Below are 72,089 nucleotides of genomic sequence, written 5' to 3'. Positions count from 1 at the left end.
TTGTGTTGTCTTGTGTGATTTCAATAAATAATTTAGAAAAAAGCAACACTGGTCCGTCGTTATTTTATCAAAGGGAAACTTGATTTTAAGCCAGGCCATTTTCTGGCTCGACGGACCAGAAAATGGTAGAACAAAAATTCAGAAAATTAAACAGAAAATAGTTCAAAAACATATCCAATTTGATCAGTATTCCTTGTAATAAAAAAATGTTTTCTTTAAAGAATTAATAACATATACTAATGCATCTGAGAGAGGCATCATTTTATATATTATAGAGGAATAATAACGACTCTTAAAATTCAATTTAATTTCTCCTTTATGTTATGTTATGTGATAAGATATGTGGGATATTTGAACTGTATGGAAATGCAATTTGTTTTATTTCTACCCTTACATTTTTATAAACAATTTATGCCAACCAGTTTACTCGCCAAAACTAAAGAATTACAAATAATATTGTCGCATAGATGAGTAGTGTGTTAACTAAAGTTAAAAGTAACACTCGCTAATCTCAACTCGAGACTTTATTCAAGGAACTAAAACTTGCATCTATTTTTATCCACAAGACAAATTGACTCGAATCTTCCAGATTTAGAAAGATGCAGAAATTATATTCTAGAACAAACGAGCAATAATAGAAAATAAATCATTAACAAAACAATTCAACAAACTTGCCTGAAGTCAGATACGAATTTGCGAACAATCGGTTTCAGTTCATAGCATCCTACCAGTGAGTCATTCAGCCCGCCTAAGTTAGAATAAGTTTCGTTACAAAATTTAACGGTAGAAATGGCAATATTGCTCAGTCGCCATTTACAAAGCAAAGAACATAAAGAAATGAGATTAGCCAATAAGCATTAACTTCTTTCATTGGCTTAACCTAACTATTCCACATTAACCAGAAATCAATTATAATTCATTTAGTTTAGAAATCAATTTAAATCATTCGTTTTATGAACTTTATCACTAACTTAAAGGTTTGGTTATTGGTGTGTGTTTAATAGCTCAAGAGCCAAATTTGGCCATATTGCGCCAAGCAAACTCTAACTTGAAGAGTTGTTATTTCTTTTTGAAATGAATATTACCTAAATAACTTATGCCAATAAGTTAGCCAGTTTTCAAATCTGCTAGGTTTTAACTAAATATAAGTGGAATATTTTGGCCACTTAGAGTATGTTTCAGTCAAATGAAACGTATTGTTTCATCAATACGTTATATTTACATTCTTATTGGAATGTACAAGGAAAGGTATTTCTTTTTTTTATTTTTTTTTTTTTTTCATTTGTAATTATTTATTTTTCCCCTCTATTTTTTTACTCCATTTCTATACATAATTTTCGATATTACTTAGTATTATTATAATTAGTATTAATATAATTTTACTTAGTATTATTATTTATTCACAAAATACAGAATCAACTTATTTCCTTTCTGCGTAAGAATCCCATTGAAATGCCATACAAGTGCGTTCCGAATAGATTATGTCTCATTTTTCATTCCTTTTCTTTTTTTCGGAATAGATTTAGAGATTTTAAAGCGTTTCTTTCATAAACAAATAAAAAGTAAAGTAATTATTTATTTTGAAAAAAAATAGTTAATTTTTATTTTTTAAAAGTCAATACACATCACTTTTGAAATTTAAATATCGATTAATGTGGTTAATGGATTATTATTAATAATAACCTGCAATTATAAGTTACAACACATTTTTAAATCGATTATGAACAAATACAGCGACTGATATAACTAATTAAAGATAACTATTATACTAATTCCTTTAATTTCAACATATTTATCAAATTTTTATTCTTTTAAAACTCCAGGTGATAAATGTTAATTAATCACAGACAAATTGAATTTTAGAAAATTGTCGATCCTTAAAGCTACTTTCACGGAAGAAGTATCAAGAGCTTAAACTTCTAAATTACGAATTTCAGAAACAGATTTAAATAGTAAGCCATTTAAAAGAATAGTGCTCGAAAAGTATTAATTCCTTTGATTAAATTTATAAATGATTGGTCTAAGGAAAGGAAAAATCTTCTGAATACTACAGAAATTCGTTATAGTTAATTGCAAGCAGCAACGCAGATTATAAGATTTCGGATGAAATTAAAACTTTTATGAAACTCAATAAAGACATTCAAAGAACAAAATGGATGCTTTAATTTGTTTGCTTTATAATTTTTAAGCCATTCCTGTCAATTTATAAGAATACATATAAAATTCCTGTATACATTTTTCACAATTTGTAGCAAATTTCAGAGTGCTTTCTTTTTTAAATATTTTATGGTAGTGTCTTTATTATATTTCTTTCCTTTGGTAATATATATGGTAATATTATAATGGTAACGCATTTTCTGAAGAAAGTCTTCGAAAGCATGCGAGTTATTTATAAATATAATAAATTACGACAGTAGAAGACTAAGTTTCTTCAAGATACTTTCAACAGCAAAAAAAATTGGATTAAACAAATGATATAAGAATATGTTGCTTATTCTTTAGTTGTTACTGAAAAGCTTTAGAATGAATGTGATTTTTTAAAAATTTTCCTTGCTTTTGTTTTTTATTTCATATTATTTAAATTTAAGTGAAATTTTATAGAAATGTCTAAATTTCTTTCGGATGAAAAACAAATTTTTGAAATACACACAGAAACATCATCATACCTTTTAGTCTTTCAGCTATCATATTGATTTCACATTTATTCTAGTATAGAATCTACGTCTGAAAGAAAGAGGAAGAATTTTTCCGAAATCTATGAGTCAAATTATTATGAGTCTATAAAAGATCTCACTTGTACCAGTTGATTGACTCATTAAAAAGTATTTAAATTATATAAATTTTATTTCTACAAAGTCTTTTGCGTTTTAATGATATAATTTAAATGAATTTAATTTCTATGTTCATTAAATAAGTCAACACTTTTGAAATGGACTACAGTCAAAGTGATGGGAACATTTATTCATTTGACACCTAACTGACTAGACACTTGCATTATAGAATTAATTCTTTAATTTTATTTATATTAATTTAGAACTGAATGTTCTTTTAAGTTTTAAGAAGAAGATTGGTAGTTTAAATGTATTTAATCTTTTTATAAATTAACTTCCATACTTTAGGCTTTGTCAAGATAACGATCTATTCTCAGCTCGTAACCTTATCTGTTAAATGGAACATACTCTCATTGCAAATAAAAGATAAAAATTAGCAATCTCTAACATCGCTTTTGCTACTTGTTGTAAAATATAACAGAAATTCTTTTCCTTTAAATGCTAATATTTTTCTTCAAAATGAAAAAAAAAAATATTTATTCTAAACATATTTACCAATATTTATACTTTTTTCTCTTCACAAATAGAAACTTGCAATATTATAAAAGATATTTTAACTAATTCATGGTATTGTTGTTTCTTATGGCACTTGTCAAAGACAAGCACACTGACGAAATCAGCGATTTAAAGCTGAGATTTTTAGTATCTCTTGTTTCAGTAGCGCCATTTACGGCCAATAGTACAACTTTAGCTACTCAAGCGTCACAACCATTTTTACGGGGCAGACTTCATTCATACATATCATTAACTCATCCGCAGATTGCAACTTTGACCTGAATCAGAAACGATCACCTTTGAACCAGTACGCCCAATGGTAGTGACTCATCTTGGAGAGCTTTGTGGTCACGATAGATTTATTCGTGCACCAGGCCCCTTATACACGGAAAGTCTTCGGCTGGCGGGGTTCCAACTCGCATCCCAAGGGATGCGGATACAATGCCCTACCAACAAGGCTATCCCGTATTACTAAACTTGAAAACACTAAACTTGAAACACTTGAATACACTAGCATGATACACTAGCTTTATTTATGATTCCATTAATCCTATAAATTATTCAATAATATACATGTAGGTACAAAATCCCAAGTAAACCGTTTTTGTAAAAGAAAAAAAATCAGAAAAAAATTCTGAATTCAGAAATTTAGAGCTATACAAACTTTATAAACATTTATCCATTTTTTTTTCCTTGCGTTTGTACAAAAACAAGAATATTTCTGCAATTACTAGGTGTCTTTTTTAACTTCCATTGCCATTTTCTCATTCTATTAAATTATTTTAGACAGGGGAACATGTTTCATTATTATAAAATACATAAAAAAGGTTACTTAGTGCATTTAAATTAAGCCTTTGACTTGTAATAATGCATTAATTTCTCAAGTAAACAAACATTGCAAAATAATTAATCATAGTGAAATAAAAATTCTTTTTCTTCTTGATCATCAAACACAGAATAATTTTTCAAAGTGTTAAAAAAAATTATATGTTAAAAAAATTTTTAATTGCAATTTTTTGTTAAATAATATGGCACTTTATTATTTATTAATCGGATGTACTTTTATTAAAGTTCGTTATTATTAGCTATTCAACTCCAAATACTTAATAACATTTGCTATACGCAATGGAATAATACGTTACAAATAGGTAAGCTGTTAAGTTAATTGCCCTTTCACATTATATATTTTTTCGAAACTGAAATTATTAATGTTTCATTTATGTAAAAATAATTCAGATTATATATAAGAATGGAAGTTTTATGTGTCTATAAATTTACAAAGTTATATTTCACCTTACAAATTGATATTAGAAGAATTTAAATTTCTAAAGTGTTTAATAAACGCAATTTTACTTTGAAAAAGAAATGAAATTAGTCTCCGGCGTATTCAGTGACAAATTCCTAGCAAATCCAAGAAAGTGTGCATATAATACCAATGAAGTACATCATCAAAATAAACTGAAATAATTTTTCATTTGAGAGTCTGCCGTAACAAGCCCGATAAAAATTATTACACCTTTCCATGGATTGAAAAAAGAGCAGAAGAAGTAAGAAAATTCAACAATAGCTGCTATACGAGGAATTTATTTTGTGATGCAGAAAATACAATTACAGAACTGTCAGGGCAATTGAATTTAGAGGCTGTTGGGAAACAAACGATAATTTACTTTTGGGGTGACGACATTTGAGAAAGAGGAAAACGCTGCAATGTTCGAATGAAGAATTTCTTAGCTAACTTTTGCTTCAATTATTAACACTTTCATACATTTCAAACGAATTGGACTGTGAATTTTTGCCACGAAGTCACAGATAAAAAATAATTAGTCAAAATAGAATATTTTCCAATTGTCCGAAACACGTGATGTTGAAAAGATTTTTGGGCTCATCGCATTTAGTGTAGAGGAGGTTAAAATATTGTGTTTTCTCTTTTTTTCCCTCCATTCATGCTAATATGATAGTATTTAAAATTCTTTGAGTTTAATGCATCTCCTCTGACGTCAATTAATTCTCTTTCCTTCAAATACACTTCATTTGGAAGTGTATTTAAATTCCTGTTATTGACTTCTTAATATTCCTGTTTTTTTTCGATATAATGCAAAATTAGCAAGTATAATTGGGCGTTATTATACATTTTAGAATTTAAAAACACATTCTCAACATATTATGCAAAAATATTCTTTATGCAGTCATTTCACTTTTGTTTTGAAATGAAAATTTTAAGGATTTTTTTTTATTATGTCAAACTCTAAAAGTGTACAAAGTTTTTAGCATTCTGGAAAATGAATGAGCTGCATTGAAGGTACAATATATTATAAAAATAAGGCAAAGAAATTATATCATGCTATGAAAAAATAACTCTACATTTCTTGTCCATAAAAAAATTGCAATTATTTTTCTGATTAAAAAATAAATTGATTATTTTCCGATTTTGAGAAAAAAAAAATGATAATGTATTTTATGTGTAAACAAGTATTTTTATAACATTAACATTTTTCAATGTAAACAATTTTTTCATAATGATTTTTTTTTTAATTATTAGAAGAAACATTTTCCACTTTTCATGATTTTTTAGGAATGGGACAACAAATTTTATTTTCAAAATGAGAGTAAAATTCGCTTTATATATTACTAATTAATCAGATATGTTATAGCTACAGATATTAAATATCATTCCACTTTCCCTTTATATACTTTCCCAATGAAATCAGTTACAAATCTCCAGACAAATTACTTAAACACAAGCCACTACTTTAGAGTCAATTACTTACATAATTATCTGAATCATAATCAGCTTTCATAATCATCTTTCGACAGACTTTTCAAAATTAGAATTTCACTGCTCCTATCGCGGTTCTTCTGAAAACTATGTATTTCTATGAAAATCAATTTAAAATCTGGAAATAATAAAAAAATTAAATCCATTTTTTAATGGAAAAATACAGATGGGAGCTGATCATAATTTTTTAGAATATGGCAAATAAGTGTAAAGAAATTTTACCTTTTAAATATGTATACCTCTAATGTATTTCTCATTGACTTAATGGATAAACTTTTCAAGCATTGCATTATTGGAATATTTTTAGAGCATTTGGTGTGAAACTTTTCTCGTTAAATAAATGATATTTATAATTCTTCAGTCTATATAAAATAGATTTATAATAATATATAAATCTATTTTATAAATATATTAAATAATATATAATTCTATTTTATAAATATATTAAATAATATATAATTCTATTTTATAAAATAGATAAAATATTATATAAAAATTTCAAATTTATAAGCATCGTAAGAATAAAATTAACTATGTTTTTGTTTTTTTTCATTAAAGATGCTTATGTAGAGCTTTCAAGTAAACTTTATCTAAACTTTAAGATATTCAACACACGTGAATAAATAAAGAACCATTCGTTTTACTCTTTGAAAATCATCTTATGCTTTGTAAGAGAAATTATGTACCAGATGTAGTAAAATAAACTCTTTCCTTCTCTTCTTTAAGAACATTTCGACAATATGATTATAAGAATTTCATTATCACAAATGTTTTTTTTTAAATCAGAAATTATTCTGAAATATTATATAGCTGAAATTTACAATTTTAATTAAGTATTTTAATAGAATTAAAACAATTTATTAAAAATTATTAATGTATAATTTATAAAGACAGCCATATCTATATATAGCCATGCCGCATCAATGTCATCAAGTGTAAAAATGATTATTATATATTCTATATATACAATATATAATAAATATATATTTTTGTATATTATGGACCATATATGCATTTTGTATATATTGTGGACATACTGGCAAAACTTATAGTAGTATTTTAAAAAAAAGAAAAAGAAAAAGATGTTTAATAGGTTTGTAATACTTTTTTTTATAATTAATGTCTGGCTTCTTTGTGTATGTGTGTAAGTGTATTTTACTTTCAATTTTATTCATTTTATTTTCTATCAATTTAAATGGAAGTGATTTTACAGGCCATGTGGGTGAAGAAAGCTAGCATCACATGCTTTTTTAATGTCTTTTTTTCTCGCAAGATGCATTTTAGTGTATTTTGAATTTTTGCCTACAATGAGAAATGCTTTCATGAGCTGTCAATTTTTGAGTGATTTTTTTATGATATATTGTAAAAGAAAATTATTTCTGCCATTAATAAATTTAGTATTTTAATCCGTAGATATCACTATCACTGTAAATCGAATATTTCAAATTATGTAAAGTAAATATTTTTTTACAAATTATGTAAAGTAAATATTTTTTATATATTATATTACCGAGACCGGTCTTTTGGAAAAAAAAGAAACTTTTAAAAACCTAGAGTTTGAGAGATTTATTAAACTTAATTCTTTTTTTTCTTATTTACTATTTTCCGGTACACTATTAATAAATCGTTCTACATCGAAATCGAAATGTTTGTCTGCAAAGGTTGCTCTTGTTCTTAAGACAATTTGGACATGAACAGTTCTCACAGAATCGTTTTCATTAAGCATTAACTAATTCATTAGCATTTTGTTTCAAGCATTAACTAATTATTAGGGGAAGTGCACCTATTATGGCAGAATTTTCCATCTGGTGTTAGGGTAGGAGATACCTTTTCTTTAATTTTAATTGTTATCATTTTTTTTCTAGTATCCAAGCTTACATGAACTAGGAAAGGAAGTTTTGTTCCCACCACAGTTAGTGCCCTACACTGTTGAGTGTTATGACTTTTCTCAGCACAGCTGGTTCAAATTAACGTCTCTCGTCAATTAGCTTTTGAGTGCCAAAACCAGAAATGAGAAATTTTGGGAAATTTAGGATAATAGAATAAGTATCAGGTATTCGTATGAAAGAATTGTCTATTCCATCAAATGGCAATGCAGCGCACTTGTGTCTTTCTTTGAGCCTGTAAATCATTTGATACCTCTTCAAGAGGTACTTTTAACAATTCCACACATGTAATTCAGAGAGGAATGAAGACTTACAAATACAGGGATTATTGCTAATGTATTTATTATTTATTGGATTTGCTTCTTTGAAGTATTTTGTACAGCAAGTCTACTTATATAAGTAACATCACTGATGACTGTAATTGTAGTTTTCTAAAATATAAAAGATGAAAAGGAATGAAATGTTTCTTTTTGTTCTGAAATTCATACGTGTCGAATTGTTGTTTATTCACAAGTTTAAATCACTTATGTTGCTAACTGATGGGGGATATTTTTGAAACCCATATGATACAGGATCAGATTCAAGCCCGACGGCACCACCTTCCATGCAGCTCAACCAAGCAAGGTTGCCACAATGCCATTCCCAGCCTGAGTACTTACCTTAGTTATATCTGGAACATATACACTAAGAGTCATTCCCAGGAACAATGACCCCCTCTAAAGCCAAGTCAAAGAGAGTATCCCTTTGCTTAATCCCTAGCAGGCTAAGCGCCCAGGCGGCTATTACCGGCCAATTGATTCACAGGGGGAACACAGTATACAACCAGTTATCTCCGTGCGCGGCCAACACATGGGGTTTTGGCTGTCCATGAGAAATAAAAGGCAAACAGAGAGGTGGCAGCTTCTCGTGGAGAGCAGCTCCCTCGCTTAGCCATCAAAGGAAGGAAAAAAAGAAGTTAAAAGTAGCTGCTTGAGATGGGGAGAATCTGGACAGCTTGCCAAGTCACAATGTTACCTCGGAGTCGTGAAGCCTGAAATAGATGTGCCCCTGATAAGGACATTAACAGTCAAAGTTTTAAAACATGTTTTTATTACATGTTCTTCAAAACATAAAAAAAAACTTTACATTAAAAAAAATCTTTACTGTTTTAATATTTGTTAAGAATTTATCTATTATTCAATTTAAAATATTTGTTTCAGGAAGCTTTGTTTGCTCTCTTTTGTACAAAGTTTTGTGAATTATTATTTCATTTATGCCCTGAAATATTATTTGAGGATGGTGATAAATAGAATATCACTTGATCAATTACAAGAATTTTTTTTTTTTTTGATTTTCCAATAAGAATGACTGATGACACTTTAAAAAAAAATCAATTCTATAGTAAGTTTGTTTTATATACACCGATATGCGGTAATATCCTAGGAAATCTTGCACTCTCCGATTCTACCCTCCGGGCATTCCTTTGTTTGGAAGAGACTGGCATTACGATTAAAATACTTAAAAAAAGTTTCCACATGCTTTAAAATGTCGTTAAAGATTTAAAAAAATGAATGTATGAAAGACAAACACATTAATCACAATGTATAAAATATGTATGTAGAATTTGAGTGCTTAATAAATTAAATCTGTTATTTCATTTTCACAGAATCATGTTGGTGGAGTGTGGCGTCAATTCAGCGGTGGGAAGTCCCAACACTATCTTTTTGGTCATTTTTAGGAGTATTTTGCTTCAGTTTTTTAAACGGCAGAGTTAACGCTTTAAACTGCTTTTACAGACTTTTAAAAGGAGTGAATAGAAATCGCTTATATAGGGCTATTTAATTTGAAGTAAAATAGTTGTATTTTTAAAATTTTACTATTGAAATTACAATCAGTAGTAGGGGAAAAAATGTCAAATGGTATTATTTCTTATTGAAAGTTTACTATATGTTTTAAATATTTGATATTTACAAAAACTGATTTAATTTCACCAAGATCATTTGATTTTATCACATTTTATTCTGCTTATGACTTCTTCCTTATTAACAATTGTCGCGTTTTGTTCATTTTTACATATTACTTGATTGACTTCGGTAATGCTCGGGCTGAAGGGAGTATCCGGGATTTTTTTTTCTTGAATAATGTACCAAACGTTTAATATGCCTGTTTCATATAATTTTTATAGTGGGGAATTTCTTGTATCTTTCATCTTCCTGTGCTGGAGTATCACAGATTTCTCCTTTTTCGCATCAGTTTCTTTTTCCTAGCTTTCATTTTTAAAGGCATTGTTGTCAACTGTATTGATGACAAATCTTGGTTCGAATCCATATGATTTGACACAATGATGCCATAATGTACAGTGATGGCAGTAATTGAAGATTTGATATACTTTTTAAAGCATGCAATCATGCAGAAAGGGATATCTTAGTCAATATCTCTGATATTGAAAAATAATACTAATGGGGGAATGAGTGAAGAGGTTGAAAGATGAACAAAGGAGCTTTGCTTCTGGACTGTTAGTTTACTCTGTTGACTCGTTATTCATTTTCTACTGTTTTGTTTTTATTTCTTTAGTTAAAATATCCAAAAGATCATGGTTACTTTAACTGGTTTGATAACCATGTCAGTTGTAACCCAAAATTCACATTTGTTTTTAATAAGATATTTGATTGTTTTTCGATGGCGTCTGAGATTTCATTAAAATTCTGGTGAATTCGCCAAACTATCTGAGCATCCATTTCATATTATGTGTGGTGTTAAAATGTTTTAACATTTCTTTGTACTCAGCAACCAGCACTGCATAAACGTTTTTCTTTTTCTTCTGTTATAGTATTTGGTAGAGATTTCAGATTCTTTATCGTAGATTCGAATAGTCTTTTTGAGTGCAGAATTAGCACTATGATAGTCTATAAACCGCTTTTCTTGATTTTGAAAGAGTGTTTCTATTCTGGAGAGGCCTTCTCTACAAAAATAAATACAACAGCATCTATTCTGGAGAGGCCAGCTTCAACTAACTTGGATGTTTTTGGATGCTCAGTGGGAGAATTTCATCGCTCCATAAAATGCTTAAATATCCTAGAAAGAATATTATTTCATAGTGTTCATAGCATTTTTCTTTGCTAAGTCATTAGTAGGTTCAATATATTTTTTCCCATGAGTATACATATTGTTTACATACTGTATATTGTATTGTATACATATTGTCATCATATAAATTAAAATTTCATATATTAACGATACATTTGATGCTTCCCTTAATATTACAATAATTAGAATTAATAATATTGGAAGTCTCATTAGTATTAAATAATAATCAGGCATCACTCCATTTTTTGCTCAACCATAATTATTTAGGTAGCATTGAATGTCTAATTACTTACCTTAAGGGTTCTTAGCGCTCTCATTCTTAAGATTCTTTAGATCATTCAAATTCAAGTACCTCATAATACTGAAAAGCCCCAGTTTGTTTCTCAGAGAAAAATGTCCCTATCCCCTCAAAACCAAAACGACAATCCGCCTTTTTAATAAAGGATATGTTAAGAAAATATATCTCACTTAGCTAATGTTCATTTAAGCAAATGTATGTCCATTAAGGTGAAACGAAAATGGCTTTAAATTATTTTTTTTTAGATTTTAGTTTGGTAATAGAGCGGAAAAGTTGCCTTTTAGATTCAAAAACAATATTAAAAAATTTGGTTTTAATATTACATTATCTTGAGGTTCTGCAAATAGCTTGACATTTGTACAAAAAAAATTGAAATTATTAAATTTTGTCTTAGAATTTAGTTTGACAATAGTGGTAAAAAATTAGCTTTTTTGGTTCAAAAAAAATTTTTTTTTTAATTCTGGTTGCAATGCAACAATATTTCGAGCAGCAGAAAAAAGCTTAAAGTTTGTAAAAAAAAAGTGAAAAATTATAGACTTTGATAAAACATTTTTATGATTTTTTTTTTACATAATGTTACAAAAGAGATTATTTTAAATGCATATATAAGGATTCCAATCGACAAAAAATATTAATTCCAAAGTATAATAATAAAAATATTTTTTATGTCCAATTTTGCATGTTTTACTTCTGTACCCTTAATAATTACAAATGTTACAGCTGCAAAATGTTTGTTTGTACTTCATTGCCACATTAAATAGTTTTTTAAATTAAATTTTGGCAAATTTCATTTTTGCTCTTATGTGTCTTTCTCTTGCGATTGAACTACAGACATTTTGAGCCGATTCGGCCACCAGTTTCACAGCTACTTTCACTGCTTGCATATGACAAGTAAGCCAGGGAAAGTCAATAACCGAGTCCCCTATATCATTTGGTTCAGCTTCAGATAACTTTTGTATAAAGTTTTAACTTAATATTCACAGCACAGGCACTTTATAGTTTTATCGCTTCTTGTCTATTTAATGGATCTGGTTGTCTTGCCTCCTTTTATAACGAACACTCTTGTCTTTCAGTGTCGTCATTGTCGCCAGTAATCGTTTCTGATGCATTAATATTTTTTGCTCGGTCTTGTTTAAACTTAACTATTTTCTGCAGTTCTTTACTCTTTCTTGCTTCTTTCTTCCTCAAAGCGCTTGTGGTAGCAATAGCAATATTACCTATAACCATTTTCCTGTTAGAACATTCATCATTTAGAACCTTTTATTCCATAACTGGCACTTTTTTTATACAAGTCAGCAATATCAAATAAACGTCTAGTTTCTTCTCTAAATTCTTTGAGGTTCAAATTAAACTTATCTAAAATTTTTTTACATTTAGACTTGAATAAATTCCTGTATTTAGCATGAAAAGCTTTTATCGTTTGTGAAATTCTTTTGCTAGAAGCAACGGGAATATTGGACGGAACTTGTTCGGGAACTTGTTCTATTATGGGAAGTAAAGTGTCACGTATATCACTTACAGAAGGATCCTTCTCTGAAGCAATTTTGAGGTTATGTCTAATATGACAGTAGGACTTCATATTCAACCGCACAAGCAGTAGTGTTTTCAACTTCAGCAAATCGCTAAATTTCCCAAAAATAGAACACTCTGATATTTGTCTTGTCTTCATAAATTTAGACTGAACCATTTTTAATCATAGCAAAGCACATAGGCACAAACTAACAAATCAGTTACGTTAATTAGTTACACAATAGACGGGAGGGAGAATGCCATCTGAACTGAACTCGGCAAAGCTACTGATTTAAAACAAGCGTTCTTGTCACCGATCAAAGACAAATAACCGCCTTACCTCAATACTAACAGCTCCAGCGATGACTCAGTGTCATGTCAGTGCAATAGTAAAACTGATTTTCAATTCCTACTATTAGTTCACGCTCTTCCTATATATATTTATATATCTTGCACAAATTTTCAATCGTTAATAAAATACTTTTTATTCATCCACTCACGTTCTAATACATTTTTTTTTAAATTTCTAGTGGATGACACTATATGTTAATACAGTTTTTTCAAGTATGAAGATTGAAATCAACAAGTATTAGTTCAATAGGTAAAATGAAAGGATTTCAGTATTTTTCACGTGAAGGTGAAGAATGGGAGTTCATTTCTTGCGGAAGTAGGAGTTGACTTTCAAATTTATTATTATTATTAATTTTTTTATATTACTTGTTATATTTTTTTTCACATAACAATGCCTAATAAAAACTTTGTATCTCATAATAGAGGCAGGCAAAAGTCCTAAAAAGTAGCAAAAAGTGTGTTTTTATGAAAACTTCATGTCCTTGCGGCACCTCAATATTAATATTTTTATAATTTTTATTTATATTATCTATACCAAAATGCAACATTTCCACGCTATTACAAATTAAAAATCAAAAATTCATTATTTCATAATAAAACTTTAAAATGTAGCAAAAATTTCAATTTTATGAAACCTTAACGTCCTTGCGGCACTCACCTCAAGACCTATTCCAATATTTTTCATATTTATAATTTATTTTATCTATACCAAAAGGCAACTTTTCCGCTTTGTTACAAATTAAAAATCAAAAACTGATTTTTTTCGTCCCACCCTAATGTCCATACAACTTTTGAGTGTCCTCTGACTATCTTCCTTTCTCCCCAACAGATCTAACAAGCATCTCTAAAAAACTAAGCGCACCTCTCGGGAATCATACTTAACAAAGAGGGGAGGAATTTCGCAATGATATCAAGGGACCTCGTGCGACCACAATAATTTCTTCGAGGATTTTCAGTATTTATAGAGTTAATACTCGATAGTAACAGCAACTAGGTCCTGTTGAAGTTGAATATTTATTTCTGGATTGAAAGCACCACATTTATCTGGTTGGTTAGTTATGCTTTTTTTTTTTGTTTTTTTTTTTTTTTATTGACACAAAAGCCAATTTTGTGTATGCTGCGCTAATCAAACCCACTTTTATCTGAATCTACATAAATGTTTCTAGGTGGATTCGCTCAGGAGCGTAGTTTTCCTTCAATTTGAAATATTAAGTATCATGGTATGTAATTTTTTACAGGCACAGTGAGAAATCCGATATTAAATCGAAATCAATCAGATAATACGAACATTATGAAGTTTGAGTTTTTAAAAATCAATACAAGATGGCAGCACGAAAGTGCCGATAGTAACAATTCAGTCGTCGAATAAAAAAAACAGCATGACGTGCTTAGAACCCAAACGAGAAATCTTGATGGAATAGAGCTTAATTTTGTGATTGTATGAATCGAGTATATTCTTTTAGTTTGATCAGAAAAAAATATTCCATGCATCTTTAATTTTTTTTTAAATATTATAAATTCGGTTATTTTTTTCTCACAAAACGCATAGAATTTCACATTCTTTTTTTGCTCTATATAAACTGACATAAATGTGAATTGGATAAAGTGCGATAGTTTACTTTATTAAGTGCAATAATAAATAAAACTATGTTACTTCGTAATTACTAAGCACACATTCGGCATCAAATTTAAGCCTTGAATATATAATATGATTCCCACATGTTGTTTATGCCATTTATGCTAAGATGAGCATGTTTCAGAATATTGTGCATAGCGATGCTCATTTTAGGTCCTCTTTTTTTTTTAAGAGCTTTTTTCTTAGATCTTTATTTTATCTTATTTCGGAACAAAGAAGTAGTTACAGATTTGCTTCTTGTTGAATAATTTATTTAAGATTTGAAAATATATAACATTGCATATAACATTAATTTTTTTCTGAAAATGAAAATTATTACAAATACAAAGAACTATTTCTGGTCGAAGAATCTCTACTGTTTATTTTCAGCTCTTCAAGAGCGAAAATTAATGCATGGAAGTGGCAAAAGTTACAAAATTCTTTTTTAATCTTTTCCAAAAGTTCCAATTCCATTAAGTTTTGCAAATTATTTGACCAGAAGTTGTTTCAGAAGAACTTTTTTTTTTTACAAACGAATCAATATGCTTTCAATTTAACTAAAAATACAAAGCATGCGAATTAAAAAAAATAACAATCTTGAAACACTGTGAAGAAATTAATCACGCTGAAAAGCTGAAAAAGCATTGGTACATATTTAGTAGACTTTCTACTTTTAATTGACAAAGACTCAAAATTTCTCTTTTAGGCTCTAAGTTTGTTCCTTAAATTTTCCCTCAGTTTGCTGTCATTCCCGAAAAACTTAAGAAACAAAAAAAAGCTTCAACTTTAGAAAACTTAAGTTATTTCGAAAAATTTCTCAAGTAAATACAAAAAACCTTTCAATCGGTTTCGGAGTAACTCCTTCAAAATTCGATTCCAATTAGAAGACGTATCAGCATCTTCTTCTGTCTACCTCAAGCAATGAGAATCGAGAATTTCTCACTTGAAGAGTGGTAAAATAATATATTCTTATTTTATCATTTTTCATTAGACAAATGAAAACATTAAATATATTTAATTGCTTTCCTTAATTATGTTTATATTTTTTATCAAATTATTTGCAGCAAATTTGATGATAAAGTTGATTAAGTAGTATGTCATTTTTCCCCACTCTTTTATTAAAATTGAATAAACTGCACTGGTATTGTTTTTTAAGGTTAGTTATTTCATTTCACTGAAATTCACGTGTTGAGGATTTTTAGAAGTGATAATATTTATTGAAAGCAATTAATAAAAAAAATCTTTACGATTTTTTTTATTTATGGTATTTTAATAACTACATGAAGTGATATCATTTCACACAGCGATATGTATGAATGATTAATTGTTCCAAAAAGTTTATTTGAATTGAAACAAAATAGAAATAGTATAGTAATTAAAAAAGATTATTTCATTTAATTATGTCTGCTTGTTACTATCCCCTTAAACTGATAAGTTTATTTTAAATCTATTTAGCAATTTTGTAAATATTTGGTATATGTTCTTAGGAAGGAAAATACATAATGATTATAATCAAAGTTGCAATTTTAAAAGCTATTAAAAAAGAAGCATTGGTCAGAATGAGCTGATATTTCACTTATGTTTAAAGCAAAGGAAATTGATTTTGGAAAGAAAAAAATTCAAATATTGACCAATATATATATATATATATATATATATATATATAAGAATACGCAGACGACAAATATACACCCGACGAGACATACACAAACAGCACACAGTAGTAAACTCCAATAAGCAGTAGTCCACAAGTATTAATCGGAAGTAATAACAACCACAGCATACAAAGCGACCAGACAGAATTCAGCAGGAGAAAATCACTGTATCGACTCTCTACGGTCTCTCTAAACGCCTGCAATTCTCCACTATCTCCTCGCTTTAGCTGAATCCTAATGCCGACTCACTACTAAGCGACTGGATACTCCACACACGACACGATGCTGCTTCTACAATAACCAGAACTCGGCACACAGCTCAATTCAGCAATCGCTTGAGCTCCACACAACGCTTGCTCTTCGCTGGACTGACCACTATTCACCGCTGATTTTTTCCACGAATCTGTACACGACTGTCTTCGGCTTGAGACTGCGGGCCTTTTATTTTTCCCTGAGGTGGGCAGAGAAGGTTCTGGAACAATTAGACATATCTCGGTTCCTATTGGCTCTATCACCAACATTCTGGAAGATAATAGTACTATCTATTTTATAGTCAAAGTTGTCAAATTCGTCGCCAAATCCCCAAATTTGCCGCCAAGCTCTGGGATCACTGATTCGGCATCCGATCAGCATCATTCATGGGTCAAACTTTATGAGTAGGTAAAATATATATAAGAAACCTTTATTTGTATAACAATAAGGAGTCGGAAACGAAAAGCATTGGCGAGGAGTGACGAGATATGCAGAAGATTGAGAGGCCCACTTTCAGTTTCTTGACATGAATTAACTGCTCTCCCAAAGTTAGTGGTGTAAACTCGCAAAAACGTTTGTGATTCAATTTTGTCCTAATGAACTAACATTCATGGCAAAATATTAACCCCTCTCTTCTATTACATTTCGAAGCTCCGTAGATAAGATGCATGTATGTTTTCTCAGAGAGCGCACCCATTCCATCACGAAAAGCATTCTCTGATAGCATAGAATGGTTTGAAGTTCACGTAATGACATTCAAAATCAATAAAATTGTTTTTCAGACGATTTTTATATTTTCCCATATTGCTATATATATATATATATATATTGTTACGAAACTTCCGGGGTTCGTTTGGATAGTGGAAGTTATATAGTAGTGTGGAGAACACTCAATCAGCAGGCGACAGTAAAAAATGAAACAACGACGTTTATATATATATATATTATGAATTTAATTGAATGTGTCATCCAATTCCTATTTATTATTGTAATACAGAGTGGAAAAGTTTGCGAAAAGATAAAAAATAAGTTTTGGAAATTTAAAAATAATTTAAATTTATTCAATCAAAGAGAAAAAATATTAGTCATCAAAAAGAAATAATATACTTAATGATTCTGCCTTTTCCCTCTCAAAATGATTTTCTCTTTTTTTTTTTTTTCTTCTTTATTATTTCCAACGGGGAAAAATTGTCTACAAATTGGAATAGCGATTTATTATACACTAAGACAGGCATGTAATTATGAAATATTATGTATAATAAAGCAACAGATATTTCTTACATCAAATACTAACCCCCTCCCCCCAAGTGAGCACTTCGAAATGAGGATGAGGTACATCCAACATGGAGGTTGGATCTCGCCACCATGGTTGGTGCACGAAAAGGTGGGGGTCTGGCTCCTCCCATCGATGATGGGACGTACTTCCTTAGGGAAGGGTTGTACTGTGGTCAGTGATGGCCCTTAGGACTCAGCCACAGTTCTAACCAGTGTTGCTGTTGTGGCGATCTGGTCATTCAGTATTTATTATCCGTGTGCCTTCGGACGAGTCGGAGAGTCATTGATATGTCTTGCATCAAATACTAAGATTAACAAGCTACTAAAGGAGCATTTATGCTTATTTATCAGATATTAGGTTAAGCATTGTTGAAACTGATAGAATTTGTATTCTAACTGGAAATTTCAGTTTATACTGCTTAAAATTAATATTTTTAATCGTTTTATTCTAATCATATTCCTTTATTATGATTTTGAATTTTACAAAAAAAATACGAAAATCTTCATCCTGAGAGATAACCTATTTTGTATGTAAATTTTGCAACATTAATTTTTATTGTTTATCTATTTAACTATTTTAGTTGTGCGTTTTCTTAGATATATTTTAAAACATAACAGGAAATTGAATGTCAGGTGCTGAAGTTTTCATGACAGAAGAAATAACATATTTACAGAAATTTTAAAATTTGACAGTTGTTTTCTATTTTGAGTGAAATTTTTATCTTCTTATCCAATCCTAAAATTTTCCTACTTTTAAAATATTCTCATGTCTATTTTTGATGCATAGATAATGCTATTTAAAGATTTAAGGAAATTGTCCAAGAAAACAGTTGGCGAACGAAGATGTCAAATTTAAATTTTATTCAATAAATTGGCAGCTGTTTTCATGAAATTTAAATAGATATGAAAAAAATGACTTTAAAATAAAAATAACATAGCTTATAGAAAGTTATTTTGAATAGTAAATCAATTTCAGAACAAATTGCTTTTAATTTATTTGATTTTACTGGCATATGCTTGAGAGCATGTTTTTAAGTAATAACTTGGAGTAGATTATTTTGATTCAGATGTATTGAAAAACTAATGAACCCAAAATTATGAATGGAAACAACTCTGAATGTTATTGAACTTCAGAAAGTTATAAAGAAATGAACAATTCTCTCTCACACTCTCTTTGTTTTTCATTACGATTAATTCATTCTTTTGGATTTGTGTACAGGAAATATTTACTGGCTTCCGATCACTTGATGTTTTTTGAAATATATTTTTCTCAAAGACGAAGAAATTGAAATTAATATCGTTCATTCGGAAGAATAAAGAAAGGAATGTTAAATCAGACTGGAAATGAAGCAATTAGTCTCAAAACACAAAGGATCAAAGCTTTTTCTTTTTAGCAAAGCTTTTGCTTTTAGTATCTGCTATTTGTTTAAGTTCAGTTTAAAGGTTTTGAGCTGAGAAAAAATCTAAAATGCATATTTTAAAATATATTAATTTTTGTAAAATATTATATATCGGAAATTACAGCTATAAATTAAGAGAATTATGTGATTACAGGCAACAATTCAGGAACCATTTTACATTATAAGTGTAATATAAATAAATTGCACTTGTTATCATGCTTTACATCAATTTTTCTCATAGAGAATCAAAACGTATTGAGAAATTGTGCAAAACTTTGAATCATGGAAAATGTATAACAACTCACAATCTGATTTTTGGGGGGAAGTAAGAGCGGTTTTTTTTAACTTATGCATTATTTGATCAATGTCTTCTGTAGTATTTGATCGTCATGGAATCCATACTGATATTTGATGAAGGCTTGGATGGTAAAAAAAATACTAAATAATATGCGCATCAATTTTTTTTCGAATCCAACAAGGGGTGTGATGTGATTTGAGGTTTAAAAAGCATTCTTTCTTTTTTACCTATCTATACAAATTTAGCATTTAAAATGGAAAACTTTGAAAATTAAGGTCCAATAAATCATGATTCAGACCAAGGAATTTTTAATTATTTTGTACAGCTTCAACAAATTGATTCAAATGTATTGAACATCTCATTCATGAGTAGTATTAACTTCTTTGTCACTTTTTTTTTCGTTTTCTTTACGTTTCCAGCAATAAGAAATGTATCAAAATGAATTAATATAATTAAAATATCCTTTTCATTCATTGATCCCACGACATGAAAAGATTTGCTTATCGTACCTTGTATCTAACCTCAAAATACATATATCTAACACAATATAAAAAATCAAGTTTCGGGGAGAAATGATTTTTAAAGAAAACATGCGTATAAATAACTAAGCAACAAATAATTAACGACAATTTTATTTTGTTCAGTAAAATATTGTTAGGGATTTTGGGACTTGTAAAGGACAAGACTGAAAAATTCTTCTTAAAATGGAGAACTATTATATTACGTTTCATATGATTGATTGATAAAATAATTACTGAAATTTTTATAATAATCTTTCTATGAATCTAATTGTAGATTCTGCTAACTGTTTTTATGCACTTGTAAAAAACCGGTAATATTGTTCACAATATATTTTATATCTTTCACAATATATTTTATATCTTTTATATTAATAAGCATATATCTTTACATATGTATACCCAGATTCACACATTTTCAAAATTTCAATTCTTTTTCTATTAAACTGAGCAATCTGGATACTGGGGTTGTCTTTAAAGCATTTTTTCCATTTAATATAAATAATATGTCTCTACGCTGTTCTATATTAACTAGTACATTTAAATTGTCACCATATCTTAACCCATATTCTTTCTAACAAAATTTCTGAAATCAATTAAAATTAAAATTTAATAAATAAGCACAGAGTTAAAATATTGGTAGACAAAAATTCCGAATATATTAGAGATTTAAGAACATCAAAAATGGCGACTGTTTATATTTTTTATAAAAGATATTATAAGTCTGTAACAATTGATTATTGCGATTCTTAAAAGAAAGTCTCTTTTTCTATGGGATGAAGAAGGAATCGCTCAACATTACTACTTAATTCATTTAAACTTATTTAGTTTAACAAGTTTAATAATCTTTCACGTTCAAATGGAATTTTCGAAACAATCAATTTGATTAAATGATATATCTCAACATTGTTATATAATAACCAGCATATATTAGCTTTTATCACAGTGAAATCCATATTCTTTCCACTAAAAATTATGAAATCAATTAAAAATAAAATTTAGAACTTGAACACAGTGCTAAGATAGTGTGAGAAAAAAACTGGTGAATGAGCTAGAGAGAACGAAGAATATCGAAAATGGTGACTGTTTGTATTTTTTATAAACAGTATTACAAGTTTGCAACAATTGGTTGTTTTGAACCTAAAAAAAAGGCTTTTTTTATGAGGAGAAGCAGGAATCGCTCAACATCGCTACGTCCTCGTGCTTATTCTTTTTATGTTCGTAGACAATTTTTCCTGACCTCTGGCTAAATGTCTTTTTATGTTTCTTATCTGGTTAAAGGTTGTTTTTGCGGTTCTTTCTCTAGCCATACTGTGACACCAAAAAAAGGAGAATTTCCTTCTTAGTAATATAGCAACTTATGTATGGCTTGTATGGCATTAAGATAGTTGTTGATTGCTAAGTTACCTTTGTTTAATAATGGCCTTAGAAGATGACACTTACGGGCATGGGGAAAACTATTAAGTATAAGAGTTCGAAATTATTGTTCTCATTATAAAGTTTTATTCGGGTTTAAGTAGTGTAAACTTTACAGCAAGCCGATCGTAGGCAGAGCATTAACGCTTTGATGCATATTCTTCGAATGTAAGAAATGTTTATATTTTAATGCAATAAAAATTAATCCTAAAAGTAAAATGTAGGTATGAATTTCATCATCATACATATTTGAAAAGATGAATTTCAATTAGACGATTTAATTAACAATGAATTTCAATCAGATCTATGTTCTTTATGTTCAAAATCTAATCAAGGACCTGATTCCAAATCCACAGTTGAAGATAAAATGGATGATACTCTCAATCCCTACAACTGCAATATTGCAAATTATTGTGATGTGCTACTGTTGCATACGATACACGTATCTTGGATTTCTGGGAATGCACATAAGTTTTTCTTAAATCATCGACAATTTTTATGACCAGTGGAATATCATTTTTCGACAATCTCCATACAAAAAAAAAATCTTAAAATCTAATGCTAATGTTCCTAATTTGAAATCAGGCATTAGTCACTTGAACCGTAAATAAGTTTCATAGAACGTAAGATAATGTGTGTTGCAGGAACTCGGTGATACTATGTTTGCATAATTGCTTGTTTTGTTTGATAATAACTAGTTCATTTAAAAGTTTGTTAGTTCACTTGGTTCCTTGTTTATTACAGTAATTCTGGTACTTCAAGAATATCGAAACTGAATTAGTTAAATTAGAAAAAAACGAATTAGTTTGATTGTTTTAAATTTAGACGAATCTTATAAGAAAATATATGGCAGTTTATTCACAGATGATGGTACGGGAATTCAGGAATATTTCATAACAAAGTATTTGGGAAGAAAGGTTACGATGAAAGGTTTCCATAGAAAAGTTTACAAATATTTCCAATAAGTCAAAACTAAACTGCATCGGTCCCAGGAAAAATAAAATTAAAATTTAGTAATGAAAAAAGTATTTGTTTTATAAAAATTGGATTTTTTAAAAATTGAATTTATTCCCTATCATCTAAATTGAACTAGTACATACATCCATAAAAACTACTAATATTGCCGAAACTATTGAAAAATCAGTTGGATGGAAATCAACTTATTAAGCAAATGAAAACTTTGCAACAAAAATAATAAGAATGAAAATCTTTTAAAGTTCAAGAAATACTACTGATAAAAAATTAAGAGATTTTGAAGTATGAATCTGCAAATCAAAAGACTACTATAACTGGTATCTTGCTAACGCTCCTAGTTTTCACAATGTATTCCATACTAGGAATTTATTTTATTGTGAGCATAATTTCTTTGTCTATGATTATTATTAAATTTATGATAAAGATTTAATTTTAGAGCTCATTTTGGTAAATTAAAATAGAGTCTGGAATTTTCATTCTTTTGTATTTGTTCCAGTTATCATACACTTTTGAAACAGAGTAGAGTAAGAAAATATTTGGTAAATTTTTCCACTTTCTTACCATCGGAATAAAACTATTGATTTCAATTTGAAATTATGATATTCCTATTTGATCCAGTATGCGTAAAACTATTTTTTATAAATTCTTAAAGATGTTTTAATACTAAACTTTATAATGAATCGAATAATTTCTGCACGTTTTATATTATTTTATTTTTATTTACTGAAAGAATTAACACTGAATACATTTACGGAAAAGTAAAATGTGAAAGAAATCTTAAAGCAACAGTTGCTTATCAAACTCAGAAAGTAGTACTGTTAAAAATAACTGACATTAAGCGAGAGTAGTCAAAGGCGAAGATGGTAACATAATTTTTTTTTTAATTTATCTGTCTAAGTCAGTTATCTTTTAGATTTTCAAGTATTATTTTTATGCGTTTAAAAATGGTTGTTATTAATCATGAAGCATTATCTCGGTTACCAACAAACACAAATGCATTTAATTTTCCGAATTCATTACAATTTCTCAAGAAGTGTTATTTTAACGTGCCCTTATAAGCACACGAACTTATGAAAGAGCATAAAGTTTTTTTTTATTGATAAGGTTTACAAATGTTTATTTGCTTAAAAATATATTGATATTTAACTTGTTTGATTTATAAATGTTAATTTTGATGATTTTACGCTGATTGTCATCTAAATGCCTAGTAATATAATAATAACGAATCTTTGTGGCTGATTGCCATTTCTTTTCAAATAAATAATATAATTTCAACAAAACATCAAACACTCACATTTAATGTTACATAATTTATCTTGAATATTTGATATAATTTCGATAATTCATATCATTTATATGAAAGCTGTTAGGTATTTTTATCTCTAAGAATATTAATTACTAAAATAACTGATGCCGCATTAATATGTTGAAACAGGAGACTTTTTTTTTTATCTAGATAATAATTCTTCTGCAATAGAATAATAATTACGAAGAATGTTTTGGTTGTTTCTTTATAGTGAAACCCTATCTTTCAGAAGGCTTTTGTCATCAAAGGCAATTTTTTTTTTAATTTTCTAAGTTAAACTGTGATAATTTAAAACGCTTATTTCTTTAGATATGCATGCTGCACAGCATTTTGCCTTCCTGAGTAATTTTTTTTTACTGTTTTTATGATCAAGCTTCCGTGTGGATAAAATTAAAGTAATTATATTGTACATAAAAAAACTTCAGATACTGAGAAATGAAGACTAAGAAAATTTATGTTGTTGTTTATAATGGCACTTGCCGAAAATTTATGTAAAAACATTCTTTAATTTTGATGGATTTGGTAATTTTTTTTTAATATCAATGATGGAAATATTTATTTATTATTTATGCATCAATTATAAAATACAAATACCTTAAGAACTTTCATTTTACATAAAATTTTAGCAATATTTAGTTTTGAATATTCAATTGTGGATGTTAATTCAATAGCAACCTATTATTATTAAATCCTTAATAATGGCACTTGAAAAATTATATACATTCATGATACATATATTTTTTGAAGAAAAGTTTTCATTTCTATTTATTGTATACTTTTATTTTTATAAAGCAAAATTTTTTAAATGATTGTCAAAAAAATATAAAAGAATAGACAGAAGAATCATCTTATTGGAATAAACTTCAACCTGACCGGCTGAGCTGGTCTCAAAGAAAATTCTATCTTCGTGTGAAACTGATCTCTCGGATCTAACGACACCACTTTGAAATGCCGAAGGATGTTGCTTATCACAACTTTCTCTTCTAAAAGAGCGAATTTCTGACCTGAAAGAATATAAAAAATAGTTTATCTGAATTTCAGCAATAGTTATTAAATATTTTTAAATATATATATACATACAGGGTGGTCAAAAAAAAACTTCCCCCACATATGATACCCTAGCGGCCTATCCACTGAACCAATCGAACCAACATTTCAGACATGGTTGTTTGCAGGTATGCGCTGGAGATTGTGATGATTCTAAATAACGCAGAGCTCACGGTTACGGTTACAGTGAGAGAATTTCGAAATCTTCGAATGGCAACACCCACTTTTTCCTTGAGCAAATTGATCAGCGTATTGAAAAACCACAAATGACATTGGAACGATTAACGTGTGACGAAAATTGCCGGCGTAAAGCATTTGCAAAGAAGGGCATTATAAAGGACGACTAATGACAATACAGAGAGGAAAGAAAAAAAAGCTTTTATTGGAGTGGAAAGTTATAATTACAGGTTTTCAACGTGTTCGCCTTGGCAGGCAACAACGCATTGCATTCGGAAGATTGTGGACAACAATGTCGAACGTAACATGAAAGAAGGAATCTGCATAACTTCACACGTGTTATGACGTCTTGTAATTCTGACACATCTCGTGGACCAGGCGTGTACACCTAAGATTTCAGATAACCCCAGAAGCAGAAATCCATAGAAGTGTGGTCGGGGGATCGCGGTGGCCACGAAACCGCAAAGTTATGAGAGATGACTCTATCACCAAAGTGTTGTTGCGGCACTGATCGAACACATTGGGTGATGTGTGGAAGAGCCCCATCTTGCATCCATACAATGTCACTACTGACATTTCGTTGCTACTGTTTAACCCTGTGAATTATGCAAAGTGCGTCAAAGCTCTTCCTTTCTGTGTTGTCATTAGTCCTTTATAATGCTCTTCTTTGTAAATGATTTACGCCGGCAATTTTCGTCACACGCTAATCGTTTCAACGCCATTTGTGGTTTTTCAATACGCTGATGAATTTGCTCAAGGAAAAAGCTGTTAAATGAGGAAAAGTACCTTTTCTCTGCATTGATTCTGATTAAATTGAAATGAACAACTGTTATGATGAAACTGAACAACTATGTTATTACTTTGAACAGGATCAATTCTTTTGCAAAATATCACTTTGACAGCAGCAACTAGTGGCTACTTTAAACTCCAAACCATACTGAAAGCTAATATAATTTAATAAGTCATATTCATATGAAATATATGTAATCTAATAAGTCATATTCATATGAAATATATGTAATCTAATAAGTCATATTCATAAGAAATATTCAAAATTAAATTTTTAATCGTTTGCGAATTGTTAAAATTTAAAAATATGTCATACTTCTGAATAAACATACAAACGATATTATAATTTTGATTTTCGAAATGTAAGTAATACCTTAAATGATCATGAAAAATTAGTTTATTAAAACTTCCATGAAGATTATTTTTTGCATCAAATTTCAAGAATTGCTTTATTTCTTTTTCTTACATCTTTGTAAATAATAGAAAGAAAGAAAAAATGTTATATATTATATTCTCTTCAATATTATTTTTTTTAATTTTATCAAATTAGTAATTATTTTTGGTGACTAGTCATTTTCTCACCTTATTTTCGGTCTTGTCACGCCTCTAAAATTTCATATACTATAGCTTATCACTACTAGAAACTGTAATGTTTTAAGTTATATGTGTGCAAGAAACATAAAGCTTTCTAACTAGATATTTATGTATGTGAAGTTACAAAATAATAGGCAAATAAATTAAGCAAAATCGGTCCAGTTGTTTATGTACTTTAAGGTTACAATTTACTTTAAATAAATAGAGAGTGAGAAATTATACCCATTAAAATGAAATTTGTCTCGGATTGAATCAAATTTCTTGCATGTAGCAAGAAGAATGATGTGGACAAAATTTCAAATATTAAAAATAAAGGCAAACTAATTTTTGTCATTTCCCTTTATTATTTAGTAAAAGTATCACAGGTGAACAGATTTATTTTAAATACAAGGGGTGTTCAAATGAAAAGTTGGAAACGTCGTAATAACATAATAGTTAACATTCCCGCTATGGGAGAATGTAGCGAGACATCAAAGGATGCGATTAAAGTCTCCGGAGTAGATCGGAACATGCGCGGGCAGCCGCATGCGCAGGAGAGAGTAGAGGATCTTATAAAGAGCGCAATTCAATTGACGCTACAGAGCACAGAAGAATCATTCTCGAGCACAGAAGAATCATTAACTCCTATGTGTGCTGTACGGGGCTACTCACGGTGGGTGTACATGCGCTTACATGCACACCCACCGCTCCACACGTCTCCAGGGTCACACACACGGAACTGGACAAGTTCAAGTGGGAGCAGCTCGACACTCCACCCAACAGCCCGGACATGTCGCCCTGGGATTTTCATGTGCTTGGTCCAATGAAAAAGCACCTCAAATGAAAGCGCTTCAACTCGGACGGTGAACTCAAGAGCCTGTGAAAGACTGGATCTCGTCATGGCCACGGGAGTTCTTGGAACAAGGAATCTTTCGGCTCGTTAATCAATGGGATCATTGCTCAGGTCTATGGTGCGTACTTTGAATACAATCTTCGTTTATACCCCCAATGTCATTTCGTATTTTTTCATTTGAACACCCCCTTGTTAGAATTATTTTTAGATCACTTTATAATAAAAGAACCTCGTTTTCGTCATTAGTAGTAATTGCTTAACAGTTTGTTTGTTTTTTCATGACTATTTGGAACCATGAGATTACCTTCACAGTAAGAAGGATTTCGGAAAATATTTGAATAAAACATAATAGGTAATTCACAAAGAATTTTTTTCCATTTGTTTACATATTTTTAATTATTATCATAAATTAAATAGTAAAATTGAAATAGCTTGTTTGTTTTGAGCAAGGAATTATTTTATGGCGAGTTGGTGCAACCAGTTTAAAAAATAATCAATTATCGGCAAGGTTTCAAAAATTAGGAAGTTGATTCTTTATTATCCAAACTAAAAATATACAGGAAGAATTATTTTGTTCAAAAAATATATAGGAGGGATTATTTTGTACAAAAAATATACAGAAAGAATTAGTTTGTACAAAAAATATATAGGAGGAATTATTTTGTACAAAAAATATTTAGGAGGAATTATTTTGTTCACTACAAAAATGAAATTAAAATATTATATCACATAAAATCAATATTGTACAAGGTATTTTTTCTCCAAATTTATATTTTAGAAAGAAAGAACTGTAATAGAAGTAAATGAATTAAATAATACTTTAAAATAAATAAAATTTCCCATTTGAAAGAAATTATTTGGTTTGGTTTATCTTTAAGCACTTTTCATTAGAATATAATCTCATGTTTCCTAAATGCTATCATTAACGAAATCAACTCAATATGAAAATATTTCATCGTCTGGCAGACCCCTTCCTTTATTCTGATTTTTTAGAATACTTAATTCCTGTGAATTTTTAACAAAAACATATGGCTATTTAAGCGGGCAGGATTTGGTCACTAGTCTCAGTTATCTAAGAATTTTTTTAAAAATATATTCTCCTAAAAAAAGGCATTGAATCCTCTTAAAAAACGTACCACCCCTTTTTTTTAATAATTAATTGGAAAATTTCTGAAATTTTCCTTCAAAAGGAACGTTTAGAAATAAATTCTAGTAAACTATTATAATACAATATTTTTTATTGTGAACTTTTGAGTCACAAATCATTTAATTCAACTAGTTTAATTTTTCAGCTGTTGCAATATTCTTATGCAAGGATCTTTTTTTTATTGTTATAATACAGTATAGATTAATTCAGATATGTTTTTTATTCTTTCGAAAAAGGGTATCATAATATCTATTATAGCTATTTATTTTGTCAACTTTGAACTTCATTCAAGTAACTCTAAGCTTTATAGTAGCTACATGCTTCAAATGAGAAGCAAAGCGTTTTTTTATCTTGATTAAATCCCTCAGATTTAACTCATGCTTTTTTAAACTCACCAATGCAGTTGCGACGACCCGCTGAAAAAGGTATATAGGCGTATGGTTGACGGTTCAAGGAATTTTCAGGCTGAAATCTGTCTGGATCAAATACATCAGGATTTGGGTATATATCATCCCGTCTATGAAGGCTTATAATGTTACAGTGAACATGAGTTCCTTTTGGAATAAACATTCCGTCTACAAAAGAAAAAAATTAAAAAATTGTTAAATAAGTGAGTTAAGATTTATAAAGTTAATAAAAGTTATTCTTGAATTATTGGCTTAAGATGTTCTTCACAGCCGTAGAGTTTTTTAAAAAAATTTCATTTGTTTATGAACATTATTTTTTAAAAAAAAAAATACATTCTGGCGATAATTTTATTTAATGAGCTCATAATGGCATTTCAATAAAGAATTTTAAAAAAATGTGAGGAACTGTGCTTCAATAAAAGTTAAATTGCAAGAATAAAATGTTATTAACTGAAAATTAACGATCTGAAAAATTGCATTTATTTGTAATTTATTTTTTAAGATTATTGTATTTCTTAAAAACTTCTAGTTTTTAGCTAGAAACTACTGCATATTTTTATTTTTATTGTATTTTATTATTATTGTATTATTATTGTATTTTATTATTATTGTATTATTATTGTATTTTATTATTATTGTATTTTATTATTATTGTATTTTATTATTATTATTGTATTTTATTATTATTGTATTATTATTGTATTTTATTATTATTGTATTTTATTATTATTGTATTTATTATTACATTATTATTGTATTTTAATCACCAAGTAAAAATAGACGTAATAGTCTCCCCGAAGCTTTCTCGCATACTCTAAGAAATGTACTTGTATATTCTTAACCTGATTAATTTCTAACTGACAATTAATCGCTTGATCGAACACATACATAAAAATTCCCATTCGCTTAAGCACAAACATAAAAATCCTTCATAAAAAATAACTAGCTGAAGTAGTCACTGTCCACCTTTCTTATAGCCCATCTTGAGTCTGTCTCCTAAGTTCAGTGAAGAAAATGTAACATGAATTTTATATCATTTTAACTAACTGACTAACATTTTACTAACATCTAATACAAATCTACAATTCAGGAGTCCAGATCACTTATTGCATTTCACTTATCTATCTCGTTGCTTGTTTGAATCTTATTGCTCACAGACAAACTAGCATGATTCTCAAAATATATTTTTGGGATTCTGATTGTGTTTTCGAAAACATATATATATTATTATCGTAATTTTTTATATGAAGAAACAAACTATCAGTAATTCATATCCTAAGAATATAATTTTTATAATTATAATATTTATCAAATATATCAAATAAAAAATTACGATTCAATAAGAATTTTCTTTCTGAACATTTGTGTTAGTATTTTTAATTCTAGTTCTAATTGTATGTAACTTTTTATTCCAAGATAATATATTTAATAATTCTATTTTGAGTGCCATTCATTGTGGTTTTTAAATCTCACTTTTTACGATTTTTTTTTTTTTTTTACCTAGCAGAGAAATTTCCATGCAATCTTTTCAGCATTAAATTATACTAGTTAAGATCTATCTACTAAAATGATTTGTCAAAAGCAAAATAAAATTATTTACTTTCATAAATTTCCAGTTTTGGACAATGTGTTTTAAATATGCGTTTACACAAACAAAAAGTATTTAGTACCATTTCTCCAGTTATAAGACCTATCAAAATTTTGTTGTGTTTGAAAATCAAACAATATTTCATTTTTATAAAAATTTTCCTTCCTGAAAGCTATTAAATTAAACATAAAATTTTGTAATTTCATTTAAGGCCATCGATTTTTCTTACTGAAGTCGAAGAACATAGCAGACTTTTGCCCAGTCTGACGCAACTGCTGTACCATTAAAGCTATTCATTCTACTCTAAAAGCTTTTTTATAATCATGAAGTTTTACTTCTTTTTTTGAATTTAAATATTTCGCGAAAGGCAAGAATTTGCTTCTGTAACCCTAACTACTGATCATTTTTTTCTTTCTTGCATGAAAGTCTTCAATTTTTATTAGAAATTTCAAAAACATGATTTTATTTTGCATTCCAAAAGAAGAAATTTTTCTCCAGAATCTATGTTGAGGTTAAAAAAAGAATTCTGGAGAAAGTTTTAAGCCTGTGGCTTCATACTATCAAAATCCATAATTGGTCTCAGCTAAAAATTTGCTACGGTCTTGTTTTTTGAGCATGTGTTCAAAACCCGATTCCGCGGGTGAATCACAGTATATACGTGCAGAATATTTTATATGTGAAGAGGGTTAAGTGTATTCCCATTAGTGTTTTGTAATATTTTTGAGAAGGTGTTATTTGCTCATCGGTTATTCTCGTCAAAATTGCAAGGTCATCTGAAATTAACATTCAGAGAGTTACAGTATACCAATCTAGCTAAATATAGCTAAACTCAGTCTCAAATCCTCTGAGTCTGATGACTGATAACATCAAAAAGTAACAAGCACCTATACTGCTTTTAAAATTTATTTTGTGTATTGCTACAAAAAATTTCCAAAAATCTGCAAACTCAACGGGTCCGGTGCAAAAGATGCAGTGAAACAGTCCAATAAGCTCAAAGAAATACATTTATTGAACAACAGACCACAAACACAAAATTAACAAAATACAGCCAAATCTACACAAGAACATACTTACATTGAACAGCGGCACGCAAACAGTAAATCGGTTGTAAACAACCAGAATACCATAAAGCAATCAGAGAGAATTTACACAACAATTTACCCTCTCCAAAGTTTACTATTCTCCTTTGTGTGCTCATTTGAGCTAAACTCGAATACCAAATCATTACTACGAACGCAACTCTCGACTCAACATTGACTGTCTAATCAGCGCACGGCTCAATGCTGCCTTAATACGCGATTCAGGTCTAACTCACGGCTTTCTCACGGAAAGTTCTAGAAAGGACATTAAAAATCGTATCCTAATAAACGCATCTCCAAAATTCTTGTTTGTTCTGGAATCTCCAATTTTGTTATCAAAATCGCGAAATGGTCTCCAAGTTTGTCGCCAAAACAGAGGGGTCATCGATCTGTCATCCGTTAAGCATGCTTAAAAGCCATCTGTAAAACTATCTTTTTTACGATGAAACCAGCTGTGTGCTGAGAAGCCACATTGCAAATTTGAGACAATATATTCTCAACTGAAAAATAAGAAACGAAATTCAAATTTCTGAAAAATTATTCTTAAATCGCCGAATTATAGATGAAGATTTCAGATAAGCTCTTTTTTTATTTTTTCATTTAAGTGTTATTAATCAGAATAATCTTGGAATTATATTCAATTCATAAACTTCCATTCTTTAAGTTCCAACTAAAACTCTTTATTGCAAAGGAACGAAAAAAAAAAGTCAATAACAGTATGAGCATCAGCGGTGAACAAGCAAAGAAAGAATGAGCCGTGTTTTAAAAATGTCTTATTCTAAAGCATTTCGTGATGAGGATCGAACCAGGAGAGTGAAGTTCGGCTGTCAAACAAAGAAATTCGAAGTGAAATACATACATGTCCATACATCACAAATCTTTTTGAATAATGACATGAAATTTCGCTCAAGCCTGCTGTTAAAACTGATATTTGAGAACAATTTTAACTAAACAATTTTTTTACAAATCAGTTTAATGAAGAAAAATTTCAAAAATTTCTGACCATGGTTTAGAGTTTTAAGCCAAAAATAAGTGAAATGTAAAGTAAATAATAAAGATTTTGCATTCTAATTCAAAAAAATAACTATAATATTTTTTAATACCACATTTTTTTTTCTCAGACGAGGGAATACTTACTGTATTCAATGTCTTCGTCTAATATTCTACCAATAACCGGTAGTGATGGAAAGAGCCTTAGAGATTCCTGAAATTTAAAAATCTTCATTTCAATTAAGGTTTATAATTGATGAACCTCGGTTGAATTGAAATCAATGAGAATTTACTTAAAAGAATGGTTAAAGAGTAAAAAATTTTTAAGTAGCCATAAAAATATAATAGTGTCAAAATGCAAATGAATAAATGTTTTTAATTCTAAATTATCACAGATATTAATAGATATTAATTGATTCAGTAACTTTAATGTCTGGTAGATAATTAGGATAAAGTACAAATGCTTAATTTCTCTCCTTTTCTTACAATGAAATAACATTACACAATAAGTTTCAACATTTCGAAATTTAATCCATCAAAAAAATTTTAAATTGTAAAACACATTTAAAATCTATATTGAATTTAAGTCCAGTAAAAAAAACTAATGTAAAGTATAGTTGGTATATAGACTATTAGTTACAGGTAAACTGTTTGGCCAAAAAATATTTTTAAAAAATATATAATATTCTAATATAAAAGAAATGAATAAAAAAAATGTCAATTCAGAATTGTTTATGACAAAAATAAGTGTAAAAATACTTTAAAAACATATCTAAAAAAATTGATAAAACATTAATAGTTATATACACAGTTGATAAAAACCACTAAATGCAAATTCCTCTCACTCCACTTTTATCAGAAAAAATACATACATCATTAAGAAAAGATTAATATTTAGAATGACTGAAAAAAATTTTTGAGACAGCAAGAACCATGCTACATATTAACCCTAGAATGCATGATTTTTTTAAAAAAATATATGCATTTTGAACAACTATATATAATTAAGAAAATTAGTTTTTAAAAAAATATAAATTATTTTTTCGTAAAATTAAAATGTGCAAAACGGCTGCATTCTGAATTAAATAATATCCAAATGACGCAAATCTCATTATAATAATTCTGCAATAAGGTTAAAAGGCCCTTTTTACCAATACATTTTTATAATGCAAAAAAATGCTAGTATTTCTAATGGCAGATCTATTCATACTATAATCATCTTTATATTTTCCCAAGTTTCCAGTTTAAATCTAATTCTTGTAACACTATTGCCATATATCAATCTTTTCTAGAAATGTTTATCAAAAAAATATTTAAAAAAAGGATTTCGAAGCACTCATTGCACTTGAATAATCATGTGAAGTTTATAAATGGAATTAAAAACGTGTAGCCAAATGGCTACACTGAAGGGTAAATATTCAAGGAACTTAAAAACAAAATCTATCTTCTTCTTCACTAATATCTAACAATTTATAAAGCAAAATATTCATTTAAATATAAGAATACATTTTTTTAACACCAACCTTGACAATGCATTCGAGATATTTCATATTACAGGCATCGTCCATTGTGACGTGCCTTTCATAGTCGTCCCCAAAAATGGTATCGATCTCTTCGCGAGCTCTCTCTTGTATCTTTGGTTCGATGCCGATGTTATACAGAGTATAGGTTAATGCCATGGATATTGTATCATGACCCTAATTAGAAACGAAAAAAAATTCTTTATAAAATATCTTAAAGTTAACATTGTATAAAGCCTTAACTTAACCATTATTTCATAGAAGGGATATGATCATTAAAGAAGAAAGAGAAGAGCCTATAATGATTTCCGTAGAATTAGGAAATAGACAAAGATATCGTTTTGATATTGGTGATACATGTGGCTCAATCAAGGGTCCCAGTGCATGCCACGAGAAACATCCTAGACCATAATTCCACCTCGCCAAACTTTACTGTAATCACAATAAATTCTGGCAAAAGATTTTCTCCATGCTTACGCCAAACCCAGACTCTGCCATCCGACGGATAGAGATTGAACCTCATCACTCCGTGGAACCTATTTCACTCATCTACGACCCAGATTAGAAGTGGCTTGCACCATCTTAACAGAGCAACTCGTTTGGATTTTGTAATCAAAGGCTTATGGCCTGCACCACGACTATGGAATCCAAGCAAATTTGCTTCCTTGCAGATGGTATTTATCGAAACAACAATCCCGGATGCTTTTTGGAACTCCTGCTGTATGTAGATCACGGTTTAATACGTTTTATCCGAATTTCTTTGGAGAGCACTCGTCGGTTTCTATTTCAAAGTTTCTTATATCTACCTGATAGAAGCACATTCCGACAATCACCACTCACCTTCCATTTCTTATCATAAAAGACACTGTCGATTTTGGAATGTTTAAATTACTATATATGCTCCTTATGGAATGGCCATTTCTATGATATCCAACAATTACGCCTTTCTCAAAGTCAGACAGCCCCGAATTTCGTGGCATCTTCCATGTGACTAATGCCATTACTATTTCCTACATGATATTTAAATACAGAAGTGGCATAAATCAGAACCGTAGATATCCTCATTTGCATAGATGTCAAAATATTTGTTGTTAGAAAGTGTAATTTAAGAAACGATTTGAAAGTTTTATAACGTAGTATTTTTCAGGGTCAGTTTCACACTATCTCACTACTCAGATAAGAGCCAATTACTATTCATAAAATACATTTCAATATATTAGTTTCGGATATGCCTTACAAAAAAATAAGAGAAAAGATATACGTGCTGCAAACATAAAATTGGCCACTTCTTCCTGGATATCAGTTACCAAAATTTGTTGTTTCTCCAGATGCAAATCCAATAGCAAATCCAGTAAAGCCTTTCTCTTTTTCCTTTCAATCTCATTTTCTTTTTCCTTGTTTTGCACAGATTTTTGTTGGGACAGTCTTTCTTGTTTCTTTTGTCGAACAATCTGAAAAAATTAAAATCATATATATATATATATATATATATATATATATATATATATATATATATATATATATATATATATATATAAGCCCGTGTGTTGTGTGTGTGTGGAAACACCACAGAAATAGAATAATCTGTATTAATAGCACCTAAATAACGTTTGGCATGTAATACAGCTTCACTGAGAAACGAATCAGACAAATGCTAAATAATGTTTAGAAAAATATTATACCATTCTTAGAGATATTGTGAAAATTCCGAGGGAGATGCAGAAGAAGGATACTGATTCTGGAATAAATGCTCTAAAATAACTGTCCAATTATATTGAGTGAGGGAGACTGTACACACTAGGATAAAGGTGCTTCACTTTATCCTCGTGTTTATCAAATCACGATTGTATAAGTTTCGTTGCATGAATTAGAAGCCTTAACATCCTCGAAAAAAAAAGTTTGCAACAACTTCGTCAACTAAACTTCACCATATTTCTCTAGAGTGATCCTTTCTTTCAGAATTACGATTGGGTCAGCAGAAATTCATGACACGTCTTCCCATATCATGCCAGATTCACACCATTCCTCCTGACAGGTGGAAAAGAGACAGTCACGATCACGCGCTTTTACAGATGTCCTTCCAAAACGTACTAGAAGTAATATGGGGGGAAGTGTGAAAGATGATTCAACTGCCTTTCATTTATCAGTCAGATTTTGTGATTAAGCATTCTGTAGACAAATTTTGACATTAATGTCTGAGACAAGTGGTTAGGAATTGCTGCTGTACTTGAAATACTCTGTTTATGAAGGTGTCTTCTAATTGTAATCACTGACACAAGATAATCCAGATGGAACTTGAGCCCATGAGTCATTTTTGCTGCAGTTGTTCGCTTTTTAGACATTACAATCCTCTTCAATACCCGTATGTCTCTTTCACTGAGCTTTTCTTTCTACCAACTATTTTATTTTCCCACGCTTGTCTCGCAGCGCTGTGTATATGTTGTCATGAGTTTAAACACCGTGCCTCTAGAAACTTCTAAACGCTGGTATGTTTCAGTCATAGTTGCTACAGATAGTTGGGCTCTTACAATTTGGCCTCTTTGAAAGTCTGCCAGGTACTGGTATCTACATTTTCGACAAAAATCCAAGACACACACTCTTTCATTAAAGCTACTTCATACTATCATGATACATATTCTTATATTTAAAAAAATACTTACAGCTAGGACTATATTTTAATTCTTACGAATCCCATTCATAAATATCACTTTTATTCACAGATGTTATCATTATTTTTATAACCACTGTGCGTGTGTGTTATGTTAAAAATATCCAATTTCATTAGTTTACAAGTACAATTATTTCATTCAAAAATATCAATCGCATTAAGTCCTTTCTTTGAAAACTGATCAATAGTTTGCTTTATCAATTAAAGTTTGCATTTTTATTTCGGGTATCCATCATATTTTTATTGACACCAGGCAATACAACTAAATAGCAAAAGAAGATTCAAAAACAACAAAGACTATTCCTTTTCCCAGTCTCCCATATTTCTGTTGGCACTACGGTAGACCTGATGGTAAAATAATTCAGTAAGAAGATGTCAAATATTCAACACAGATTTCAGTATAGATACATAGTAATATGTTGATGCATGTTGATGCATCTTAGTCAAATATTAGCCCTTTTGTAAGAAAGGGTAGAAGATATCTGAGTCGATGTATGTAATGTCATTGTCATCTGATCACATAAAATAATTTTGACGCCCATAAAAATACTCTGTTTGGAACTTGGATATAAACTTAACTAGATCTAACTCATGCATCTGACCAAACTCACACAAGTAAGTCATGATCCTTGGTCACAATAATTTGTGATCCTATATTCTTAATAAATATTAAAGAATTCAGCTCATCCAAGTATGCCTGTTTGCCAAAAAAAGGTCAAGAAATGAAATGGGCATCGCTACTTTTATCAATTATAGAAGTATTTTCAGAGTTGAACAACATTTGTGTCATACATTATGAGAAATCATTTAACAGCCTGACTCAACCTTGTAAATTTTGTAAGTGACGCTAGTTAGAACAAAGAAAAATTTGCCATTCTGTAACTCACCAGACCATGTTTCAGTACTTGAAAAAAAATTAATTTTTATCCTAAAAAATAATATCAGTATATCATTGAAACAACAATGAAAAAATTATAGCTATTATATCTCAATCATTATCTGTAAAAAGATTTAAAATTATCACACTCTACCTTTTCCGTAAACTTATGCACAATTTCCACATATCTGCGGAATTCTCTTCCTGATCTTGTGAGGTTGAACAACGCATTCGACCATAACCAAGGATAGATGCTTTGCTGATTAAAAAATTCAGCTAATCTGCAAGCATAAGGGAATAATTTGAATCGATTCGCAAAACAATTATGGTTAAATAGTAAAAAAAAATGTACATTTAGATTTAAAATTTCTAATTATAGCAATATACAAGGTATCTGCTCTTGTCTTTGCCTCAAAGCTTATTTTCAAACTGTTTGAAATACACAAAAAGTTTTTATTAGAATAATTATATTTTATATTGTTTGAGTAAATAAATGTACACCGAAGAATCATTACATTATGACCAGCCACCATCTATAACGATGGGCTCACCCAAGAGCAAAACTAATGGACGTGCGCGGCTGATGTTGGAGAATAAAAAATGTCTATGCATTGTCTTTCCAAACATATCGGGATTAGCGAAAAAATGGGAAGCAGTTGATTTATCAGATTTCGATAAAGGTCAAATCGTTATGGCTCGGCGACTGGGAACATCAATATTAGAAACGTCGCGTTTAGTTGGCTATTCACATGTAGTTGTTGTGAGCACATATCGAAATGGTGCATGGATGGTGAAACGACAAGTCGCCGGCATACAATGTGTCGTCCACGGCGCATTGATTTCAGAGGAGAGCGGAGATTGCTATGCGTTATTTGCCGTGACCGAGGAGCTACAACAGCCGAAATCACCACAAGCTACAATAGTGGCAATCCAGACAGTGTTTTTCAACACATTGTGCGGCGTACATTGCTGCGTATGGGCCCTACTCAGCCGGAGGCCGATGCATGTCCTTGCACTGACGGCACGTCACTGCTATGGGCTAAGAAACATCGGAATTGGACATTAGAAGAATGGAAGAAGGCTACATGATCCGACGAATCACGTTTTCTGATCCATCACATCGACGGGCGCATACGAATACGCCGATTTCCAAAGGAAACTCAGACTCCCGGATGCACAGTTAGACGGAAATAAGCCGTTGGTGGGGGTATAATGGTTTGTGCAATGTTTTCATGGAGCACATTAGGACCCATGATCCCCACAGAACAATCCATGATGTGTGTACGCTACGTAAACATCGTTGCAGATCAGTTTCATCCATTCATGACAATAGAATTTCCTGCGGTTGATGGTGTTTACCAACAGAATAATGCACCATGTCATAACGGTCGAATCGTTAGGCAATAATTCGAGGAACATTCCAGTGACTTTCAAATCATGTCTTGACTTCCAAATTCACCTGACATTATTCCCATAGAGAATTTGTGTTCGCACCTGGAAAACCCAATTCGTGCTGCCAAGTTACCCCCTCTCAATGTGAGGTAATTGTAAAGCCATTTGGTGAGCGCTTGGTACGAGATACCTCGGATTGCCTATCAGCACCTTGTAAAGTCAATTTCACGTCGGGTGATGACAGTTTTGGATAAAGGTGGTCCTACATGTTATTAACAAGGCGGTCATAATGTAATGGCTCTTCGATGTATATTACAAATTATTATGACACAAAAAGTTTTACATAGTTCCCAGGTCTTAACAATCATATTTATTATAGTATTTTTGAGATTGTAAGATTTCAAACAAAAAAAAACAATTTTTTGCTACTTAAATTGATGAAATTATAAAGCATGGAAAATCTCTAAATTGGACGAATTTTTTTAATTAATTACGCGACATCGACAGATACATTCAAGGATCGTTTTCAAACAGAAATTATACATTGTTGTGTTATTAATTGTGTGAATTCTGAATTTTTTTCGAATTCTTTACACGAACTTTATTATATTACCAGTTTGAAAATATTTTTAGTATATAATTATATTTAATCAATCGTTTCTATAATTTTAATTTCTTAGTGCATTTTTCGTCGTATTTTATTTAAAGAAAACAACCTATAATATAAAGAATTTAAGCTCCAAAGACTTTGAATACTTTTCTGGTTAAATTTAGCAAAAAGCAGTTATACTTCGTATTTAAGATGACAAAACTTTTGGTATCAGTAAGGAAATTAAGAAGAGTAAACTACTCATAATGCAAACGATAGAAATGGAAATATTTATTTCTAAATGAAAACAATTCCTATTTATCGGAAATCAGCTATGAATAGCAAACAAAAATTTAAATACTTCTTCTATGATGCAAAATTTCAGCTCCTTATAATAATGAGTTATTCTTAATTTTTCTTGTTTGAATTTATTTGGAAAATTTATTTTTTAGTTGAGGGAATGCTTTTAAAATAAAAAAAAAGCATTAAAGAGTTTTTTTAATGTTATTTACAATTTATCTGAGTGACTGTACACCAGGACAGAAATAAATTGGAAAGTTACTCACATAATTGAAATCATGTGAATAACTTTCCAATTAAAAGTTACTCACATAATTGAAATCATGTGAGTAACTTTTAATGGTTAACAATAAGTTGTCACTCATTTCATGTCTTTGGAATCGTTAAAATGTAATTTCATTTTAAATATTAATTTATTTTGTAGTAAGAATTATTTAATTTCCCCTTCATATTTTTATTGTTTATTTATAAAATATTTTATTTTTCTATTACATTATGTACAAATTGAATATATTTTATGCTTTTATAAGGAATTTATAAATAAATAAAAAATAGCAAGTACATGTTTAATTTCCACCATATACTTTTATTTATCAAAATGTTTCTTGAATCAAATTCGTTTACAGCTCTTATTTAGGTTAAAAAGGTAAAACTCGAACGTTTTTCTCGAATGGCAGCAATAAAATGTAAATGAATTTCTATACAAACGCTATATTCAGACGGCTTTATCGAATGATTTTACAGCTGCACTTAACATTTTTCTAATTAATGGACTGCAAAGTATTATTAGAAAGGATCATTTGAAGTTCACAGTGTTTTTAAAAGCTTTATTCAATCAGAAGAAGCAAAGTAGGAAAGAAACCGAGAAATAGGAGTTAATCAGACAATTTAATCAAGCAAGAAAATAAGTTTAATGTTCACCGTATGGGCAATTGATACAACTTTATAAAAATTGTTGACCATATATTTCAAACTATTACCACAAAAAAACGAGTTTTGCATTGTATTAAAATCAAAATAATTATCTTTTTAATGCCTTTTAAAAACTGAATATACAAACTATAAAAATATTTTTAATATGATGAAATTGAATTCATCCATCAAAACATTCAATTAGGATTTTTTAAAAATTGTTTCCGTTTAATATTAACTCAGAGAAGGATTTCCACTTTCGTCTTTATCATGATGAATTAATTTTCTTTTTAATTTTCACGCTCTTTAATTCCTAATATACTGAATTAAATTCCTGCTTTTCATTCTTATCAAATAACAAAATGATTTTTTTGAAAAAAAAGGGCATTCTATATTCATTCTTTTGCAGGCAAAAACGTCAATATTCTAGGCGAAAAAGATAAGCAAGAATTAATAAGTCTTTCTCTTACTTGTGAATAGCTGACACATATTCTATGTTCTCTCCTTTTTGTGCACCAATCTGGGTACCCATTATGGATTCTGAAAAAGTACCGTATGCTGCATATAAGCACACATGTGCAAAGAAAATGGTGAATGTGATCTATTCATCCAATTTTTTTGTATGTATAGTTTAAAATTTATTCCTGAAAACACATCTTGCAGATTTTCTGCACCATTATTTTTTATTTTTTTTTATTTTTACAAAGCATTCTTTATTTTTAATAATATTGAAACTCCTACATTAAATAAGCTCTAGAAACGCCCATCAATGAATTCGAAACTTTAAAATAATCTTTCTTCGGATGAATGAGTGCTTAAATTTTTTATCCTATTAAGAATGCCATTATTGTTTTCTCCTATATGAAATATAGAGAAAATACTGCAATTATCAAAAAAATTTGAACTTGAGATTTTGATATATCTCCACTTTTTAGATTTAAGTTAGTTCAAACAACTTAATTTTCGCCTAATATCTGTCTGTTGCCTGATTGGTATTTCTTAGAATGCGCTAAATCGAAAACACTTTGAGAGAGAGAGACTGATAAAATTCAATATATGTCATTTCACCAATTTTGTAAATTTTTGTCAAATTTTGAGCAAAATTCATGCAAAAGACTTCTGTCTGTCCGGCCGTCCAAATATAATTTATCATAATAAATCCGAAACGAAAAGAGATATATATATATAAGATTTGGTACATAGATTTAGCGTCTAAATTGTAAATACAAATCAAATTACGAACTTTTCTGGTTGAAATTTCACAAGAAGGTAAACGCGATCATTCAAAAATGAAAGGGCTTAAATGTATAAAATTTGGTATACAAATTTGTAATAAAATAATAATTTGTAATAAATTTGTAATTTGTAACATTTGTACTTACGTAATAAATGTTGGTTTAATCGATTAAGAAAATTGCGTCTAAACCACAAATTCGATTTTCTCATTTATCAACCACATGCCAGTGATGAATTTTCAAGTATGACACTATAGAATTCAGTAAAAATGCTAAATTTTCGCGAAACATCAGTATTTCATAAGTATGAATTATCAAAGTCATGTACGATGCTCATGGCCTTATCCAAGATACAATTTAATATACCTTTATTAGACACCAAGGTAATACTTTTATTAGAGAATATGCGAGAAAGTTTTGGGAGGAATATCTCGATGGTTTTAAATGAAAATAAAAGAATCTATATTATATACTTACCACAAATAATATCTAAAGTGCACAATGTGATGAGCGGTAATATGTCTACATAATCTTTATGCTGGAGTAACTGAATCTTTTTTGCAAGAAACAAAGCCTGGTCGTTGAAAGTTGGCAAAAAGTCTTCTAAAATTCGGAAGTGGAAAGTCTGAGCCAGTAACTTACGTCTGGTTGTCCATTTAGAGCCAGAGCTGTAAGAAATATCCGAAAACTTTTAATAATGCTCAACAAGGATTCATGCTTTCATTAACTGGTTCTTTTTGCTAAGTATCAAACAAATAAAAAGAATTTTCAGTGACTTTTTTTTGTTTCATAATTTATAAAAATTGTTGGTATTTTAGAGTAGTAAATATATGTATGTATACTTATACTAAAGATTAAAATCTCCTTATTTAAATAAGGAACTCTATAATATATATACACTGAATTGAGTAGAATCTAATTTATTTTAGAAAAATATTCAAATTTCACTGAAATTTATTTATAATGCAGCTTCCATTTTCTCTGATTAATAAGAATAAAAATATAGGACTGATTTTTTAGCATACATTTTTATTAAAATTTTCATTCCATATACTGGATGATAAAAGATTTTATCAGATCCTTATTTTAAGAAAATGGCCACTATAAATGAATTGTACAGATAAACTAAAAAATAAAATTCCCATGATATATAATGCCGTAAAAAGTAAAGGTAACTTCTATACCTATAAAGGAATATTAAAAAAAGATAAAGCTGTCTTCCCTTTACTATGTCAAAAGAAGCTGGAGCATAAAAAAGTGTATCCCATTTTCTTAAAGCCCTGATCTTAATTACTTACCATTGTGTTTCCAATTATAATCTAAGACACAATACGTTCACAAAACTCAATTGCAATTTTGTTCATGTTTTATGCTGTCAAAACCAGAAAACATCATCATTTATTTGTGAAATGATCGTATTTTTATGTTTTGTGATTGATATTTAATAAGGACATATAAAATATTTCAGTGTGTGTGTGTGTGTGTATGCGTGTTATCTGTCATTGCTTTTTAAAGTAATATAAATCATTCTATATTTTCTATCATAGTTTCTGTGTCTTATTAAAATAAATTAGATTTTTATAATTATAGTATTATTTTTTTTTTAATTTAATTAATCGTATAAAGATTGCAATGCTTTGAATTTAGTAATTTTAAATTGAAAATAGTTTTCTATTTAATTTAAATTCAATATAATTATGTAAAGATCGGAAGTTTGGATTCCATTCCATTTTTTTTTAAATCTTATCTGAAAATCTATTATTTTTAGTTTCCCAAATAGTTGTTATTTTAATGGCAATCAAACGAGATATTAGAAACTTTTTAGAAGAATATAACATCTTTAAATAGAATAGCAAACAATGCGACGAGAAGTCATATTGTTTGATATTTGAATTTTTCATTATTTAATTTATCAATACTTTCTCATATATTTCCTATTCATTTTTGTTTCATAGCAGTAACTATCTACTGTATATTAATTTTAAATATTTTCAGAATGAATTTCTTGACAATTTTTTCAATTTCGTTGCAATTGTATCTATTTTGAATTATTGCAACATATTTATTTTCCTGTCATGCCTTACCGTTTGCCATGAAATGCATGAAAAATACATAAACAGCATTTATGATAAATCAATACAAAACAATCAATTACTCAAATTGACTCTAGGCCAGCAAATATTTATGATAAAATTAGATGATTGAATAAATAGTAAATGATTTGCTGCATTTTGAATTTCAAATCCTAATAATTTATCATACGATCTATGTACAATATTTTATAGAAAATGAACCAAGCATTTGTATGACGAGGAATAGATGGAACATTATATATCTTTTTGATTTTTAAAAAGTAGTAGTTTTGAATCTCCCACCCTATGTCAATAAAAATTATAAGATTTCAACCTAAAATTATACATAATTGAGATATTAACTAACTCTTGTTTTATTCTTTAATTTTTGTTTTAATAACCAACGATTAATAATGACATTCCTGGCAAAGATTGTTTGATTCTTATGTATAACTACTCTACGCTCACATGGTTGAAAAATATTTCTCTCCAGTCGCCAAAAACTATCCAACGTATTGCATCCAAAGTTGAGACTTTAACAAAACTAAATCAAAAAATATCCTTCTTGTGGGTACCTGGTCATTCAAATTTAATCTGGAACAAGCTTGAAGATCACTTAGCCAGGGAAGTTACACAAAATACACCTTGTATTGAATAGATCTCTCCTGAAGATATTATTTCAAGCCTCAAGAAAGAGACGCATCAGATCACAATCAATAATTATAGAAACAGTAAATATTCCATTTTCTTAGGTGACATCCCTAGCATTGTAGCACTGTCTTCCTGGTCCAAAATTCGAAGGGAAGATTTTGTCTTGGCCAGACTAATCAGCATAACAACTATAAAACTAGGACTATTGAATCGGTTTAACCTTCAAAATGATCCCCTTTGTCACGAATGTAATAGCATTAATGATACTGAACACATAATTCTCTCGTGCAAAAAGTATATATTTTATAGAGACAAATTGTGAACTTTTCTTCAGTTAGATAAACAAGATATGTCCTTCAAAAATGTTCTGGGTAAAATAACTGCAAATAAGACCAATCTGCAAGTTTCTCTTCAAGTGATGAAGCATTTCAATATCTATTAACTGTATTGACCACATTCTGTTGATACTTTTTTTTTGGGGGGGGGGACTCTTTTATCACCATTCCGTGTTGCGGGAACTGTCTGCCTTTTTGTACCTCTTCTTTTCACTGGAACTTTAGAATCTCGAATATGAACAGAATCACATCATCGGAACTACTTTGTTACTGTTAACTGACTGAAACTTCAGAGGATAACAGCCATTGTTGCTATAAATTCCAATTCCCTACTTCTTTCAAGTTTCAATGATGACAGTTAATGATGTTTGAATAATGATAGTATTGGCAATTTATCATCATTCAAACTGCTAAGTATGATTTATTAAATTTCAGCCAAAAAGTCATTAAAAATTATATAAAATTGCAATAATTATCCTTTAATATTAAAAATTCCTTGAGTAAGTTAATTGTTATGCAATTTCTAAACTATAATTTTTAATCAATATCATTTTAAATAAACATTTTAAAGATAATCTTTTTTTTATATTTTATTTAGCAATCACCAACTGTAGTAATGGGGCTAAACGACAATCTCTTTTTGATATGCATGCCTTGTAAAAACATTGGATGAGATAAAGCTAATTGCAATGAGCCAGAAAAAAGTCATAATGTTTTATGAAGAATTTTGCACTTTTTATACTTATGGAAGAAAGTTTGGATACAGGATAAACAAAAAATTATTTAATGACTTTCAATAAGCCCTGTTAACTGTTAAATGAGTTGTTTTAAAAAATATCAAGATTTTTTTTCAATTAGTCTACGATATGTATACATATAAAGATTCGGAAATTACTCGATTGTGGAAATACCTTAGGTTAATTCAAATGTTAATTTAATTCTGATTGCAGTAATATTTCTCAGAAACAAATAAGAAATAGCTGAGTTCGTTTTTTGTCCTTTTAATTAATAATGGCAATTCTTTGTATGATTAAAATAGGTAATATTTTATTATCTCCATTTCCTATATTTCTAAAGGGCACTGTGAAAATAAATTTTCAATTAACCACCACTATTCCACTTCAAAAATCTTTTGACATTTCCTTTTTACTCTACAAAGAAACAGTTTTGAAATTCCAGGTATACGAACATACATTGAAGTAGCTTAGTAACTTAAGTTGTACATATATAAATTGTAGTCATTATAATTATTTAATAAATTTTATTATAACTTTTACACATATTTATTAATTCTTCTTTTCCTGCTAGAATGAATCCAAATGCTTAAAATTTACAGCTCAAAAACTCCACTAATAATTGAACAAGAAATCACGATGAGTTATTTAAAAAGTCTTTTAAAAGTTTTGTTATGTCACAAGTTTGAGAAATCTCCATGTTTTTTTTTATCAAGAATATATATATATATATATATTTTATATATAAATGCTCTAAATCACGTGAAAAACAAATAAATGAGTTTACTTTCTTACCTCATAATAAGACCTGATCCAAATATTCTTTTTAAAAATGCATATTCGAATGATTTTTCTAAAGATGTGGTACTACCAAGAACAATCTGGAAAAAATTAGGCATATATAATTATATTTAGTTATTACTCAAATATTACGCATATACATATTGGAGTTACCAAAAGTATTTAAATTTTTCTAGGGTGATTTTCATAAGATTTTGTTCGAAAACAATTGTTTGAAAAAAGTAGTAGCTTCTTATAATATCTAACATTAAATAAAACTTTATATCTAATGATTGATCTTTCTGAGATCAAAGAAAGTCAAATAATACTTTGTTGTCTATTTCATGAATATAAGCATGATCTTTTAGATATATGCTATAATATAGAAACTCCCAACATACATTTAGTGTAAGCATTTAATTTATAAATAAAAGAGATATTTTCGTGCTAATATATAAATATGAAACAAATTTTACTTCATACATAATTATATTCAAATATATTTGAATTATAAATAACAATAACTACAAATTTCTGAAGAATTTAATTATGCATTATAAAAAAAAAGACAGTACAATTATGACCATGAATAAATGTAATTACAGTTTGTGCAGATAAAACTACAAAACCACATCAAAAGTGACGTAAACATATAGCATTATTAAATAAAGGTATTATTTTTTAAAAAATACTTAAATATAAATTAATATTTTTTTAAATAAAGGCATATTTGTACTGCAATATCAATTAAAAATAAAGTACATGCTCACTTGTGCAATTGAATAAAACATGTTCCACTCGTACAGTTTGTATGAATTTTAATATTGTTACGGAAATATTTAGCTATACTCGATGAGTTCACAGTAGTGGGTGTATGGTGACAACAGGCCGCAATAACAAATGACGACGTTTATTAATATAGTGGCCAGAATACATAGTAAACAATAAAGCAACCAGGAAATACACAAGCAATAAACAGCAGCACTTCTAACAATCAGCAAAATGTTAAAAACACAACAATGAAAAGCAGTTCGAAGCGCATTCAACTATTAACTAGAGTTGAACTCAAATGAACTCAAAACAACAGACAAAGATCTCATAAGATCATCTTAAATCGCGTCCTAATGGACCTATCGTCATTCTCGAAGATCCTAGTATCGCTCCTTTTGTCGCCAAATGTCTAAAATATCACCCAGCTTGACGCCAAGCCAGGGGGTTATGGATGCGACATCTGATCAGCATCCATTAAAGCTGTACCTAAAGCGGTCATTCCTACGACGGACCACTGTGCTGAGAAGAACATTAGAGATTCATAACAATATGCTGTATGTTTGTAGCTTCATTACATTCTGTACGACGTCTAGGCGTACTGAACACCAAATTATCTAGTTAACCCTTAACTAGGGAGGTGAAATTTTAGAACTTAACTGGGGAGGTGCAGTCTACGAGACCGCATTTCATTTACACTCAAATGAAATATTCTAATGAATGCATTAGTATGAAAAACCAGCAATATATTTTTCTTGATATATAGATATGTTTCAGAAATGTTTCAAAATATATCATTGAAAAAAGTAAATGCGCTGGAACCTACATTTTCTTCTCAAATTACATGTTACAAGAAATAATATTCTTGAAAAAACATATCACTTTCTAGTTTTTAAATCATATTTATTTTTACAGTCTAGGAAGATATATAGAAGACAATATAATAGAAAATTGAACAATTATATGAAAAATAAAAAAAATGACAATGGGTAAAATTGGCCCTTCTTTATCGACTTGTATGACTTTCATAGTATGGTTTTCTGGGACATTTTAAACATACAGTTTAAGAAATAGTATAAAAATCAACCTGTAAATACTGTATATAAATCTCTTGGTATATTAATACATTTTATAAATTTTTCAAAATACATTATCACTAGAAAAATTAATTATGTTTGAACATACATATCAGAATCGGTTGAATGCGAACTTTCATCGAAAAACTCTTCTGTACAATTATCCTTATCATTAAAATCACTTTCTGCTTCATTTAAAAGTGTCTGGAGCACTGCTTCATAATAGGATCAGTAAATTGAATGATATTTCGGGGCCCAAGTTTTAGCGCCATCTGCTAAGCCTTGTTTATCACTGGGACACTAACAGGGAGTTGCGGTCTTAGAGATCGCGCTCAAAGAAATAACAGAATTATTTTATAAAGCATCCGCTGAAATCGATTGAAAAAGTGCACATGTATTGAAGGTCACAAAACAGGAAGCTACAGGGTCAATCCATTCAATTGAGCTAAAAATATAATAGGGGTGACGAAAATCCATCGCTAGCGTTCCCAATTAAGGGTTAAGTTTTGGGAGAAAATTCCATTCATCAATCGAGGCTTTCTGTAGATCCGCAATAGATCTAGACGGTAGAATGCGAGCTGTAATCCGCCGGGCGAGTATGTCTTAGAAATTTTTATTGGCATTCAAATGAGATAGAATCCCAAACGTGTCATAACCTCTTCTTCAAGACATCTGCCCACAATGTTAGCAAGCTGTAAACAGCACTTTATATTCATAAAGAGAAATTTCACGCCCATTTTGTTCCTGAGCAGATGCGCATGTTGTTGCAACATAATTTCCCAATAAATAGAGTCTGGCATGACAAAATCTATTAACACCGGTTAAACCCCCGTGTATGAAAATCAGATGAGAATTTTAATACCCGGATTCTTCAAAAATACAAAAAAAATGTCACTTCTCTACTCTAAAAGTTTCTATTCAAATGTTCTAACAATGATCTACAGTGAGTGGAAAACATTTGAAAGGAATGTGGGCCTGTAGACCATGCTGTTCTAAAAGTCTGAGGAAAATTTAATTTACTGGATCTGGAATACACTTGCATATGACAGCTGTCGTGACAAATGCTGCAGTACGCCTTTTTTTTGAGGTTTTTGCTAAATACCCGTCATAGTCATATCTGTCGTTTAACTTGAGAATGAATAGTATGTGAACGTCTACTTAAGTTTTCATCTTCTTGTAACCGATTCCAACACTTAAACTTGACGCTGCACAATTTCGAGTTCTTCGGGTTCTTTCATTTTTTTACGTTTACTATCCAAATGTCCAAAACTGGCCTAGTTGTTGAGGCTGAGATCTGTGTCAAAGTGTTATTCTCGAAAATAGAGAGCAGATAATGCCAAAAGGCAACTGATGAGATATTCAGACATCATGAGTTTTTTAAATAAAATACAAATTGACAAAATCAGTGCTGTGATCGGGGACGCGGAATATCGTCATATTTTTTTCCATAAAGAATGTACAATGTAACAATATTTTCTTTAAAATGGAAAGTTATAGGAAAGAAGAACTATTGACCACATATTTAAAGCTCTGAGCTTCCTCTTGAAATAAAAATTGGCGAAATTACTAGAATGAATTTGATTTATGAGCTTTATGGAGATTGTTTTATCATACAGAAAGTACACTAAAGAGTATCTTTTCTATGACAGCAAAGAGGTACTTTGAACAAAGAAGTGTTCTTTCAAATATGAAGAGAGATGGTTGTATACGATTTTTAGTGACATATTTCATCCCGTAAAATTGATCAAAATACTCAAAATTTTGTTTTTTGTCTTTTTATAAAACGGAAATTCTCACTGTATTTTAGATTTCAATATTAGACAGCTTTTCCTTCGAGATAAAAATGATACAAGCATTCAGACTTTTTTCCTTTGTACTAATTTTCACTATAATACAAATAACTCATTAGTTTTACTAGTAATTTACTAGTATTTTTTAATCATAATCTACAAATGATTGAAGATTATTAAATTAGTTAGATTTAGATTGCTAAATGAAGCATATTTGCTGCCATGCTTTTGAAATAGTTCCTTCCTCAATTAGAGAGTAATTTCGGTACTTGAAATCGTTTTGTTTTATTACGATGTCAGTTCTTTTGCTATGATAACACAAAAATAAAAGTATTATTATGCGAAATAAAATCAAAATAATATAATTAATTTTTCAGTTTTCTGTGATTTTAATATTAAAATATAAAAATCCACAAAAACAGGTTCCTCCAGTGTAACTGCTTCTCAAAAAAGGACCTATTAATTAGCTATTAGACCTACTAAGTTAGCTTTTCTGTGATAAATCAGTTGTTCTTTTGTGGGGAAAAATGATTTACTCGTTGTAAGTAAAATTCCATATTTAAAAAAAGCTGAATATTAAATCATTGCTATAAATTGCAAATCATGGCAAGTCAGGATTATTCGATTAATGATAGCCAAATTTGAAGAAACAGACTAGTTTAAAGTTCATTCTGCAAGAAGAAAAACCTTTTTCCGGTGTAATAGACAAGGTTGCACTTCAAGTGGAAGAGGGGAAAAGCTTCCAAAATGCAGATTAATACCTTTGTCCATTGTGAAGCAGAAGAAATGGATATGCCCCGTTCAACTGCCAAGAAGATCAAATGAAGCATTCTCCAGTATTATCCCCACAATTTTCGAATTGCGCAGAGGTTGCTTTCAGATGTTTTCGAGACTCTATACCAGTTCTCACATCAATATCTTGCTAATTCTGAGAATAATTTAGAATATGCTTGGAATACTCACAACTGTATATTTAAATGCTTTTTTTAGGGTCTAAGTCCGATCACATGCAAATTGAAATTTTCAGTAATATATAATGGAAAGGTTTGAAAACAGGATTGAAATCAGATATTCAAAATGCAAGAGCATAAAACATAAAAATATGTATGCAAAATATATGTAAACAAACACACAGAAATTACAGTATAAATAATACGTCGAAATGCTGTTAATAAATTGTTACGGATTATTTCAATTCCACTACTACGTCCGTAAATTCATCGGGTTTGCTTGTAGTGGGTGTATGGTGGGAACACAATCAGCAGGCCTCAATAGAAAACAACGACGACTTTTATTAAATACGAAGACACAGACGACGAATACAAAGACAACTACTTACAGCCGAGACGTACACACAACAGCACACTACACAGCAGCACATAAAGCTGCCAAACAGAATTCAGCAGGCGAGAGAATCTTCGGAGCTTCGCTCTACGGTCTCCCCTAACGGCTGAAATTATCCCTGTCTTCTCACTTTAGCTGTATCCAACTGCCGACTCACTACTACACGATTGACTACTCCACACACGACACGACGCTGCTTTTACAATAAACGCCAGGACTCGGCACACAGCAATTCAGCACTCGCTTGAGCTCCAACGCTGAGCACAACCGTGACCTCCGAGAAACAAGGCCTGCTGACTCTACCAGTCGCTGCTGCATGAGTCATCGCTGCTAGCCGATCAAGAAGACGTTTAACAACCGTCACTCTGCACATTTTCTGCACGAAGTGAACGACGGCTGGCGTTTATAAGCCTTCATTTTTTTCTATTTTTATATTTATTTCGTGATCCAAGACGGTGTTATATTGAAATGGATGAGACGCAAAAGCAAGTTTAGGATACAAGTTATTGAAAGTAAGTGTATTTCTTTTATAATCCTCAATATAAACTTAAAGTGTTATTGAATCTGTTACTGTTAAGCCTATTTGTTCATCACGTTCTGTTTTAACAAGAGAATATAATTACGATTTAATTTTTCAATATTATTTGTTCTCTCAATGATCTAGCGTTGATTAAGAATAAACTTAATGAAATAAGAATAAATACCTGTAATCTATTTATACAGACTCTCTATTTCTTTATGTCAAAAATCGAATCAATTTTTAGACTATCATTTGTTTATCTATGATAGTCCTGTCAGGGTTCTTACTTATTCGATTCTTATTCATAATTTTGGTAGAAAAATTCTGTTTAAATAAGCTCTTTATTAAATTTTTTCATCGATTAATCTCAAGCCTATCTTTTATTTACTATTTAGTTACTTACAATTTATAAAGTTGCATCCATTATCTCTTAAGTATTTTTAATCATGACAGTGAGTTTTATTTTTAAAGTTACAATGGATATTAATATCACTATGAATATCTATAAAGAAAGAAATTTATATTACTTTATTTAAACTTTTATTTTAATTAAATCATTTATTTTTTGGTAAATAAACTTTAATTTTTCTTTAAAAAGAGAGAAAGAGAGAGAAATTGCTGTATGCAATTCCAAAATATTTTACCATTACAAAGAATTCTAAGGTTAGCAAAAATTAGCATTGATAATTAATACGTTTTAATATTTTGAAATAGTTCCAATTATTTTTAGGTGTAAAATATTATAATTTGTGTTAGTTACTGTCTTAATTTTTGTAAAAAAAATTAATGTCATTCTGATTTAATAAAAATTTATTTAAGATGCATTAATTTTAGTTCAATCCTAGCTTCACTATTTTGTTAATGTAAAATATAGACCACTCAGATTTATTTTTTAAAAAATAAAGCATGAAAATAACTGATTTTTAAGCAGTAGTTTAAAACATTTTTAGAACTTAAAAAAAAATTTCTCTTGATTTGTAGGTTTATAAATATAAAATGTTGTTCTACATGATAGCGAATTTTTTTTTTTTTTCTTTTTCTTTCAGGTATGTGAAAGACATTTTAAAGATGGTGAAGTGCTTTACAGAACTACTTTCTACAATGAAAGTACTAGGAAAACACTATCTGCTCCTCTGAAGAAGCCCAGGCTGAAAGAAAATACTGCGCCAAGTATTTTTCCTGGCTGCCCAACATATTTCTCATCATCAACATCCTCAATTCGAGAGAGTCCTTCAAAAAAGAGGCAACGATTAGAACAAGTCCAAACTGAACATTCCATTATTGAAAACTTAAATTCCAAACAGGACTATGACAGCAAGACTGCATTTACTAATTTTAATGAATTAAAAAATGTATTAAAGACCATACCTTTTTTTTCCTTTTGGACTATTATTGAAAAGAATGAAAATATGTTATTCATCCACCTATCTGTTAATGATGGCATTCCTAACATAACATTGATTCCTACCATTAACATTGATCTATTTTTAAATGCATCATTTATGGGAGAAAGGATTTTGAAACATGTGCAATTCCCATTACCAATTAAAGTTAATAATATAAATCAAATATTAGATATTCTTGATTATTATGAAAAGGATCCCTGTGATAGATTATCAAGTCCATTGAATGTCAAAATTAATATTATTGAATCTATCATCAAAAATTCAGAAGATGTATTTACTGACTAATGTAAATTTTTCTTTGAATTTTTTCTTGAGTAATTCATCTGCTGAAGTGTAAACCTGAATTCCTTCTTTATATAGTACCTTTAATGAACCATTTTTTATATAGTACCTTTTTCATATAGTAATGAACCTTATTTATATAGTACCTATTTCATATAGTAATGAACTTTTTTTATATAGTACTTATTTCATATAGTAATGAACCTTTTTTTATATAGCACATAAAAATAATTGTTTATTAATCACCTTTCAATAGTATTTCTATTTTGTATATGTATGAGTTCTGAATAATTGTATTTTTTTCTTGCTATTATGTTGAAATAAATAAATGTTTACTGATATATTTCTATTTTGTATATATGTATTCTAAATAATTGTATTTTTTTATATAGTACATAAAAATAATGGTTTATTAATCACATTTTAATAGTATTTCTATTTTGTATATATATGAGTTCTGAATAATTGTATTTTTTTCCTAGCTATTATGTTGAAATAAATAAATATTTACTAATATGTGTCTTCATCTGGTTCATATTTTATAATTTCTTAATTCATTCATATTTATTAACTAAAATACGTTATTTCTTTATACAAGTACAGCTCATAGATTTGCTATATTTTTTTAAACAAACATTTCTAGTAAAAAAAATTTAAATCCAATATTTATATAAAGCATTAAAAAATGAATGAATAATCTCATTATGTTACTAATCAAATTTTTTGTTTACAGAAATTTTATTTCCTATATATAAATCTTTTACTAGTTAATTAGCTTCCTTTTTTAAAAAAAAAATTCCTGAGAACTAAAAAGTTTCCATTTTAAAGAAAATTTAATGTAAACATCTATTTTACACAAACACATAATAAATAATTCGTAAATAAGCAATTATTATACACTTATTTAATAATTCGGTGAATGTGTTTTTAATAACGAAACTTGTCAAGAAAATGTGATATTCAATATCGGAAATTCTCAAACCGCGATTGTAATTATTTAAATGTCAATTTTTTAAATCAAAGTAATATTTTGTAATTAGTATCTATGCAATTATTTGATAATTTAGAGATTTGGCGAAAACTGTCGAGGAAGCATAACGCTATACATCGCAAGTTACGCGTTATGTTAATCTCCATCCTTCTCGGAGCATCCGCCTAGCGGTGATGACTCATTACAACAGCCAGCAGGCTTTTTCTCTCGGAGGTCATGGCACAACGCTAGTTTTTCGCTGTTGTTTTGTTATACTCTCGACGATTCTTTACTTGTCTACTACTCCGACTACAATTCCTTGAGGTTGAGGTTGCCGGCCTTTTATAGTTCCCGGGAGGCGGGCCGAGCAGGTTCGGGGTCAATCATTCGTATCTTTGTCCCTATTGGATGGATTGCTAACATTCTCGAAGTTTCCAGCAATATCTATTTTGTCAACAAAGTCGCCAAATATGTGCCAAAATTGTCGAAAAGCTTTGGGATTACTGACATGGTACCCAATCAACATCTAATACAGCTGATCTTAAAACCATCTTTTCAGTAATTCAACTAACCGTGCTGGGTAACAAATTTACAGGCTTGTAACAATATGTACAAAATGTTGTAATGGATGATTTTCTCTGAACAAAGGCAGAGAATGGGGAATAACTTTAATGTTTCCATGTTTAATCATGTAAGTTAAAATTAAATTCAAAATTACTAGCCTCTAATCTTCTCTGAAGAGGAGGAATAAATTCCTCAGTGAATAGCACATTATTCAATATTTGATTAAAGCTATAATTAAAAACTTTATAATTATAAATATACTTAAAATACGGTTTGAGGATGCCCATGGGAATCAAATCAACTCATTTTGTTGTTTATGTGGCACTTTCATTGTCATAAATTCCTGTTTGATCTCGAATAAAAAAAGAAACAAAATGAAAAGAAAATTATACGCCTCTGTTTTGAAGAAAACTCAGATTAACTTCAGATTTAACAATTATTCGATTTCTAGAATTAATGTTATTTATGGCATATTAAGATGAATGTTAGTAGGAATTAGAAAATCCGTATTGAATAATACGGATTTCGTTGTAATCACCATATGTAACGTTGTAATGTGTATTTACTGTCTTATTTATTCTCGACCTATATTTCTTCGTAGAATTTAGTGCAAGAGGTCTAACTATTCGATCGCAGGACAAAGATATGCATCGTTGTTTGGAATAAAATTCCCCGGATCTGCAAGCAAGTTTGAGCCTTTCAAGCATCATGATTTACAGAAACACGTATCATCAGCCTCCACTTCCTGAATATGTGACTTCCCCATCTTCAAATCAAAATATGATTTGTCATTTGAAGTATGATCAAGTGTTATTTTTGACTTTGAGGACATTTTAAACATCTAAAAAGATCCAAGAACTTTACATGGTATTAAAGACAGCATTCACAATATGTTCATAGCATTTTCTAGAACACATTGCTATCAACTATAAACATACTATCTTGCTAATCTAGATGGATGTGGAAAATGATACCCAACATGGATCATGTTTTGGTTGTAATAATACTTCTAATCTATCGTAAATATAACTAAATATGCAGTTAATAAATGTATTCTCTGACTAAGAAATTTTGAAATAATTTTTTCCCTCAAACATTCCATTAATATAATGAACATCATTATCAATGATTCCTTCTGCCATATTTCCATCATGTTATCATTCCTTTAATATGTTTTGTACAAAATATCATACCTTTCTGAACAATAGTTTCTTTTATTTACAACCATTAGATTGAATCGTTTAATTAAGGACATCCTGTACATAAAGCAATAGATGTTGAAATTCGAAAATATTCTTTGTGGCGAATACCAAAGATACATTCTAACTTAAATATAATTTCGAAGCAAATTTGAAGAACAGTTTCAGAGAAAAATTTGTGTGAACATCACATCTGCACAATAGTATAGAGAAAAGTATGAATGCTGGATATTATTGTCGGAACATTATCAATCTCCAACTTTTTAGATAAAAAAAAAGCATAAATGTATCAGTAACAAGTTTTAATTGTATTTTAGAAGGAAGATCGAAAACATCAACTCCCCCAACGATTTTTCCCATGCTGGAACAAAATCGCAGAAAACTAAAAGAACAAATCAATATTATTTAATACACTTTCCGGTTCAGGTTTAAATTATGGGAGGCACTTCATTTAAAATCCAAGCAATAGAAATATTATTTTAGTTCCAAATGACAAACTGCATTAAACGTCGAATGAAGTAACTCAAGTGCCTATGCCTTATTTCAACAGTTTAATACTTAGGCACGAAGTAGGATACATTACATTAAAGATGCTTTCAGTTATAATTAACTTATAAGTTCTTTTGATCATGTTGAATTCCGATTATCACAAATTATCACAAACACTTACGCTAAAACAAATAAGTGAAGATCAATAGTTGAATTGTTGAACAAATACTGTAACATTGAATAATCAATATGAAAACTTAAAATAAAAAATATTTCAAAGTGAAATAAAAAAAAAATACTTCAAGAAATTCTGTAGAAAATGACGAACAATTTGATATATCACATTAAATAAACTTTAAGTTAGAATAAGCATATAAATTTTATCCATTATGTTGAATTCTTTATCATTAATACTGACACACAAACAAATGATTATAGATCAGCAGTTAAATGCTGAAAAAGTGCAACAATTTTAAATAATCATCTGAAAGTTTAAAAGTTGAAACATATTTCAAATTGACATAAAAATTTTTACTTGAAGTAATTCTGGAGAAAATAAGGAAACGACCGGTTGGGGTCCAACCCAGAAACAGTGGAGTCCCTGTCTTTGAAATAGGAGATTAGTCCCTACTATACGCTCTGTTATATCTATCAAAAAGAAAACAGTATATATAAATACTTCTTTTAAATAATTTTTCAAGAGATTTTCATTTTATGCTATTCACTAGATAAAGTACATTAAAGAAAAAAATTATTGATGTAATCAGAGAAATAGTAATAATAGCAAAATTAACCCCAAATTCGGTCCAATAAAAGTAAAAGAATCACAAAAATTTATTGTTTTCAGTGTTATTATCATTAGCTGCATTTCCAGAGATGAACTAATCAATGTCTTATGAGTATAAACGAGTATGCAGGGTTTGTTGATTAGCAAAAAATTCAATTAAGATGTTTGTGGTTAATTAAGCTTCATAACTTCTTCCTCAAACTATTTTGAATTTTCAAGTTTTCATAAACATGTAACTCGCATTCTCTTAGAAATATCAAATTGTTCTCTCCATTATGCTATGGACTTCATTAATTTTTTTTTTCAAATCACTTAAAGTGTAAACTTAACTCACTTAATTTAAAATGGGAAGTGAAATTAATAACTCACATAAATCTGAAATCGGAGGTAAATACATTTAAAGTAATCTAATAAATTTTTGATGGATGTAAATATACTCAGAAAAAATATAAGAATACAAAATTAAAACATTGAGCATTGAAACTTCGTACTTGCTACTTAAGTATATTTTAATTTATGTAATATTTCAAATGAATATTCAGTGAAATTTTTTTCTGATTCTATACGCAATGGTTATCCTAGAATAATTAAGCAGTTTTAAATCTGAAAAAATTATTATGATTGGATTTATACATATAATCATATTAAGGAAATGAGCAACAATATTTTGAAAATTGATGAATTTCTTTTTCTAAATAAGTTGGTGAAGAATAAAATAAAATCATTTGAATAAACCTGCTGGAAGTTAATATTTCCCAAGAGGTAAACAGATGCTCTACTGCACTTTTTGTATTTTCACTTTTAGCATTTCTTATAATAGGAAAATAGATTTGCGTATAAAAAAGTTTGTTATATTTAGCTAAATGTGGAAAAAATTATGAAAGTCAGAGAAAACTTTTGCTTGTGTATAAGAGTGTTAGAATTAATAATAGAAAATAAATAAGAATAGATAAAAATATTCAAAAAAGTTACGAGGCCGATGAACAATTTTAAAAAAAGATACAAATAATCCTAATGTCCTTAAAAATTAATAAGAATTTATTAAAAAAAATTACCATTTAATTATTACTTAAATAAGTATAAAAAAGTAATAATAATAAAAAGTAAATATAAGTATTACATAAAGAAGTATAAAAATGTATAAGAATATTGTCTATAATTTTTTTAAAATATAACAATAAATTTCTTTAATCTAATTTTAGACGCACAATCTAGCAGCGTTAAAAAATGAATACACTAAAAAAATACTATTTTTTAAAATTCAAAAATTATCTTTTTTTTTGTTGTTGTTGTTTGTTTAATTTTGCAGAAATGAAAAATAATTGGATCAACATATTTATTAATAATTCAATAAATAATTATATATGGAAAAATATATAATTATTAGAAAAAAATAATCGCATGTATACATTTTTCTAAATATATCGAGTGTCAAGTCACTTGTTTCTGATTGCAAATAGAATAGAATTAAAATTGTGCGCAAATTAGAATTTCTGTTTTTTTATTTTCATATAGATATAAGTTTTATACATTTCATTCGCATATGATGAGGAAAGAATTTTCTTTTTCCATTTTAAACTGCCAAATTGTTTATCGGTACTTCATGATAAACACAGCTAGATGCAACAACTTGTGGAAGATTTAAAAAGAGAAAACTAAAAGAATTTAAACAACTTCCTGAGGGTTTTTTTTATTATTATTATTTCCTCTGAAAAATGATGAATGAAAAAATTCGACTCTAAAATATATGGTTGTCAACCCATTTTCAATTACCATAATTTCTACAATAAAATCTCAAAAATGTTTATATTAATGTGATTCTATGCAAAATATAATCTAGACTTGAACCTGAGAATTTCGGACAATCGATGAAAATATCGATTTTCTAATTTTGAGTGAAAACTGAGGCTTGAGCCTTTGATTTATTAATCTCAAAATTTCAAAATAATCGGATAAATATTTAGTGAGATATGAAAGCCATTTAATTTTTTTTCCTTGAAGTAAAAAGCAGGACAGTTGTTTGAGATGGCAACAGTTAAATTTTTGTTTGTTTACAATTTTGCTTCTTTCGTTTTTCTTTTCGATTGAATTTTTCACTGATAATTAAAATTATCTTCAAAATGAATAATTTCGTTTGAAATGGTGTAGAAATGTCTCAATGTCAACGGTCTTCAATGAAATGGTCTAGATTTTTTACTGTGTATTAATAAATATTTGATAAATAGAAGTGAAGAGAAGTGAATAAATATTTTGACTAAAAAAATTGTATCAAATAAAAACAAATGAACATTTTCTTATTTTACACTTATGATAATGGTCCTTAATAAATATGTAAATAAATTTGATATCTTAGGACTTACAAATGCCATCTTATTGCTCTAAGGAAAAACTAGCTTGATATGAGTTGCTTTTATTACAATTTTATTGTGTTGAAACTTTAAAGCTGTTTTTCTCCATTTGCTTTTTTCCAAAATTCTGTCAGCTACAAAATGTTAAAAGTCAATCACATTTTATTGTAATTATATGAAATTTTTTCTGCTCACTCTTAAATGCATGCTTAATAGAATCAGGGCTGGATTTGTAAAAGTCTGATTACATTTTTTTTTTTTTTCTAAAACTGTTCAAAATGAAAAATTCTGATATTTTCCAAAAAAATTCACAACACTTTAAGCAACATTTTTTTTAAACTAAAATAGATGCCAAAACTTATATTCCTAATTTTGTTAAATAAGTTGTGAGGTCTCTTCAAAAAAAAATTTGGAGGAAAAAATATTGGGTAGAAGCATTTTTATAAAAAGCTTAATATTTATTAAAAATTTAAAATATTCAAATTTATGCCTTTTAAATCAGAAAAATATTTTAGAAATTTCAGTTTCTGAACAGTTAACATCTATGTATTACATTTTTTTTTTTTTTTTTTCAAAATTGGGGAAAAAAATTTTTGCTTATTGAGTGCCCTTGATCTAGATTATACACAAGCTGGTTGAATGGTACTTTACTTATTTGAATTTCAATTTTGCTATCGATCATTATTTCAATTTGAAATAATACTTAAAATACAGAATAATAAATATATAAATTTATCAAACAGTGCTTAAGTAATTACTCAAGAAGTAAAAAAGTTTTTTTTTTTAATTTATAAAATATAGACTCAATACGAAATAATTTGTCATATACAATTTGTATACTTACTAGCATTTGGATTACGGGCTTTTCTTTTTCTTAAGACCGGTTTTAATAAATATCCAAAATTTCTTCTCAGAAAATGTGGTTTATTTCCTGGTAACTTTTTAAGGTGATGAAATCGGATGATGTCCTTCAAAAATGATTGAATGCAAAGTATGATAATAATTATTAAAATAGCAAAACTTAAATCTACTATTTCCATTGAAACAGAATATAATATTTCGAAATAGAAATTTTTTTAATGAAAAAATTATTATAATAATCAAAATTTTGAATTTACGAACTCTATTTTTCTAAATCGAATTTAAATAATCCCGAACCACTTACATAACTTAATAAAATGACTATCTGAACTTGCTAGAAAAACCAAAAAATCAAAAACCAAAATTAAAACTCTTATTTATACCCTTTCCATATACTTTTACAGCTGTTAGAACAATTTGTTTGAAAATTCTAAAATTCGCTGAAAGATAGATTGTCATCTTTTTTTATTTTGTTTTCAGATTATTCATTTGAGAGTGAATGACAGATTTCTTCGCATTTTCTTTCCAAAGGATAATTTTATCATCATTTGGACAAGTTGACATTTTTCGATAGAAAATTGAAAAATTCATTGTTCTTCAATTGCTTAGGTCTTATCATAGTATAAAAAAATGTTCTAGTAATGCGCTGTAATTCTGTAAGAAATATTAATTTTGACGAAATAATTGATATTCCTAAAAGTTAAAATTCCGTGCCGGTTAACATTTCCATTAAAATAAATTTCGAAAATCTGTTAAAGTATTTTCATTAAAAACATTTTCAAATTTCATAAAATTGAATTTCAAGCATTTAATAGCTGTAACATTTACTGTTATAAACAATTTTTAAAACGTTCAAGAATTAAAAAAGTTACAGTTTTTTAGCAACTGTATATAGTTTTTACAAATAACGAAACAAATGTGGAATATATATCTCTCTTTAGTAATCTCGCATACAGTAGTATCAAAACTCAAAATATGTTAAAAAGATAATAATTTGAAAATGTAAAAAAAAAATCAGAAGTTGATTCCTTTTTGCCAAGAATTTCAGATATCTATGTATTAAAAGTAAGAAGCGAAACCGATGAACTCATCACATAGCTCCAACCTCGTCAGTTTTTGTTTCCCACAATATTTCATAATCTCTATATGCGTCATCAAAAGTCAATTGCTTTACACCAAACTCTATTTTTGAGAGAAATAAAAAAATTAAAAAAATACTACATTTCTTACATTTTTTATGTGTAAACCCGAGAAATGACTCTAAAATGATTTAGACTTTTTTTTTTCAAATGAATCCCATTTCATGTCCCATATATGATTATGATCCCATCTACGATTATTTACACCTCTTCCTCTTCATTTCGAGACATACTATAAAATAAAATTTTGTAATATGTCTCAAAAATTATTATAAAATTTTCGTTCACAATTTCAACAACTAAGTTCATTTTGTTAATTTTCTTCGTCAACTAGACGACTTCAGAGTTTTAAAGTATGGCTAAACAATTTAATATGCTACCCTTATTGTGCAAGTATAATTTAAAATAATGCTTTTATTTACTTATGTATCAAAAAAATTGAATAGGATTGAATGGCAAAAAATTGCATTAGCATGTACGAAAAAAATTGTCAAATTCAATACAATGGTTCTGGATGGTAGACTGGCATTTTGGTTTTGCAAGTTATTGTAACATTTTGGCCGTAAGGTCGAATTAATAAACAATTCATTTTAAAAATAATAAATTTTTTTTCATGGTAATATCCAAATTTATTGCTGATGTTATAAAATGTTAATTATTAGTATCACTGAAAGTTATTAAAAATTTATTGCTTCATGATAATTATATTTTATGGAGATATTTCGAATTAGATAATAACCCAATAGCATTGCTGTTTAATTTTGTAAAGAAATCCAGTAATATTGCAGAGAATCATGCGCTTGGGAAATGTTTTTAATATTCTTATATTCTGGGAAGCCTTTATTCGGAAAGAGGCATAATTAGTGAAAAAAAAATACTAAAATAGAATTTACTTAATTTTCTTAAATATACATTTTAACATTGTTTCATATATTTGTAATATTTAAAAAAATCTTACATTTATACATTTTTATTGTCAAGACAGCAAAACAAATGAAATATACAGGATGGAATGCTATGATACCATTTTCTTCTTTAAGAAAGGAATTGAACTATACTTATAGGAATACTTATAGGAATGCTTGCATATTTGTCATTAATTAAGTGAGGTTTCAAAAGGTTATTTGAAGGGTTTAGGGAAGAATTTTTTGAGGTCTTTTAAGTCTAAGATTAGGGTCATACATGGGAATTACATTTACTGCCTCATTTCCAATGTTTCTAGATTGTTATGAAAGTTGGCTGCAAGTTTTCTTATGAATTTATTAAAGGAGAGATAGCCAATTGCTTTATAAATTTCAGAGTTAGAGAAGTAAAAAGGTGTCTTACATACAAGGTGTCAAAAATTAAAACACCCCTTCTCTGAGCTCTCTATGTAGCGAACTATTCACGAGTAAAGGCTCCAAAATTGTTGTACATACTATTCATGGGGGAACGGGTTAAGCGAAAATAAATTGTTCCACAAACACCATTGGATGGCGCTGTACAACAGAAAATATGCTGAAAAGACACAAATAATCACAAAAAATAAGCATATGCGGGAATGGAATTTTTCCTTTTTAATTTCTATTGCTGATATAAAAAAAGAAAAAAAAAAGTGAAGAAACTTAAACTCTCATTTTAGCTGCAATTTTGCACTGTAAGCAAAAATATTTGCATAAATCCTTAGTTTGCAGCCACTATTTTGGACAAAAAAGGGGATAAAACTGGGAAGATGGCAATCTTATCAGCGACGGCTATTCGAGAGTGCCGTCGGCTTAAGAATTTACGCAAAAGGACCATTACTTCCCCAAGCTATCAAGAGAATGATCGGTAGTTTCAAGAAAACTAGAGATCTTAGAATTCAATCGGGTCAAGGACGCAAATCGATTCGTTCAGTTGTTGTTGAAGATATTGCCATGCTATTCTTGAACAATCAATGCATAAGTGACAGTGCACATGCAATGTCACAGTACTTGGATGTTTTCTCTACTGTACAGTGTTGAACGCACTGAGAAAAATGGTGCATTTTTACCCATACAAAATTCGTTACAATCAACAGTTGTTGCTCATTAACAGGGAGAAGCGACTGGCCTTTGCATTGACATTTCGGACTTTCTGTCTACATGAAGCACATTTCCATTGAAGTGGAACATTCAACACCCGTAACTGCCGCATATGTGATACAAAAGGCTCTCGTACCTTCCAAGGTATTCTACTTCATTCACCAAAAATAGCAGTCACACATTGATATAGATTCACAGTCACATTCATTCTTGGACCTTTCTTTTTCGAAGAGGTTACGCACAATCTCCCTGTGACATGCACCGTGATGACCAGGAGGTACCAAAAACATGCTCGAAAATTTTGTTGTACCTCAAATGCAACAGCTCCAAAGTCTTGATTCAATTACCTCTATGCAAGACGGAGCGCCTTCACACATTGTGTAAAACAGTTTCTATGGCAACATTTTACTAATGATAAAGTAATTAGTCATACGTTTCCAACAACCCAGCTATCTTATTCTCCAGATCTCAATCCCTGTGACTTTTGGCTGTTGGATCTTGGTAACCTTGGCAGATTCGAAAGACAGTATCACTTTGCATGTGAGAAGCATTTCAATCCAAGGTTATCCGCAATTAAACTATCCACAGAATGCAGATTTTACATCTTGAAGAAGGGAACCATATGGAGCAATTTTTCCTTCATCAACGAGGCCCTTGTGGTTGAATGTTTGATGCGTTCGAATAAAATGTGTTATAAATGTGTATATTGTGTCTTTTCAGAACATTTTCTGTTGTGCAGCGCCATCTATCGGTATTTTTGAAAATATTTTTTTCTCGCTTATTCCTTTTCCCCATACCATGAATAGTATGTAAAATAATTTGGAACCTTTACACTTGAGTAGTTCGCTGTATAGAGAGCTCAGAGTAAGGTTGTCTCAATTTTCCCCACTGTATATTATTGATTTTGTAGCTTTTCTAACAGTTTAACATTGTTTTTGGCAGCATATACTCACACAGGGCAGACATAAGTAAGTACTGAACGCAAATAGGCTGAGTAAATAAGTAATTTATTTTCCCTATTTATAAGTGATGTATGGAATATTATTTTTTTAGTTTTAATAACGTTAATCGATATTTTCCATTTATCGTACCAGCCTTTAAGACTTTTTAGGTGATGATTAAGGGCAATATGAATATATATCGAATTGTTATTTTTTGCTAGAATCGCGGTGTCGTCGGCAAAAATTAAAAAACGCATATAAAATTGCTTAGAAATGTCGTTAATGAAGATGAATTCTAACGAGATTCTAATGGTTCCAGCTAATAGTGTCGGCATCTATTAGATTTTTTATTAATCATATTTAGGAAATAATTAATTAATTTGTAATTAATAATTTATTGGAAATAATAATAATTAATTGAAATGAATAATTTACCGGGGAAAAAATAAAATAATTTCATTTCTAACAATTTTTTTAAGTATATATTTGTAATATTATTTTTTCATTTCTTTCATTCAATGTCTTGATCCTGCTTTCATAACAATTTTACTCTCATTTTCCCTGTAACAACATAAAAAGGTGCCAGATTTTGTAAAATTATACAACATAAACATCCGTCCAATTAGCAAAAATATGCATCATTTGTCTTTTCATTAGTTTTTTTTCCCACTTTTTATTCATATAGCTTTCCTTTCAACTTTTAAATCATTTCATTCTAGCAGAATTTTATTCTTTAGTCTCTTCCACATTCAGAATTGAAACAGTGATTTTCCTCTTTAATGATAGTCACTGTCTGCAATAAAGGATATATATATATATATATATATATATATATATATATATATATATATATGGATACGAATCAAGCATCCATGAAATGTTCATTTAAACACAAATTTCATTTATAAATTTCAAATATTGCAAGATTTTTGTATTTTGGATAATTTATAATTTTACAGTATGATCACAGCATGCATTTTAAATGAAGTCAACGCTTTCTCAAAATACACAATATTATTTGTAATATATTGCATTGATGCTTCACTGAAATAAGATTTTTAAAGACCGAAACCTTCTTTATTAAATGGTAGATTAAAAAGAAAATGAATTTTAAAGTTGCACTCACTCTTACCTAAACACCTGCTAATAAAGACTTCCTGCTACTGTCTGGTTCTTCAAAAGATGAGTATAATACATGTAAATTCTTAAGTAACAATGATGATTTCATTTATCAAGTGTTTTAGATACATTACTCATCAGATTTCAATGTCTAGAGTAGAGTCATTTATATGTTTTTTGTATCCTAAGGACAGCTGAAAAATAGAAGATAATATTTTTATGCTTAATATTGTATATATATATATATATATATATATATATATATATATATATTATGTGAGACAAAAAAAAAGAAAAGATTGATAAGAAAAACAAAATTTTAATAGAATAGGAAATTGCCATTTTTTAAAGAAAGATACATTTTTGAATTTTGCTAAGAATTTATTGGGTTAAAATGAAAATCAAGAAACTCAAGGGGAACTGCAATCCCGTTAATTTTGCTACGATTTTTAAAAATTGAAATTGCAAAAAGGTTTCCCTACCTTGCTACAAGTATTTTTGTTTTTATAGAAATCAATACAAACAATAGCTTGTAAAGTTTATATAGAGGCAAATCTATTGGAAACTTTTTTTAAGGATTTTGAATTCGCTTACATTATAAAGCAATTAATTACTATGACGGAATGGTAATAAAAACCCTCCATGCTAAAAAATTCAAGTGTTTATTAATATCTGTTTTTATGCCATAGAAACTTCAAAAATAAAAATTCGGATGCAGATATTTACAATTTTAAAAAAATAAAAAGCTAATGAGTGAATTGAAACTAAGTTTTAAATTAACTTTTAATTATTTAATTTTTTCTTGGAAGGAGAATTTTTAATATTCCTAGTAATTTCTTATATTAATAATTTCGTCCAACATGGATTTAGACTGCAAGATTACAAGAAAGCCCTTTAAGTTCCAAGGCTGTATAAAATGTCTGAATCATGTTTTAAAGAAGAAAAAAAACTTTTAGTACATTTTAAAATCGGATTCAATAAAGAAAATAAATTTAATCTTTGCAGACACGATATGGAGAAGATACAGTATTCTTTACCAAAAATGCCTTTCATTTTTTCGTCACGGTACATTTCTATGGATTTTGATAAGTGTTCCGCTCAAAAATTCTTAATAATTATAAAGATTTCTTACGGATATTTCTGAATCTTTATTTTTATTGAAGATTATAAACATAATTTATCTATTTGTTGCATTAGCTGAAATCTACTCTTATGTAAAAATGATATGACTAGAGTACAATAATCGTGCATGATGTTTCTTCTATTAGCATCATCATGAATTAGTTTAAACATCTTTTAAAATAATATAAGTTTCTAATCGTTGAGAGAGGAAGAAGTAAATCTTAGTATAAATTCTTTGAAGAAAAATGTATTGAGTAAATATTTATTTTCCTTTCTCAAAAAAATTAGCATTTACAAGAAACAAAAACTATAAGAAATTTTCTATCATATTTTGAATCAAGTAATAGTAATAATGCAAATAATTTATTATTATAACCTTTTATTTGCAAGTACGATCTATTTTGCGGTATAAAGCTAGAAATAGTATATAAAGATCACCTTGACATGATATAACATAGGGAAGTGAAATTACAACCATCTTAAGTTCATTAAAACTACAAATCTTGTTTATAAAACTTGGACTAAAACTATTAAATCATGGATAAAACTAAATACATTTAAAAACTTAATATTAGAAGGAAAACGTGAACTTGTCAGTTGAAATGTGTCAATTAAATCAGCTGTAATTTTAGCACATTTCGAAACTAATGAATACTTAAGGAGCATCGTAACTAAGCTAAATTATCGTAATTCAATAAAACAGAAACAAATTTCTAGAAATTTGAAATATTCTTTTTTACGATTTACTCATTTTTTATTCTACAATGGCCCCAGTGAACTGATTTTTAACAATTCAATTCACTGGTGCCATTGTAGAATCTGACCTCAAAGGGACTCATGCGAGTCGATTTGACTCATATAGATGGGAAAAAATTATCCGCTTACTTTTCAGAAATAAACTCTCTGACTGAAGTGGATGTGGTGTCAGTATGACAATTAAAAGGGAAAAATATGATATGATAATATTACTGAAGTATTATATCAGAATCCGATGAATATATTTCATACGAAAGAAATTTGTAGAAAATTTTGTCTAACTTAACATTATATGAAACGAAATATGAGAGACATTTACAATTTGTCCTAGTGTTTTGCATCATGTAATTAAAATATAGACAACATATTCTTATGAGTATCAATTGCATGATCCAATTTTTCTTTCTTACTTTGCTCTTGAAAGTAATTTGATATTCAAAGAACAGGAATCATTGTTCCTACTGTTAATTGTATCGCATTTCGTTTTGTTTAGAAACAATTAGGCATATGCTTTCGGAAATTTTCCTCGGCGCATTCATTACCATCGTGCAGAAAGGAATGAATTGTGGAAAGAAGGACCTAGGCATTACCACATAATATGAAACGACTAAAATACTTTAAAATTTGCTAAATATTATGAAAAGAAAATTCAGAATTTTATATACATCCTCATTTCGACAGACAGAGATTGCTTAAAATTTGCCCAGAAAACAAATTTTGTGCCTTTTTTTTTTCTTTAAATGCCTTTATTGAGATGCAGAAAAGTTTTTCCTTTACCAGTCCTATAATCCGTGCCGCTGATTATCCTTGACTGTAACAAATTTTAGAACGAAGAATATTTCGTCTTTCCCTGGACCAATCATTTACGTATTTAATTAAAGAAATTAATACTTTTCGATCACTATTCCTTCAGATGGTTTTCTACTTAAGTCGGTTTTTGAAATTCGTAATTTAACAGTTTACGTTCTTGGCATGTTTTCTGTGAAAATAGCTTTCATGATAGAAAATTTCTGAAATTGAATTAGTCAATTGAATTAGTCTGAGACTAATTCAATCTCTCTTCTGGAGTTTAGAAAGAGAATTACTTAATTAATCTGACTGAAAGTTCGCTGAAACATTCAGCGTTGTTAAAATTTCGGCAAAAACTTTTAATATTGTTTAAAAAAAATTTTCAAGGAAAGAAAATTTAAAGTATGCCCTGACATTATAAAAGCATTTGCTTATCTTAATAAATTTAAATAGTATGAATAATTATTTTTTTATTATTTTTAATAATAACTGTAATTATTCAAAGCGATTTAAAATCCATTTCGAATGTATAATTGCTGGCAATTAAAATGATCAAATATTAATTGCCCTAATTGTTTGTTATTTATAAGATCTTATACTAATTGATCATAAGAAATAAAGAATTAAAATTCAAGGATGTAAACTTTTCTTTAATGTACATTAACTAATTTCTTTCTAAATAAATGATTGCTTATGTTTTTGACTTGAAAGTAGTAATGGAAACACTCTAATGGGACAACTCCGTTTATTCTTTTGTAGATAAAAAATTAGTTGATTCTATTTTTTAATAATTTATTTTCCGGATGATGACGTCATAATCTTTCTCAGTATCAAATAATATGACGAAAATGTCATTACAAATGTCTTGAGTATTTAGATTTCGGGGAAAAGAAGAATATTAACAGTAGATCAACCTCTACTGAACCCTCTGCAACGGTGAGATTCGTCCTTGTTCCTCCAATTCGTAGATTATACTAGCATTAACCATGCGCTTAAGAAGCTAACAAATACAGGTTTGTAAGAGCTTTTGGCTTGTAAATCGGAATATTGAATGATTTATTGCTATGTTTTAAGATTCGAATCACAATAGTTTTGTGCCCTTGTGAAGGGTACTTCTGTTCAGGCCTGTAATGACTTGATCCTGTCCGATCAAGAAAAAGGTAGAGTTTATGGACAATTTTCTTTATTTACAGCCTTATTTACATAAAAATCACTCTTTCTCATCTAGGTTAAATTAATACTATTTACAAGACATTTAAAAATTAAACACGAATAGTTCCTCGAATAATTTTGGAGGAAACAACTTCACAAGAACAGCTAACAGGCCATTGGCGTTTCAGACTACTACAGGGGTAGCTCTAGGAACCCACCGAATTTCCTTCGGGTGGAATTTTACTCAGAAGCCCGATTCACACGAAGCTTCTCTGACCTTCCTCTACGACCACTCACTCTCTTCTCCTCTTTCTTCACACAAGGAAAAATCTTAGGAGCGCCGGCGCCCGAAGGGTGCCGTCTCCGATCGACTAAAATCTTGATGATCATTTCGACTTCGTCTAGCCATGAGTAGGATAGGTCTTGGAATGAGGCTGATGGAGGGGAACATCGGTTTAAGTACTTCTGTCGTCTGTCTTCTCCTTGCCAATGGGAAGCTTGTTTGTGTCGGCGAGGTCGTCTTGAGTTGACTGGAGGGTGAGTTGGCTGCCGAAAAATCTCGCATTCTATTTTTCTCTCAAACTCCACCTCTCATGCCCACATTGGTACACTTGAGCTCCCTGATACCCAATCACCGTTCAGAACAAACCTAAATGGTCTCCGGCCGACCGTGGGATGTCCGTTGAAGATTAACCCTCCACAATGGAAAAAAATTAAGACTTATATCTGGAGGGTTTGACACTCTCCCCTTTCGAAGACACGATTTATTTCCCTGGAAAACGCCCGTGTGGTTCCTTATCTGGACTCACACTAATTGGCCAGATGACCGTACTTAAAAGGAGTGTCTCCCATTTGGCTGTCTGGAGGCACCTAACAGTGTGGGAGTCCAGAAGTGCCAATTATCGAGTGTGGGAAAAAGGAACGTCACAGTGGTCACCAGGGATTTAGGGCGATTGAGCTGAATTTTTACAGTCCATATTCTGTTGAATAGCAGTAACATATCGGAAAATGAGGCTGTATTGAAATGATGAAGCATATTATAAACGACTGCAAATGGTCTGGGTTTGGTACCATGAACTTGAAGCACGGCCATTTTAAACTCCCTAAATGCACAGATGTGGGGAAAGGTTCTTGTGGCATTAAAACTTAAACCATTCTGCATGAATCGTAATTGCTAAAAAAGGAGGAGTGTTAGAGTCTACTGCAGAAATTTGTACAAATGCTTGATTGAGAATATTGTTTACGTCGAATGAGGCTGTATGCATCACGTTTCCTGTATTTAAAGCAAGAATGGAAGATTCACGATAAATTACATTATCAGACCTAACGTTTTTCTGCAAACTTTACTGGAAGGAGAGGATGTGATGTATAATACAAAATTAACTCATGATTCACTTTGACTACGATACTGAATTCAATGAACTAATGCTTTACACTTTAAAGATGACTTTGTTGTAGCTTCGAAGTGTATTTCAAACAGTTTCTTCGTTTTTATGGGTTTCGCGATAGGCTTCATTCCAACACAATCTATGAAATATTCTCAGACGTGGGGAAGTGTTTGAAATATTTCTATTTGCAACATTCATTATGGGTTCAACAACGAGCTGCACTGCTTCTGAAATGTCCGAAGTACTTAACATAATCCCAATGGCATCTTCCAATTACGAAAAAGCTGTCCATTTACTCACAGGAATATAATTCATGGAGGACAAAGAATCGCAGCACCGTTATCAACATGAGAAATGGTAGCAGGAAATATGTCACTAATATACAGATCTTGGCAGACAAAAGAGGTCAACAGCGGGGGGATTTCATGAGAAAACATGGACAGATGAAGACAGTGGAAGATACTTGAGAGTTTATGAAAGAGCCTTTTCTCATCATTATTCAGCATACAAAGAAAGTTATTCGATTAAACGATTTCAGATTTTCGGTATCGACAAATGTAGTCGTATGTGTTTCTGCTGAGAGGCGTTGCAGTACCCCTG

General features: G+C 29.3%; 1 protein-coding gene across 1 annotated transcript; it reads right to left on the bottom strand.

Annotated features, from left to right (window-relative positions):
* Positions 1 to 24,659: 24,659 nt before the first annotated feature.
* Positions 24,660 to 64,599, bottom strand: LOC129962270 (cytochrome P450 4C1-like). Its single transcript, XM_056076015.1, has 13 exons — positions 64,570 to 64,599; positions 61,346 to 61,375; positions 61,025 to 61,148; positions 57,581 to 57,693; positions 46,653 to 46,738; positions 42,543 to 42,733; positions 41,301 to 41,370; positions 37,792 to 37,918; positions 35,358 to 35,543; positions 34,096 to 34,269; positions 32,720 to 32,786; positions 28,904 to 29,083; positions 24,660 to 24,926 (listed from the first exon to the last, which is right to left on the bottom strand). The coding sequence occupies exons 1-13, from the start codon at positions 64,597 to 64,599 to the stop codon at positions 24,766 to 24,768; spliced, it is 1,539 nt and encodes a 512-aa protein (XP_055931990.1). The 3' UTR covers positions 24,660 to 24,765.
* Positions 64,600 to 72,089: the final 7,490 nt, after the last annotated feature.

This window comes from Argiope bruennichi, chromosome 2 (genome assembly GCF_947563725.1).
Source record: "Argiope bruennichi chromosome 2, qqArgBrue1.1, whole genome shotgun sequence".
Lineage (NCBI taxonomy): Eukaryota > Metazoa > Arthropoda > Arachnida > Araneae > Araneidae > Argiope > Argiope bruennichi.
This window is presented reverse-complemented; position numbering and strand designations above follow the sequence as displayed.

Bases quoted from the DNA above. Each gene is read 5' to 3' on its own strand.
- LOC129962270 (XM_056076015.1), bottom strand. From the start codon at position 64,599: ATGTGTGAAGGCGCTCCGTCTTGCATAGAG. The intron at 46,739-57,580 runs GTAAAAATTTTT...AATTTTTTCCAG, and splicing joins TTTCTCCAGAATTACTTCAA to ATTGTTCTTGGTAGTACCAC. The intron at 34,270-35,357 runs GCACGTATATCT...GTTTCTAATTAG, and splicing joins TGGCCAATTTTATGTTTGCA to GGTCATGATACAATATCCAT.